The sequence below is a fragment of the Pezoporus flaviventris genome, unplaced genomic scaffold (assembly GCF_033815535.1).
Source record: "Pezoporus flaviventris isolate CSIRO_AGI_PZ_B2104156 unplaced genomic scaffold, CSIRO_AGI_Pfla_v1 ptg000002l, whole genome shotgun sequence".
In the NCBI taxonomy this organism is placed as follows: Eukaryota; Metazoa; Chordata; class Aves; order Psittaciformes; family Psittacidae; genus Pezoporus; species Pezoporus flaviventris.
The window spans coordinates 58,590,423-58,660,738 of NW_026892550.1; the positions used below are offsets into that span (position 1 = coordinate 58,590,423).

Here is a 70,316-nt window from a genome sequence, read left to right on the forward strand (position 1 = left end):
AGGAACCATGTATTGGATAGGAGGGAGACAGGTATCAGTTTATTCCTATTGAAATGAGGGGATGTATGAGTGTGTTTGAGAGTTGATTGGTTGCCTTGCCTCACAGCTGAAACAGCTGTCAGGTTTTTCTGTCATAGCCTGCAAACTTTTAAAAGGAATTGTTTGCTTTCTGCTCTTGAGGGACTGTATTTCCCAGCTGCTGCTGTTGCTTTGCTTTGCTTTCAGAAAGCAGAGTTGCTTGGCTGTGTTTTACCAAGCGACGCATTTCCTCTAAGATGTCTGCCCCAGGCCATTAGGTGGCCCATGGGGAACATCTACTTGAAGGGGTGCTGCCTGTTAATCGTGTAAGAGGAGAGTGAGTCACATAAGAGGCCGTTATCTGTTCCTGTGGCATGGAAAACAAGGCGTTTTGAGACAGTCCTCTGCTCAAGGTCATAAAAGCACTTGGTGCCAGGACTAAGACCTCAGGGCATGTTCCCTGACTTTTGGACCAGCCTTTGAGATAATGGCATGCACTGTTTTCTCCTATAAAGAGCGGGCCATCAGATCACTGACGGCTGACAAGGTTCTCCTTCTTTTGTTTCCTTAGATTCATCATGACGCTAAAATACTGTATGAGCCCCTCAGCACCTTCACATGAAGAAATCTTTACCGTGTTATGGTGCGTAACTCTTTTTCTGTGCCTTCGTACTTTTTAGACTTGATCGAGTGAACGACTCATTACTTTCAGGGGAAAAGGAATGAGTGAAATGGGAATCAGGGTTCTGCAAGGAAGAAATCCTCACACTTGAAAATCCAGACTGAACTGGAACACCTCTAGTGTGAGCCAACATATCACAAGGGACCACACGTGGAAGGCACAGGCTCTAAAATCTGATATTCTGGTAACTCGAGAGCACCTAAGGGCTTTCACCTAAGGTGAAAGAATGCAATTTGGCTGCTCATGTTGGAGCCACCTAACTGAAGCTGTAGCTTGAACGTAGCTGAGGCACGTGGCTGCAGGGGGGCTTACTCAGCCTGTGGCACCTGTAAGAGGCTGGGCACCTGTTTATATGAAAGACCAGACCCCGCCCTCGTTTGGTTTCTTTCCCCTTGTGATTATTTCACAGTGACTTTTTTAAAGATAGGCAGAAGGAGGAGAAATCCCGAGCTTTCTGGACTTTGCAGTAGAGCTGAGGCATGCCTGCCTGCGTCCCACAAGGCTGGTGACTGCTGAGCAGGGAGCAGCAAGCGTGAATATTGACCAAGCTTGGGTGTGTTTCTGTTGACAGCATGCGCTGCCTGTCCCTTCTGAACATGGCCCTGTTCCGTGGCAAAAAAGAGACTGCAGCAAAGTATTCCAGCATTCTGAACGACCACTTCAAGGTAGGGCACGCGTAACTGAGCTGCCAGATGCATGGCTGCGCTAGTTACTGATGGCAGCTGAGCAGCCCAAATCTAACAAGAGTTCTTTTCTTGCTGCAGAGATTTCCCACAAAAGCACCTTCTCCGTCTGTTGCAAGGTAAGATTTGAAAATACATGGGTTGTAATGTGCCCATAAGGGTGTGAGTGAAAACAGCAGCTGGAGTATTTGAGTTGCAAGCTGCATGTGAGAGTGCCTTTCCATTGGCTCTTTCTTGCCACCTGAAATCTATTGTTAGGGGCCATGAGTATGTTTCTGCTCTCTCTTTCCCACCTCTTCTTGTTGGGAAGGGGTTTTCTTTGTTACGAGGTCCAGAGTTACCGTGTATCAGGCGGAGCAGGTCTTTACCAAAGAAGTGGTCAGAGGAGCAAAGAAGGTATCATCACTAGGCTGTTTCAAAGCCCTTGTTGTCATCTTTGTTCTGTTAGAGATCCTTTGATACTTAGTGAGATACCCTTCCTGTCTTCCTGGCCACTGTCCGGTAGGGTCGTGCCTTCACCCTGTGGCTGCATAACTTTGAGGTGATACCTGAATATTTGTCTCTTTAGCTCAGTCACCAATTAAGAAACTCATTTTCTAATTTGTGAGTTCTAGAGCATGTTGTCCTTTCTAGGTATCTGCAGCAGTGTTGCTGTGTATGTGGCAGCGAAAGTTAAATGTTCATGATGGTGTTTCTTTCTCCTGCAGGAGCACAGGCATGCCTTCTCCATCGTTTCCAGTGCCGTCTCCTACCACTTCTCTGCGGGGAGCTGGCAACTGCAGTGGCAACAGTATGTGCTCTTCAACCGCCGTCTCCTCTGATATCCCAGACATCACCTATTCCTACGTCAACATCACTTCCTATGTTCTCTCTGCGCTTAATAATTGGGAGCGAGCTGATGCACTGATCCTGAAGAATCAGGGTAAGCTTTTGCCCTCTGGCTTTTCTGTCTTTTGTGTTGTGTTTGTACGTATGTGCATGCCTAAATTCTAACAGTGTAGCAAGCACCATACCTAAAGATCAAAGCATTACATACAGACAGCTATGGCATGTTGGCAGAGATGCCAGATGATGATATATTGATGAGTGTTGCCATTTAAAGGTTGGCTCGGCATCCTCAAATGTCTAAGAGCTAAGGGGTGAGCGTATCAAGTGCAGGGAACCAGCCAACTCGCATTTCCTGGTAACACAAGAGGCATAAGGAGTTTTTTGCTCTTTATTTTTCCCTTTGGGATGCTTAGGTTTGCTGAGTGGGTTCACTTTTACTAGAAACATTTTGGCCTGCAGCCCTGTGCTTTTGTTGGTCAATCTTCCAGGTAGTTTTGTCTTGAGAGCAGTGGGGCTGGCATCACCCTGTAACAGAGAGGCTGAGCTGCCCTTGAACTGGAGTTCTTCTGGGGCACATGATCAGTATTTGCCGGTAGCATCTCCTGACATTGCTGCTACTTTTTGTGTTTTACAGTTTTGTTGTTAAAAAGATTGTACTGTCCTGTGGTGCCGCGACAGGTACAAGCAGCGGTGAATGCTCAAAAGCCCTAGATTGGGTGCCTTCAGTGTGTAACCTGCTATTCCATGTGGCATTTGCAGCCATTGCAGTCATTTTCCATAAACCACAGCTTTCTGAGCTGCTGTGGGTGAAGGGGTGTAGTGTCACAATCTGTTGGCAAACTCAGAAAAACCCAAAAAGACCAATGTGCCTGGCTCAGTTGCTGGAAGGTTGTAAAAATTCGCTAACGAGGCAGTGGCTGGAATTCAGAGAATACTCCCGAAATGTTCCTTACACAGCTGAGCAGAAATTTTCAGCCTCCAATCTTTGTGTGTAAAAAAGGAGAGCCGAAAGGTACTCTGCAACATGATTGAGACTGGAGGGACTAAGGGACTGGGAAAAGCCCATGTCACTGGAAGGCAGGTCCTACAGGAACGTCTCAGAAAGGTGACCGGAAAGGAACAGGTGGGCTGATTTCCCATAACTTGCTGTCACCTGCAGAGAAGATTGCCAGTACAGAGCAGGGTGTGCGGCCTGACGGCACCTCCCAGCAGCCTCAGATAGGCTACAAGAGCCGTCTCCTACCTGTGCAGGAGAAGGAGCATGGTGCCTGAAGTTGGTGGGAGGATAGGAGCACTACCTTAACCCTGCCTCAAGTGCCCAGCTAAAAGCAACTCAAATTAGAGCTGTATAGCCTGTCAAGCCTTAGAAATGTTTAAACCTGTTCAGTTGAGAAATCGTGATGGCTCCAGGGTTTGAGGATGGATGAAAGGAAAGGGCTGTTCTGACAGCTGTGTGTGCTTCTGGGCATCCTTCAGAAAGACGGTCAAATCTGGCCGGTTCAACATCTGGAGGAGCATGTGGCAGGGACTGGGGTGTGAACACCCAGACTTCTGCCCCCTGCCGTGGAGTCTCAATGTCCTTTTACAGGCACTGGGGGAGGTGGTTCAGTGTGTATGCACACACGAGTGCCTTTTCCTCTCGTATGCCCTGCCGTGCGTGCTTGTTAACACTTCCCAGCCTTCTAATACCGCTGAGCTGTCTGTATTAACCACGTGTTTAACGGGACTTCCCAAGTGACAGTGTGCTGCTGTTGTTCCTCCGTGCCTTTTGTGTGAAACCAACCAAATGTTTTCTCTCTTTTTTTTTCCAGAGTTTTTTGGGGAACTCGGCGCAGCATCGGAGGAGCTGTCACTGACCAGCAGCTTGATCAGACTAGTCCGCTATGTTAGACAGGGTTTACACTGGCTGAGACTGGAAAACAACATGCCTTAACTGGTGCTCAAGTTACTTAAGTTGGTTGTTCTTCTTCTTCTTAAGTAGCTGGAACAACTTCTTCTTCTTAGGTACCTCGACCAACTTCTTGGGTACCTCGACCAACTTCTTAGGTACCTAGGTACCTGCAACAATTTCTTAGGTACCTGCAACCACTTCTTAGGTGCATGCAACAACTTCTTTGGTACCTGCAACAACTTCTTTGGTACCTGCAACAACTTCTTAGGTACCTGAAACCTCTTCTTAGGTGCCTGCAACCACTTCTTAGGTGCCTGCAACCACTTCTTAGGTGCCTGCAACCACTTCTTAGGTGCCTGCAACCACTTCTTAGGTACCTCCCACCACTTCTTAGGTGCCTGCAACCACTTCTTAGGTGCCTGCAACCACTTCTTAGGTGCCTGCAACCACTTCTTAGGTGCCTGCAACCACTTCTTAGGTGCCTGCAACCACTTCTTAGGTGCCTGCAACCACTTCTTAGGTGCCTGCAACCACTTCTTAGGTACCTCCCAGCACTTCTTAGGTGCCTGCAACCACTTCTTAGGTGCCTGCAACCACTTCTTAGGTGCCTGCAACCACTTCTTAGGTACCTCCCAGCACTTCTTAGGTGCCTGCAACCACTTCTTAGGTGCCTGCAACCACTTCTTAGGTACATCCCAGCACTTCTTAGGTGCCTGCAACCACTTCTTAGGTGCCTGCAACCACTTCTTAGGTACCTGAACCACTTCTTAGGTACCTGAAACCTCTTCTTAGGTGCCTGAAACCACTTCTTAGGTACCTCCAACAACTTCTTAGGTACCTCCAACAACTTCTTAACTGCCAGGAACAACTTCTTAGGCACGTGGAACAACTTCTTAGGTACCTCAAAGAACCCCTGCTGTAAGCTATGGGTGCACCAGGTCCTGTCCTTGCCGGCCCTTTAGGCACTTTGCTGCCCAGATGGCAATCATCTGCTGCCCTGGAAAGCTCATGCAAGTGCATTATGTGAGCAGAGTTGGTAAGAAGACGCCTGGGCAAGGCAGATGTACTGGCATTTGCCTCTTTACAGCTGGGAAAAGGCACATGTGCTCTGCTACTGTGTGGCAGTGGTCATGCAAGGACTGCTCCCACTCCCAAAGCAAACTCCCCTGGAACTGGAGGAAATGGGATCCTGGGCAGTTCATGTCACAGGTGTGCAGGGCGGTATTTGGGGGCTTTCATTTCAAAAGCAATCTGAGGAAGCATCGGTACCAAGCTACATAGGAAGCTGTGCTTTGTTGCAGGTCATGGAGGAGACTGTTTCAATAATAGTTAATTTTTTTAAAGCCATCATGTTTCCACCTCGAGCCAGCTCAGAGGCCTGTGAAGGGTTAGGCAAGATGCTCATCATTTGCACTTGGGCCTGTATCAGGTCTTAACAAGTGCGAATGAAGGAATGAAGGAATGACTAAAACCAAAATACGTAATAGTGGAGGAAATAACATTTGCCATTGAGGAACAAAATCATGAATCCAAGGGAAACGGGTGATGGTGAAGTCCCGTAAGGAAAGGAGGCAGCTGTGGTAGCAAAGCGAAAGCATTTCCATGCCCTATTTATTTAGGAGAAATAATGCACGTGTTGAAACTGTCAAATGATCTATTTTTAAGATGCCATTTATTCAATAGTTGAAACCCCCCAGAGATCTCTTCTGTAAATTAAGGTCAAAGTCTGACTGCGATGTCCTTGGTTTTGTTTTGTCCTCTCCCTTCCCTCTTGGTTCCCATTCTAAATCTATACGCCTGAAACTTATTTTGGGGACACAGGTTCGTCTTGTAAATGATGTTTTGTGCCCTGTGTGTGATGGAGTTTCTGAGATGGCCGATTCATTTATGTGGGGAAATAAACAATAAATGAAATAGCCCATTTGTTATGAGTTGTTGCAAGCGTCTTCGTGCTTCTTGTAGAGAAGTTGCGGGTTGCCTTTTCTCTCTGACTGGTCTTAGCGTTTCCCTTCTGAATGAGGTTTAAGTATGAATTTATGTACAAGAAGTCTCCGTTTCAATTGCTCCCCTGTTTGTCACCCCTTGCCCTTTCCTTTGGGAACAAGAATGTGTGCAAATCTAGGTGCTCAGAGTGGCAGGAGGGTCATGATTCAAGGCATCAGCCTCTTCTCCTCCTGAAATGGATTCAGAGAAGACTGTGCCAGAGTCAGCCGCCGGCAGCCACCAGAGCCTGGCTCTGAGCACTCGCTGACAGGGAAATCCCATTGCCTCAGGGAATCCCACAGGGTTCCATGCCCTGTGGTAGCTCTGCTTCTCGTGGGTTGTGTGAGGTGAGCTCTTTGCAACGGCCTTAACAGTTCTTGTTTGGGGCTTTTCCCATTATTTGGTTTTATGTTGGGCAGTGTGACTGTGCCTTGGAAGAATGATTTCTGCATGTCTCTATGCACTATTGTGATACAGTTCGTGCATTATTCAGGTCCTTTCTGCATCAGACTCTGCGCCAAAGACGTCTGCTAAGCATGGATGTGGTTTTCTAACGTAGTCTGTAAACTGTAGAGGATTCTGAAGCCTGTTGTAATACCCACCAGACACTTTCCTGTTACAGACGTAGAGAAAAGGTACACTTTTGGGGGGCTCAGTTCGCTTTTTTGCTGCACACGTAAAGCCCCGGTGGCAAAACTGGTACTGAAGAAAGAGTAAAGGAAAGAAGTATCTCATTAGTAAAATAACCCAGATGTGAAACATCCCCATGTGAGCATCTGGTGGGAATTTTAGTTACAGGCTTAGACAGGAGGAGCTTGGTGGTGCCTTTGCTCAGGCAAGGTGGGACTGGGACTCAGTTCACTGCCATCAACCAGTGTTTCAAGTGGTGTGACAGCAGGTCTCCCCCAGGCCAGCTGCAAGATGCATGGAAGGTAAGAAGAGGAGCATGGGAAGGCAGCTCGTGGTTGTGGCCATACATGTGTGGATCTTGCTGTGGTTCTGGTGGGGAGCGAGGGTGAGTTGAACACAAGCTGCCCTCTCTGCTGGCCAGGGTGCAGCTGCACCTGTGTCACTCGCATCCTCTGTTCCATCATTTCCCTACCCCTCGCACCCCAAAAGGTTTGTTTCCTACAATCCTTGCTTGGGGCTAAAGGGAGGAGGGTTCATTTTGGAGGTGGGATGGAGATGGGGAGCGGAAGAGGAGGGACGCAGCAGGAGGAGGAGGTGTGACGTGCCAGCAGGGAGGTCATCTCAAAGCCAGGGAGGGCAAAGGGGGAGCAGGAGGCCGTGGGGCTGCAGCAAGCATCCATGGCCCTACTCAGCTCTGTGCCCAAGGCAGTGGCCCCATCCCCAGCTAAAGCAGCCAAAACTACGTTGGGGTTGCTTTGCAATCAGATTTTGTTTGTTTGTTTATTGAGCCTTTCTTGACTAAATCTCATTTTGCAACTGTGTTTAATCTCTTTTGAGATTTGTTACGTACCATAAACTGTCTGGCTTTGTCGCTTCGGCTTGGCTTATCCTTTTCAAAGCCAAATGTTACATTTGGCAAAGCAGCTGCATTCAAGTTGACTGCGGTTTCTCAGCCCCGTGCTGCTCTCCAAACACTAAAATAGCCTGCTGGCAGCCTCTGCTTTCTGTATGCTAATGGCACTTTTAGTAACCCATCACTACCTGAAATCAGCAGTGCTCTTGGGTCACCATTTTCTGTAACCTTTATGCTCCTGCAGTGAGGACTTGGGCACGTTACAGCCCATGTCAAACACAAGCGACGTGTTCAGTCAAGGTACGGGATTCCTGGGATTCCCACTGGTTTTTCTCCTCTCCTACTCCGTATCGCTGAGGTTAATGTATCCTTGGGTCCAGCGTTCCGTAATGTAACGATACGGCAATGTTGTCCGCTGTCACCCAGGACAGGCAGCCTGGGAGGAATACTGAGGAAAAGTCAGAGCAGCCAGGGATCAGGTTAGGAAAGGTAAAAGCCCTGGCAGAACCAAATCTGGCCAAGGACGTTAGGGGCAACAAGAAAAACTCCTACAGGTGTGTCAATGATAAAAGGAAGCCGAGGGAAAGTGTGGCCCCCTTGCAGAAGGAAATGAAAGACCAAGTTACCTGGGGCATGGAGAAGGGACACTGAGGTACTCAGGGACAGTTTTTTGCTTCGGTCTTCACCCGCCGGAGCTCCAGCCAACTGCCCAAGTCACAGAAGGCAAAGGCAGGGACTGGCAGAACTGTGCCCATGGGATGCTGTGGTCCACGCCCCGTCCTCGGAGACGTTCAAGGCCAGGGTGGATGTGGGTCTGTCTGGGCAGCCTGATGTAGCTGATGTCGCTGCTCATTGCGGGGGGATTGGACTGGATGGGCTTTGAAGGTCCCTCCCAACCCAACCCAACCCAATCCAATCTGATTCAGAAGCCAGGCAGGCAGCCGCAGGCACACGTGCGTTCTCTTCAGCGCAGCCCAGTGCCCGTGTGTCTGATCTCTGTGAGGACACTGCTGCCCCACCTACCATAGGTTGTGTGCACTCACTGGAAGCCCGAGTCACCGGTCTGGTGGCAAACTGAGGGCAGGTATGGATTGGCATGGGCTTTTGGCCTGGAGCGATGGAGCGCCACAACCCCTGCACACCAGGCAAGTCAGATGGCAGGAACCACACAGCTTCCTGGTGGCTTTTCTTGTGCTGGAACAGCTCGGAAATGCAACAGTCTGGAATCCAAGGAGCTGCGCTGGAATGCCACGAAGTGGCAGCAACACCACCAACCTTGCTGCTAGAGCCAGGAAGGAACTGCAGATCTAAGTGTCATCTCTTGGCTAGAAGCGCTTTATTTGCTGCCGGCTCCAGTCGAGAGAACATGCAAAGGTTCAGAAAACAAATACAGATGTGGTAACAGCAGCCAGCAAACAATTCAGGTGGAGCATCTGGAATAAAGTACTTGGGTTTGCACAACTCTGCACTGCAGCAGTGCTGAGAACAGTTTTGAAAGCAGTTTCAGCCTAATTCAAGATAGAAAGCCCCATTTAATGGTGGGAGTCATCTGGAGTCCCCAGCCACAATCATACCTTAGAATCACAGAATTGTTAGGGTTGGAAAGGACCTTAAGATGATCTATTTCCAAACCCCCTGCCACGGGCAGGGACACCTCACACTAAACCGTGTCACCCAAGGCTCTGTCCGACCTGGCCCTCAACACCGCCAGGGATGGAGCATTCGCAACTTCCTTGGGCAATCCATCCCAGTGCCTCACCACCCTCACGGTAAAGAACTTCCTTCTTATATCCAATCTAAACTTCCCCTGTTTCAGTTTTAAACCGTCACCCCTTGTCCTGTCACTACAGTCCCTAATCAAGAGGCCTTCCTCAGCATCCCTATAGGCCCCCTTCAGGTACTGGAAGGCTGCTATGAGGTCTCCACGCAGCCTTCTCTTCTCCAGGCTGAACAGCCCCAACTTCCTCAGCCCGTCTTGATACGGGAGGTGCTCCAGTGCCCTGGTCATCCTCGTGGCCCTCCTCTGGACTCATTCCAACAGTTCCATGTCCTTTTGATGTTGAGGACACCAGAACTGCACACAATACTCCAGGTGAGGTCTCACGAGAGCAGAGTAGAGGGGCAGGATCACCTCCTTCGACCTGCTGGTCACGCTCCTTTTGATGCAGCCCAGCATACGGTTGGCTCTCTGGGCTGCGAGCGCACACTGAAGCCGGCTCAAGTTCAGTTTCTCATCGACCAACACCCCCAAGTCCTTCTCCGCAGGGCTGCTCTGAATCTCTTCTCTGTCCAACCTGTAGCTGTGCCTGGGATTGCTCTGACCCAGGTGAAGGACCTTTACTTGGCATGGTTAAACTTCCTAAGGTTGGCATCAGTCCCCCTCACAAGCGTGTCAAGGTCCCTCTGGATGGCATTCCTTCCCTCCAGCGTATCAACCGAACCACACAGCTTGGTGACATCGGCAAACTCGCTGAGGGCGCGCTCGATCCCACTGTCCCTGTCAGCGACGAAGATGCTGAACAAGACTGGTCCCAGCACTGATCCTTCAGGGACATCACTCATGACTGGTCTCCAGCTGGACACTGAGCTATTGACCACAACTCCTCTCGTGCGGCCATCCAACCAGTTTTTTATCCACCAAGCGTTCTGTGGGTGATGGGATAAAAATAGTTAACGAAATGGATCCAGGCGTTATCATCCTGGTCCGGCTTAAGCCTTTGGGAATGGTAAAGAAAATACCAGGTGCTGTTGCCCTGATGAGGCCTAAGCCTTGGGAACTGTAAAGAGAACAATGAAGGGTAAACATTGGTTAGCAAAACAAAGCAGGCAGTTTGCAAGATAAAGCAGGATGTGCATCTCAAAGACAGACCAAAGAGTGCGAATATTTGTAACCCCTAGCAGTTTTGCTAAATGGGGATGATAAGGGAGTAAAAGTGTGAAAGTTACTGCTTAGCACTTAGGAAACTCTAAAAGGGATGCGAGAGGCGAAATAAAGGTCTTCAGATTTCACCAGAGCTGGAGTCCATCTTTGATACGCCACAAACGGTGCCCAAACAGGAGGAACTCGGGCTAATCTTTCGGAGTCGGCGGCCGGTGGCATAGCTCTGCTGAACTCAGAGGAGTCCGGTGGGGGAGCACCGAAGTGATCCAGACACGGACCTGTCACCTGGCAGAGGTGAGGAGGCTGCTGGGGTAGCACTGAAGAGGTCTGGACATGCGATCACCTGGAAAAGGTGAGCAATCGGGAACGGGACTATGGGGGGGAATATTACTAAGGAAGAAACCTCCGTTTTACGGATGTTTTCAGTCCTGCCCCTCCTCAGGGCAGGTTCCCTGACTTTTGGACCAGCCTTTGAGATAATGGCATGCACTGTTTTCTCCTATAAAGAGCGGGCCATCAGATCACTGACGGCTGACAAGGTTCTCCTTCTTTTGTTTCCTTAGATTCATCATGACGCTAAAATACTGTATGAGCCCCTCAGCACCTTCACATGAAGAAATCTTTACCGTGTTATGGTGCGTAACTCTTTTTCTGTGCCTTCGTACTTTTTAGACTTGATCGAGTGAACGACTCATTACTTTCAGGGGAAAAGGAATGAGTGAAATGGGAATCAGGGTTCTGCAAGGAAGAAATCCTCACACTTGAAAATCCAGACTGAACTGGAACACCTCTAGTGTGCGCCAACATATCACAAGGGACCACACGTGGAAGGCACAGGCTCTAAAATCTGATATTCTGGTAACTCGAGAGCACCTAAGGGCTTTCACCTAAGGTGAAAGAATGCAATTTGGCTGCTCATGTTGGAGCCACCTAACTGAAGCTGTAGCTTGAACGTAGCTGAGGCACGTGGCTGCAGGGGGGCTTACTCAGCCTGTGGCACCTGTAAGAGGCTGGGCACCTGTTTATATGAAAGACCAGACCCCGCCCTCGTTTGGTTTCTTTCCCCTTGTGATTATTTCACAGTGACTTTTTTAAAGATAGGCAGAAGGAGGAGAAATCCCGAGCTTTCTGGACTTTGCAGTAGAGCTGAGGCATGCCTGCCTGCGTCCCGCAAGGCTGGTGACTGCTGAGCAGGCAGCAGCAAGCGTGAATATTGACCAAGCTTGGGTGTGTTTCTGTTGACAGCATGCGCTGCCTGTCCCTTCTGAACATGGCCCTGTTCCGTGGCAAAAAAGAGACTGCAGCAAAGTATTCCAGCATTCTGAACGACCACTTCAAGGTAGGGCACGCGTAACTGAGCTGCCAGATGCATGGCTGCGCTAGTTACTGATGGCAGCTGAGCAGCCCAAATCTAACAAGAGTTCTTTTCTTGCTGCAGAGATTTCCCACAAAAGCACCTTCTCCGTCTGTTGCAAGGTAAGATTTGAAAATACATGGGTTGTAATGTGCCCATAAGGGTGTGAGTGAAAACAGCAGCTGGAGTATTTGAGTTGCAAGCTGCATGTGAGAGTGCCTTTCCATTGGCTCTTTCTTGCCACCTGAAATCTATTGTTAGGGGCCATGAGTATGTTTCTGCTCTCTCTTTCCCACCTCTTCTTGTTGGGAAGGGGTTTTCTTTGTTACGAGGTCCAGAGTTACCGTGTATCAGGCGGAGCAGGTCTTTACCAAAGAAGTGGTCAGAGGAGCAAAGAAGGTATCATCACTAGGCTGTTTCAAAGCCCTTGTTGTCATCTTTGTTCTGTTAGAGATCCTTTGATACTTAGTGAGATACCCTTCCTGTCTTCCTGGCCACTGTCCGGTAGGGTCGTGCCTTCACCCTGTGGCAGCATAACTTTGAGGTGATACCTGAATATTTGTCTCTTTAGCTCAGTCGCCAATTAAGAAACTCATTTTCTAATTTGTGAGTTCTAGAGCATGTTGTCCTTTCTAGGTATCTGCAGCAGTGTTGCTGTGTATGTGGCAGCAGTTTTTCTTCAGTGGATCCTTAGGACTGCCCGAAGAGGAGAGTGCAGCGTAAGTGGGCAATGAGCGGTGATAACTGGGAAACGGCAAGCTTGATTGAAAGGAAATTTGCCAAGAAATAAACATGGATTGATTTATTTTTTACATAATTCAGCATCCCATATAATAACGTGGGGACTCAGGAGCTGGTGTGCTTGAAACCAAAACTGCACGCTTAAAGGTGAGGAAGCAGAAAATTCCACACTCATTAAACCTTGGATTTTCTTGCCAGTGACTGCAGAAGTTCAGGCTGGGAACCTGGGGTAGGTGGAAAGAGGCTGGGCAGTATCTCCTCTAGGCACAGCATTTGGTTTCTAGCAGCCCAAAGCCGCTGTTGAAAATTGGCTTTAGTTGTGTGAAGTTTTACAGAAAGCTCCAATGAGAAATGAATACTCCAGAATTAGATATGTACTAGAATTGTATGAACCAGAATTATATTTCCCCATCTCCTCTTCCCCACCACCACCTCCACTGTATCTGAAGATCACACTGGAGCTAAGGGGATTCTCAGCTGCAGTCCTGGTGGGTGAGGTGTGAGTCCTGTTTTAACTCAAAAGGAAGGCCAAAACAGCCAAGCAGGTGAGGAACAGAAGAGTGTCGGGCAGACTCACTGAGTCTGTTTCAGCTCCTCCTCATAAGGCAGCTGCTTGTAAGTAGGTCCTGCCACGTGTTGTTATAACGCATGTCACAAGCAGCATTTAAGGTAGACTTGACGGTCACATGCCAGTATTAAAGGAAGAAAGGTGGAGAAGCCCAGAACTTTTCCTAGAGGAGAGCACTGACGTACACGTTTGGCTTGATACGTGTACTCTGCAAGCGCAGGGTAACGGTCTGCAAAGTCAGATTTGCAGAAGGGCACGCCGATTCTTGCCATAATCTGTGTCTCTGCAAGCTCTTAAGCGCACAAGTTCAGGCTGGGAACCTGGGTTAGGTGGAAAGAGGCTGGGCAGTATTGTGTCCCCAGTCAGTACAGGCAGCAAAACGGTTACTTGGGCTTTCAAGTTGGAAACGACGGTGCAGTTTTGATTCCGAGTTCAGTGCTGTTTGATGGATCTCAAGTCTCCTGTAGGAAGTGGTATACTGAAGATCCATAAGCTCCACAGGTTCAGCTGCACCAAAATGAAATCATTCAGGCAGTATGTTTTGGTTCAGGATCTCGTGCCTGCGGCTCTTTGAGGAAAACGCAGAAGAATGTGGAGCTGTGTGTGGGAAGATTGAAAATGAGGCAGCTGAACGCATTGCACAAGGCGTGTTACGCTAACCTCCCATGGAACAGGCTGGAAGCTTGTTTTGGTTTGTGCACGGCTGATGGGGAGAAAGATCTAGAATTCTTGTTAATTTCTGTGCCTTTTGATACGGTATCCTTTTTGTGAAATAACAGCATTCCACTATTTATGTGTGCAGAGCCTGCCCCTGGAGACCAGTCGATCACCCACCAGCGCTGTAGGGGATCAGGCTATCGTGACGGAAAGCTTTCTTCAACAGGAACCTGACACAGGATTCGCCCTTTCCACAGAAAATCTTCAACCAAACATCACAGAAGACTGTGGAAGTGGCAGGGAATCTCAGAAATTGAGTTGCAGGGATCAGCTCTCACCAAGCAATCACCTGGTGAGTAGTTTCCAGCATAGGGTTGAGCAAATCCTCTTGTTCAGCGCATGAGCAATTTGTGGAACTGGTAACTCGCACCGCATCAGAGATGCGTTCATTTATTGTGTTTTAGATTAACAGAGTGTATTTGACTGAGATGATTTAATACTGCACTCACAAGCTAAGGGGGTTACTCAGCAAAGCCTGCAGGAGCTGCAAGGGCTGCTATGAGGTCTCCACACAGCCTTCTCTTCTACAGGCTGAACAGCCCCAACTCTCTCAGCCTGTCTTGGTCTGTTGTGGCCTCCTCTGCACTTGCTCCAACAACTCCATGTCCTTCTTCCGCTGAGGACAGGGGAACTGTGCACGGTGCTGCAAGTGAGGCCTCACAACCCTCCCCTTCTATTTTTGTGGGGTTCTGTTGTGGGGTTTTGTTTGCTTTGCTTTGGTTTTGGTTGGTTTTTTGGTTTTTGTTTTTTTTTTGGGGGGGGGGGGGTGTTTTGGTTTTGTTTTTTTTTTGCTGTTTTTTGTTTTTTGGGGGGGGGTGTGGTTTGGTTTTGTTTTTTTTGTTGTTGTTTTTTGTTTTTTTTTGGGGGGGTGTGGTTTGGTTTTGGTTGGTTTTTGTTGTTTTTTGTTTTTTTGCGGGGGGGGTGTGGTTTGGTTTTGGTTGTTTTTTGTTGTTTTTTGTTTTTTTTGGGGGGGTGTGTGGTTTGGTTTTGGTTGTTTTTTGTTGTTTTTTGTTTTTTTTTGGGGGGGTGTGGTTTGGTTTTGGTTGGTTTTTGGTGTTTTTTGTTTTTTTGCGGGGGGGGTGTGGTTTGGTTTTGGTTGGTTTTTGTTGTTTTTTTTGGGGGGTGTGGTTTGGTTGTTTTTTATTTTTTTTTTTTGGGGGGGGGGTAGTTTGGGGTTTGGTTTGTTTTTGTTGTTTCTGTGGTTTGCTTTTCTCATCCAGTTCCCAAGGAATTTAAAAATGGCTTCGAAGCGCTCGCAGGCTCAGTTCTGCACTACTGCCCCTTAGCACGTTCTGGAACCCCCGGGCACGCCGCGGCGCGACGGAGCTCCCATTGTTAGCTCACGTTATTCGCTCCCCCTGCGGCGGTGCGGGGCGGCTTATCCGCATCAGGCCGGAGCGCCGAAGCGCGGCCAGCAGCGGCGTCACGGAGGTGCACGTTAAGGCGGACGGGAGCAGCTTCCCGGCGCCTGCCTGCAGCTGCCGGGGACAACCCGCGGGGAAGGGCGGGCCGGGGCCAGCAGCCGTTGGTGCTCCCCGCAGCCCGTCGCGGTCGTCGCGCGGCGACGTGAGCTCTGCCACCTCCCGTTGTGTAAGTTAATAACGGAACAGTTGCTTTAGAGCAAGACGGGAGCTCCTGACTGAATTAACCAGCTAGGCCAGAAGCCGTCGGGGAGGAAAGCTTGGGTTTACATACACAGCTTGTTTGCAGAAAGTAAAAGCAAAGGCGTTTGTACCTTGTTGAAATAGGTTACAGTAGTAATGCCCGTGCACCCTCAAATGGATGCTGCATCAGTACGGTTGAAAAGCTGGCCCTGTCAAAGGCACCTGCAAACCCTGGATTGTTCAGGGAAATGTAGATTTTACTGCTGGCCGCTCACATGCTTCATAGCCCTGTCAAGGATAAGTTGGTGACAGAGCAGGCTTCCCCAGCAGCCTGTTTAGTCAAACATGGGCATGCATCTCTCTGCATATGTTACTACCCTGTGACATCCGTGCAGTGGCTGAACGTTTGGAGACCAGGAATGTAGAATTAAAGAAACAGGAGTTAAAAAGAAGTTGGAATTCTTTCAGTATGTGCTTCCTGCTTCTCCTGCCTTTGTTTATTTTTAAATTCAAGTGGACCTCTTGTTCTTTTAAGGCTGTTTATTTACCAGCAAAAGTGACATTTTTCATGGTTCTGAGGAGGGAACAAATATTAAGGGTTGGTTTGCTTTCAGATCTGTAAACTTAGTGTGCACATCTACTACTTAGTCTCGCTAGCTGCAGGTTGAGGTGGGTGCCTGAGAGGCATCCCGTCTTTCCCATCCGTATCTTTGTATGGCTTGCAGAAGGGTTATCCCATGTTATCTTACCTGGGATTAAAACCATGACCCAGAGATCAGCTCCTTCATCTAATCATCAAAGCATCTGTGCTCCTGTTGACTGTCACTTGCTCTAAGTGGGTTCACAAGGTTTCACATCATGCTAGTGTGGCCTCTTCCCCAGCCGTAAATCATTTTGCTCACTCAGGAGTGTGAGATGCTGCAAATGAATGTCACAAACTGAAACAGGAATGTTTTCAGTCGTATTTCTTCCTGTTGGAGATTTGTTGCTTCTACTGAGGTGTTCCTGCGCTTTAATCTAGGCTTGCTCTCCATGTCTTTGTGTTTCCAGGCTTGTTTCTTTTCTTCTGCTGTTACAGGGATGGGAGGGGGTCGCTCTCTTGCGGTAATTGATGCAACGTCCTTCCCCTTGTTTTCTCCTTGCTTCCTCAACACTGCTGCTTTGAATTTGTATTTGGAGTTACCTTTTAATCTGTAGCTGTATTTTTAATGCTTGGTTTTTTTCTCTCCACTCCTTCCCCTTTTCACAGCTGTTTCCATTCATCACAGGGCTATCTGGCTGTCTGAAGGGAGTGCCCTGATGGCATATTTGAAGTTGAACTAACTGTAGTGGAGCCTATAGCCTGGCTTGTCATACTCTTGGCCAAGCCTGTAGTTCTCTTTAAGAGCTGCCCTGAAATGCAGCATCACTGCTGGGGGAAGGGGAAAATGGGTATCTTGGTTCTCCCATTCATCCTGGAATTCCTGGGATGCCAGTGGGACAGCTCAGGCTCTGTGCATAGCTCCCTGGAGATATTGACCCAGACCCCTTGCTTTAGGCAGGTATTCAGAACAGCTGCCATGTAGCTCGCTGGGTTGAATGATGAAGGGCTCAGCAGGGGCTCCTGCTGCCTTGCTGTTCCAGGCAGGTGAATACTGAACATATTTTGTTGTTCCTAAACATCTAAGGCCAATCTCTGCAAACACTCGTTACAATATAGTGATGAGTGCTTGTGGCTTGTTTGTGGCTCTAACAGGTCTCTCTGAAACCAGCAGAGGTGTTTACGGGAGCATTCCCAGCATTTACGAGCTTTTCCAGAAGTCGGTGTCTTGAACTGTAGGTGTGTTTGATGCAGAGATTGTGCCTCAGCCTGCCAATATTGAGGATTGTGCAGAAATCTGTCAAACTAGTGAACCTCAGAAATTCAAAGGATTTGTTGTCTTGCGGAAGAAATCTGTTCTTTAGGTTACATCTAACCTTCCTGTTGTGTAGTATTTCACACCATCGTCCTGAACGTAACTGAAAGACGATTTAGACTGCTGGGGAGAATTGAGGGATTCACACAGCTCTGAAATACCTGCAGGAGAGTGCAGAGGGGTGAGTCTTAAATTTTGCAGTGAAAAAATAACTTTGGAGACTGTGTGCACCGAAACACACAGACAAAGGAAATTAACAGTTGGGGTTTATGTTTTGTTTGCTGTAACAGGCATTCTGGCCATCACTGTACTGTAATGAGTCGCTGCTCTGGAAACCCAAGATTTTTCACGCTTGCTCGTTTGACTTTCTCTTTTTTCTCTCTGCTGACTCTGAGGAAGGACGTTCCTGGGTTGGCCTTTGTGACCGTTGAAGCACAGCTTGAGTGACATCTACTGAGCACAATGCGTTGTTCTTTTGTAAAAAAGATGTTTGATATCTTTTTTTCGTCTTCCAGTTGAAGATACTCCATTAGTATTGACGTGACTCACCTGAAGGCGTCATAATGGACAAGAGCAGCAGCGACAGGTATGGATAATTTGATGTATCCGTGGCTTCCCAGGTGCTGTGACAAATTCTGAGAGGTTTGAAAACAATAGTCCCCCCATCAATGCAAGCATCATAATGACTGAGTGGGAGAGGAGGAGTCTCATATCTAACATTCTGTCTTTACGAAAGGCATCAGCTCTTTGGCAAACCAGAATCTGCTGCAAAACGGACAGTGATTAACACTGGATATCAACGTGACCCTCGTGTAGATGTAGCGCTTAGGGACACCTTTCAGTGGTGGACATGGTAGTGCTAGCTAATGGATGGGCTGCATGATCTTCATGTCCTTTTCCAACCTAAATGATTCTGTGATTCTCACGGATGAGAGCAGTCCCTTGTCCCATGGAAACTACTCATCGCAGGGAGGTGAGGTGTTTGTTTACAACACACCTTGCCTTGATACTTCCTGCTTCGCATCCTGTCCTTTTCACAGCCTCAGCGTAGCAGGGGGCAATGTTGCCATCCCAGTGATCTGTGTGAAGCAAGCCAGCCTTTAAAGTAAGGATTTCTGCACTCATTTGGATTTCTGCATGCATTTGGATTGAGAAAAGCAGTGCTGGTTCATATGGTTATGGAATATTTTATGGCATTCGGAACGATAAGTGGATAATGCCAAGGAAGACGATGCAAATTGCTCCCGATGGCTGTCAAAAGCTTGTAGGGCGCAGCCTCTGCTGCGGTCTGGTTCCTGGGAGAAGGTGATTTGTCTTTGAAATCTATTTTCATCAATTTAAATATTGAAGGAGAAAGGGTTGTTTCAATTTCTTTTCTCAGAAGTGTTCGATTCCTAACATCTGTAAAGCAGTTTCTTTCGTAACAGGCTGCATCCAACTTAGTCTTCTGTTGTTGTTAAAGTCGTTGGGTTTTTTTTTTTGATTCTCTCAGGTATTTTACTCAGTTTCTTCCCTTTGGCCTGCTGCTGCTCTAGCCTCACCGTAGCTATGCTGTGTGGTGAAATCTAACTGCTTTTCATGATTTGCCCAGCAAGGATGTGCTGCTGGCAGTCAGCTTTGGCTCTGGAAAGTGCCAAGTTTAAGAAGGTGCTATAAAGCAAGGCTATGTAAAAGTGCTTTGCTGATTCAGGGTCAGCAGAGAATTTTGCTGCCTCAGCCTTCTTCAGACTTGCCACTGCTTACAGCACACAGCTTCATTCACCTTGTTAAGCTGGTTTTTGTGTATGCTTCCACGTATGGGTTTCTGAATTTTGCTTGCCTTCCAAGTGTATTTGGAAGCAGAAGTTCGGGGATCAGGTGAATCTATTTCTCCAGGTACATGGAGCCCTTAAAATTGTGTGGTTTATGGTTTATAACCTGTGCTTTACAGTAGCACAGGCTGCATGGCTATTCCTGGACTACTGGTGGAGAAAGACGCAAGATGTTCTACTTTACAGCAAAGGGATTTTAGGAAAGCTTACTAGCCATGCATTTAATGATTTTAATATCGCTTGGTATCTATTCCTTCTTCATTGGTACTCTGCTTGATTGTTTCACAATACTTAAGCTTCTGGGATTTGTGCCAGAAACTTAATGGGTTATCATATCTTTATTAGTGTAATGTCACACTGCATTTTTTCTTGAGGTAAGGGATGCTGTATTCCCCTTTGAACAGTCCCTGATTCGGTTTTGTTGGAATCTTGCAACCAACGCTAGGTACTGATTGCTACTGTTAAGTTTTTCTTTCTGTTGGTGTTTGTTTTATTTCATGCTTCTTGAAAACACAATGTGCAAAGATTTATTTCGTAATATTACCCCCATGCGTGCCCACGTGTTTTGTTTTTTTTCTTTCTCCCATGTAAAATTGTAAGTATATGGCCAGGTAAGATGGTGCTGTGTACATAAAATACATCTAATGTTCCCACCACCTGTGCTTCATCGCTGATGCCTGAGGTCAGTAGCGCGGCATTTTCAGGAATTCAGAATCGAGAAACAACGGCATCCAGTTTGCCTGCACACCTTTGCTTGTTCTTCTCTTGGATTTGAATTTCTATGCAGTGTTTATTTAAATGAGAGGCTTTATCTCTGGAGACTCCCATTTTTATTCAGTGCATAAGTAGGTAAGAATGGATCTTCTAAAATTCACATGCTCATAAACAGCTTAAATACATTTGGAATTAGGATCACCAGTAGGAAGCTTGTCCTGTTAGGTTTTTCAGAAGTATTACTCTGGTAATCCTCTTCACCTCAGAAGTGCCCTTTTGAGTTAAGGATAAGCTGCAGAGTACAAGAAGCTTATGTTATCGATTTGTTTTGTTTGCATTGTACCTAATGGGGTCAGTTTCCTTCACTTGCAACACATCTGTCAGAGACAAGGACCTGAAAAAGGGGACACTTCTATCCCTGATCAGTGAATAAAAACACAGGTGGGAAAAGCTGCAGTGTGCTAATGTTGAAAAGAGAAGCAAGGGGGGGGGGGGTCTACAAGTTACAGGGTATGTTCTGGCAGGAAGCTTTCTTCAGGGAAACGCTCATTTATCAGACTTGAAATGTTCCCCAGGAACTTAGCGTTTTTCATCAAGTCTTGCAATGAAAATGGCGTTCATTTTGTTGTTGGGGCAATGACAGCACTGGGGTAGAGGCTCGAGGAGCAAGACCCAAAGAGCTTGTTACGAACACTGACTCCCCTTCTCTTGTAAGCAGGTATTTCACTGCCAGGATAGGTTTGTCCTGAAGACTACCAGTGGTTCATGGTCATGTCTTGGTCAGTGCCTGGGTGTCAGTGATTCTAACATTTCTTAAGTGCCCTTTTCATCACAGTGTATCTGTTTAAGGAATATGTTCAAAAAAAGGCCAGCAGGTACCTCTGTGCCACAGTTCTATTGGGTCATCCTCTTGATTATTTGCAGGTTTGCAGTCTCTTCAGAGCCTCAGCAGAAGTCTGTGCCTCTATGCTTTGAAGAAATGGATGGTAGGCAGCGTGAAGCAGGGTTAGGTTTTTTAACTGTCTCGCAGGGTTTCATAGGCATTAGTGAGACAAGCACTGAAATACAGAAGTTGAATTATGGCATGGAGAAATAAGAAATGTAACTGCATTCAGTATCATAGTGAAAAGCCTTCTTTTCAATGGCTTCTTCCATGACTACAAGACTGATTATGCAGGAAAACATTAAAGCATTGACCCGTTAAGAAAATGCGTGTTTAAACCTCATACCGCAGAGCAAATGCAAGACTGCTGCCTACATCTAGGGGGGGTGTAGATACAGTTGGCTCGCCGCGGTGCAGCGCATTTCTTCAATGCTGTGATATTGGATAGTGTACGTTATGTCCACATCTAGCATTGGAACCTGCTGCAAGCCATATGACTGACATATGCTGCAAGCCGTATGACATATGCTGCAAGCCATATGACAAGTCGCACCCCTTGAAATTCCCTAAGCAGGGGGTCTGTGTAGCCTGCACAGGCAAAAGCTTTGCTGAGTTGTATTGGGGTGGTGCCTGCAGGGGTGGCTTCGGTGAGAAGCTGCCAGGAGCTTCCCCCGTGTGCAGTGTAGTCAATGCCAGCTGGCTCCAAGACAGACCCGCCAAGGCCAAGCCCATCAGCAACAGCGGTAGCGCCTCTGGGATAATGTATGTAAGAAGGGGAAAAAGAAAATCCTGGCCCCTTCCGTAACCTTCGAGTTTGCTGGCAGGACTTGTGACCCTATGGGGGCCCCACGCTGAAGCAGAGTGTTCCTGAAGGACTGCACCCCATGGAAGGGGCTGATGCTGGAGCCATTCCTGAAGAACTGCCACCTCTGGGGAGGATTCACATTGGACTGTGTGCCCTGGGAGGGAGCCCACGCTGGAGCAGGGGAAGAGCGTGAGGAGTCCTCCCCTGAGGGATCTTTCCTTTCGGGACAAAGATGTGGAATGGGAAGAACCCAACCGTTTTCTGGTTGTTTTTACATTTTTAAACTATGCACTTAAAATTATGTAGCTTTATGTAGAAGCTTTCTGTAAATGGCCTCTAAAATTGTAATTTACTATTTGCTATAAATGGGGTATAAACTGTTCCCTGGTTATCTGCCCAGTGCTTTGATGGGAGTTGTGCCCTGAACCAGAAAATGAGGAGTGTAACCTTGCTTCAGTGTTGGTTTAAATCTGCTTTCGAGTGAGTCTACAAACCGCCACCAGAGGCTTTATTTTCCCCAAGTTTCTTAGCCTGCAATTTCAAGCATGGGCAGTTGCAACTTCAGCAGCAGCAGCAGCAGCCGCCTCGGCTTTCCATTCGCTACACCTGCGTAGCCACGTGCGTCCTGTACTTGCTTTTGAAAACGCTAAAAGCCACGCGAGCCTCTTTTCCTCTACAAAAGCAAGCAAACGTTGCACACCCATACGCACACGCGCAAGCCGCTGGGAGGGATGCGGCAGCGGGCAGGGAGCCGCCGCTCGCAGCGCTACGCCCGCGGTCCACAGAGCGCCGGCTGCAAGCGGCCAGGCTGAAGAGACTCGTGCGCGGCGGCGGCGGCAGTGCCCGCCCACCCGCCCGCTCCTGTCCAATCGCGCCGCTCTGCTGCGCTGACTGACAGAACCGCCTGCCCAATTTAGGAGGTTGGGTCGTACCATGACAGCGCTGCTAAAAAGGGTGGTGGGCGCACCACAGTGCGGGTACTCGTGGGGGCAGTGAGCTGCTGCCAGACCCGCTCCCCATAAAGCGACAGAGGACTAAAAGAGCAGCGGGCCGCGGTTGATGTTGGCACGCTGCGAGCCAGATCTTGGTTTTTCACAGAGGGCCGTGTGGTCAGGTCCGGTCCCCCCCGTGAGTTCCCCCCTCCCAGCTGAAAGTGCCGAGGCCCGCATCGTCCTCCTCGTCGCCGGCCGGGCATGACTGGCGCCGGAGGAGGGCGCGGCTGCCCGGATGTCTGTCAAGATGAGTGTGAGGCAGGCCGGGCTCGGGGCGCCGGGCTGCGGGGAGCGAGGGCTGCGGTGCGGTGGCCGCTTGGAGCCGCACGCTGACGGGCGTCCGGAGGAGGGCGACGCGGCACCGCCACATGGACGAGGAGGCGTTGGCAGCCGGGTAGAGCCTGGGTAGCTGGGGAGAGAACTCATGGAGAGAAGACACTTGGGGCGTTAAACTTGGCGACGGCTGCCCAGTCGAGGTAGGGCGTTAAAGAGCTTGTGTCGCTGTTGGTGTGGTAATGATGCCTTCGCTCCTTGCCGGGCAGAGTTTGCTGTTGGTGCGGTGTGTGTGGAGAGGCGTCCTGGCTGGATTCCGTTGATGTGTTTCGCTCACTGAGGCGCCGCTGCCTCAGCTCAGCATAAAGCTGCTTTTAGCTGGAAACCCAGAGTCCTAATTCTCGCTGTCAACCCCCTCCCCAGCAAGTTAACAACACTGGGAAACTGATTTTCTCCTCCCCTGGGGACTTGTCCGTATCTCTTTTGGTGGTTTTCTCTTGTAGCCAGCCCAGCCTAAACAGGTTTCTGTGGTTGCCCGCAGCGCTGTTTGAAGGGGTGGTAAATGGTTTCTGTTCGATTGGGTTGGAGAACTGGCAGTGTAAATGGGAGGTTGCGTCTGCTTGTGTGCAGGTCTGCTGGATAGGTGGGAAATGGTTGTAGAGAAGAGTACGGAAACGAAGGGTCCGATGTCGTTGCTGTCAGGCAGTAGAATTCAAGCGAATGCAGCAGTGGCGGTTAAATCGTTTTCGGGTGACTGTGTTCTGCCTGCTGGGGGGCGGGGGGCATCCTGTCTAAAGTCAACTTCACCCTCGGCATGGGGGAGGCAGCTTTTCTGAAGTCACGGTGTTTGATGACGCAGTGCTGTTTAAGGTACCCGTTAAATGCCTTGTTAGCTTTTAGGATGCTTTAACGAGCGTGTCAGAAATGCCAAGGGGAGAAACTCCTCTCGTTGCTCTTTAGCCCCCCCCACCCTGCTCCCCTGTGCTTCAGGCGAGGGATGATTACAAGGAATTAAAACTGGTGGTATATCCTGCACAGAAGTTTGGCGCTCCGCAGTGTGTTTTCACAGTGGTGCTTTTCGACAGGCTTGAAGCCAAGAGGTGGCTTTACGTTGCAGACTGCAAGATGACAGAGCCCTGAGCTTTGGGGAAGCAGGACGGGAAGGTTGGCTGCTTCGTTAACAGCTGACCTCTTCTCTAGCTCTGACTACCTGCTCTCTCTGCATGTGGGGAGACTGGGAGCACTTCAAGTGGCAAAGGCTTAAGTTTGCGGCATCCTTTCCCTTTCCTTTGTATGATGACTTACTGGCATGATTTACTGGCCTGCTGTATCAGCCCGTTGCTTTAATAGGCTGCGTGCTAAGAGGGGCTACAGCATAAGTGTTAGCGCCACTGGCTGGCTGTGAAGCTTGGCTTGGCTCCAAGGCTAGGGACACGCTTGATGTCTTGGAGGTCACACAGCCGTTTTCTTGGGTGGCAGGAGGGCACATGGGAGCAGGGCCTAGCAGGAAGCTTGCCATCAGACAGCAGTTTTCCATAGCTCACATTGTGTCAGGAAGCCACTTCTGCAGGAATTGGACCTCTTGATTAACTGTTTCAGGAAAGCCAGGCCTCTAGCTTGACCTTCAGTTGGGGATCATCGGTGTGGTCTTTGAGAAAATGTCAGTGGTGGGGAAGGCAAGGCTCTTCCCTTCCAAACTGGGACGCTCGAGAAGTTGAGTGTACTAAGAAGAATATAGGAATTGCATGTATGCAGTAGACTGTGCGGTAGGGTAGAAAGAGGAGGGAAGAGAGAAAAATAATGCATCCACATAGTGTGCCTGTGAGTAGAGTAGAAGCAGGAGAGGAGGCCAATGCCTGCATCCACATACTGTGCCTCCGTGCTGCTGCTTGACAAATGTCCATTAATAGTCCCAGATTTTGCAGGAGTATTTCACAGAGATGGTGTAGTTTAAAGTATCTGGCTTTCCGTGAAGTTATTCTGCTGCGCATGTGACGCAGCTTTATTGCTGTTTTGATGTGGGGCTGGCGGAATTGAGTGTATGCGTATGCGGTTGAGGAGGAACAGGGGGATTTGACCTGGTGCTTTCCAGATTTCTGAGACCACCACTTTAAATACATTTGCACGATTGCTTTAAATGGAACTGCATGGTTTGGCAGGTAAGCAAGCAGCTTTCTGACTGCCAATTTAAAGTAAAGACTAAGTTTTCAAGCCTCTTTATAAAGCTGGCAAAGTTCAGTCTCTGAAAGTGGCAACACCTTCAAAATAGTAGATTCTTTTTTACCCTCAGGTGAAGAGTTAGACAGAATCACAGAACCGTGAGGGTTGGAAGGGACCTCTGGAGATCATACAGCCCACCCGCCCTGGCAAGGCGGGGCCACCTAGAGCAGATGACACAGGAAGGTGCCCAGGCAGGTTTGGAATGTCTCCAGAGAGGGGGCCACCACTACTCTCCTGGGCAGCTTGTTCCAGTGCTCTGCCACCCTTGATGTAAAGAAGTTCTTCCTCACGTTGGGGTGAAGCTTCTTGACTTTTAGTTTGTGGCCATTGGTCCTCATCCTGCCGTTGAGCACCACTGAAAAGAGTCTGGAACCAGTGTTTGACGATTCAATGGACGGATAGTTTTTCCCTTCCCACCTTTCTTGATGTATGGTATCAAGAGTAGAAAGCCCCGAGAAGGATGCTTGCTGTACCTTGTATGTATTATAGCACCATGCGGTGACATGACGTAACTGATTTGCCAACTGTAAGCATCCTGTTCAAAATGACTTTCATGCTGGACATGCACTGTTGTCTGAGAAGCACAGTAGGTACTCGTTGGTAACAGTGGTGTAAAGCGTTAACCATCCTTTCTTCCTCTCTTTCCTAAAGCTTATGCAATGAGGACAGAAACCTGCTGCATGCTAGAGAGAGAGAGAGACGAATTGGGGAGGCTCAGCAGGAGAAAAACAAGCTCCCTGAGAAGCCTCCCGTCTTTGCAGCACCCTACAAGGTAATGGGGGGGGGGCGGTGTGGTGGAGGGAGAGGAGGAAAGATGGTTGGAGCGTAAGAGCAGAGCTGTGGCTTCTGCATATGGTGTAGCAGAGTTGAGTGTGACACGTGCAGAACCAGCATCTTCCCATCTGCTTAACTTAAGCTCATCAGAGTATGGGTTTAAAGCTCTGAAGATGGTGCAAGCGCAGTAAGGTCTTTGGGCTGGGCAGATTCATTTGGAGGCTACTTCCTGTAGTTTGGGAATTTGAGGGAGAGCACCCAAGAGCAGCTTGGCTGCCTGTCTGTGTGCAGCTGTGATAGAAACAAACGGGTCTGCTGTTAGTGTTCCTGAAGACTGCAGGCACACCTACAAGTTTGGCTCAGAAGAACTAAGAGTGAGCAGAGCAGTCCCACTTGCTTTGGAGGGACTGCACTGCAGGATCAAGATGAGCTTGCCTAACTTTGCTTGTGGTGATACACGGTGATGCAATTAAGATCCTGACGAATCTCTCTTACAGAGCTGAGTCTCCTGAAGTTGAGGGTCCGTGCTTTTTCCATTTCTGCCTCTGTTCTTCTGTTGCAGACTCATAAAGGAGATGACTTGTCAAACCAAATTCGGAACGTGCTGGGCAATTATGAGGATGTCATGGGGCTCATCAACTCCAAAACCCAATGGAATTTCTTAGGGCTTCAGGAAGTCCTTCCTCCGGTCTCACCTGAAGCACCTCATTTCCCACACTCCCTTGATGAAAATACCAGCCCTACATCATCACCTTCATTCCACGACACAGCCCACCATCCACCCACTACGGCTGTAAGTGCTCCTCCTGCTCACCGCTCAAGTCCCTGCGAAAAGGCACAATCAAGGACAAAACCGCATTCAGGTTTGCACGTGCAGAGCGGCAGCTCATCCAACGGTCAGAGCCAAAGTCGCAAACGCAGTTGTGGTGACAAGGAAAGTCACGAAGGTCTTCATCGCAAGGGAAGTGACAGGCGTGCGGCTGGTGAAGGTCGTGCTCATGATCTGGACTACTCCATTTTCTCATTTTCTTCATTTCTGACACCTTTGCCTCCTCCACTGGAACCTCTGTCACCTCTGCGTTCCGACCTGCACGTCAGTTCCAAGTCAGAAAAGAGCAGCAAAAGCCAGGAGCTGACCTACAGTCAAAGAAAATCGTTTCAGGACCTAGTGACAGGATCAGAGGAAGAGGAAAGTCAGGACGGCTCAGACATTGACCTGAGCAGCAACACTCGGCCTTCCTCTCGGACGGTTCCTACAGCTTTGCCATCAAAGCCCAGCGCGATGCAGCAGAAACCAACTGCCTGTGTGAGACCAATGGATGTCCAAGATCAGGCGCGAGAGGAATCGCCAGATCTCAAACCTCTCCTGGAGGAATACCATAGAGAGCCCTTTGAAAAGATCTCAGATCTGAAGGTGAATGCCAGAGCCAGACTATTCAAATCAGAAATCCCTTCTGAGCCCGTAAAGGTGAGTTAGGAGACTCTGTTGCTGGCAGGGTAAGCTCAGCTATGGGAGGACAGGTCACCAAAGGGCAGAGACTACGAGCAGCATTGATGGCTGTGCACACTTTATCACTTTTAGAAGGTGTATTTTAAGAGTGCCTTTTGCCAGTACATCTGGGGGAGATACCTGGATGGTGAAAATGCAGCACTCGCCATGATTCCGTGTCTGTTTTATCAGTGAGGCTGCAGCAGGCCTTATGGTTAGAGCGACTGCTTCTGTTGCTGTGACTTTTTTCTTGCCTGTAAAGATTGTTGAAAAGAAGAAGGGGGGAAATGATACGCTGAGAGGTCAGGGGGTGATGTACCTACAGTCAGTGCATGCAGAGCGTTGGTACTCGGTCTGAGTGCTGGTGGGTAGAAGTCCCATATGTTTGCTGAGTACTGGGACAGCTGACTGTGCAGGGAGTTCTATGGTCACCTGGTAGGATGAAGGTTTTTGGGCTTTTTGGGGTTTTGGGTGGTTGTCTGTGAACACCACAGGGCTCTCCTAAGTGAGTTTGTACGATGTAACTGTAGACCCTCAGGGAAGTATCCATGTAAACAAAAAATATCCTGAAGATTTCTACCAGATGGACTTAGCCCTTGGGAAGCACGAGACCATTCTGTTTCCCGCTCCATGGAATGTTTTTTGAGCAGTTTCTCGAAGGAAATTTAGTGCAGAAGTGGGATTGTAAATCATAAGCAAGACCCTGAAAGCCCTCTAAAATTCTGCATTCAGGGAAAGACTGTAGGCTCTTTCTTGTCCCCCAGCTATGAGCAAAAGGAGCAGAGCTCTTTTGTTTGTTGTTGTCAGCAGAAGGCATCCTGGGCAGCAAGCTCGAGCATATCTTAGTTCTGGTCACTGCACTTGTCCTTTCTCTGCCAAGGACTGAGACCTAAGGCAGCTGGGCAAGGAGAGAGGTGGAGAGAGTTTTAAGATTGTGTTTTGCCTTTGTAGGAGAAAGGGAGAGTGTGGGTGCCTTCTGCCTTTTGTGGAAGAGGGTGTTGATCAGCTGCAAACGGCTGTAGGCAATTTCTTGTGGAAAAGGAGAGGAAACTGGCAAAATGACATTGATGAGAAGTTAACAGGTACCTTAATGCCCAGGTTTGAAAAGAAACAAGTAATAGACACAGACTAAACCCAACCAAACAGTAGCTATGCTGGGTTTGGATCTAAGTGACTAGAATTTTGTTGCAAAATGCCTTTTAGCTTTTAATAGCCTGATTCCTGCTGACCTCCAGCAGTACATAAACCCTCAAGTGGTTAAATTGCTTTAGGAAGTAAAGCTAGAGCTTCTGAGAAACTTGAAACCTTCAGGCAAAGGAAGGCAAACCTGTGATTTTTTTTCTTTTTCTCCGAAGCTCTTTGGACACAAGAAAGAGGTCCATGCATTTAGTTTGAGATTGAGCAAAATAATCCATCTTGGAGTTAGAAAAGCATGTAATATCTTTGAGGACTGTTTTATTTCCTCCAGGCAGCCAGGCAGGAACAGGACAGTGCACCCATTGTTTACTGAGCATTTTGATGTAAAATGCTTCCATTGCCAGGAGCCTTCATTGTCAGCTGAAGAAAGCAAGAGTAGAAGTTGATGGAAACGGTTTGGTTTGTTTTCAAACCTGCAGCAAGGGTGGTGGCAGGCTGGAGCTGCTGTCTTGTCTTGTCTTGTCTTGTCTTGTCTTGTCTTGTCTTGTCTTGTCTTGTCTTGTCTTGTCTGTGAGTGGGGCTTCTGGGTTGACCCTGGGACAGAAGCAGGAGAGTGCCTGGAGGTATGGCATTGTTTCAGTGACTCAACTTTAGGTTGCCTTGGAAAGGAGAGGAGTGGACTTGAATGGGTTAAGCGCGCTTGTGAAATCGTCCACAGGGGACTTGGCTGCATGCAACCTGCTGGTTAAACTGGGGCTCACAGAGGACCTGAAATAGCACCCAGATAAATTATTTTAGAAGGCTCCTGTGGACTTTGAGCCTGGTGGCTTTGATTTGTAGTCTGCCATGAAGTCGCGGGTGTCAAAACCAAGCGAGCAGCGTAAACACAAATACGAGAACAAGTAGATTTTGATGTAACTTTGAAGATTTCTGTCTCGCTGGATGAGGCAGAGCCATTCTGTACATTTCTGTGGTGCCTCAGTATTGCTTTAGTGTGCATAAAGCAAAAAGTATAGCATGGTTTTTGTTTTTCATGAAATGTAGAAGTGAAACTTAACGCTGGGAGCAATGGCAAGCAGATGGACTTTAGCTTTGCTTTGCTGGAATTACAAGAGTCTTGCTCCATTACGGTCAAGAACTAAGCTGGTGAGAGGGGAGATGTAGGATGCGTTGCTTGTTTCTGCTCCTCCTGCACTGCTAAACCCACCCAGCTGGCTACCTGAAGCTAGAAGAAAACTTGAACAAGTGCATCCCCAAACGTACATTTTACAGCTGCTGCAGTGTGAGGTGCCTTGTTAGTGCAGCACTGGAACCAAGTTTCTTCTCTTTCCACAAGGACAGTCGGATAGGAAGGTTTTTGAAAGTTGGGTTTCCGTTTCAGTTTTCTTTGAGTTGCATTTTGCCTTTCCTTCTCTCTTCCACCTTTTGTCTTGTTTGTTGTGGCCATTGTGTTTTTGATGAAATGAAGTGAATTTTCTGCGCTAAAAACGGTGCGTCTTGCGGTAATTATTAACCCTCTGTGAAAATTAATCCTAGCCTTAGGCAATCTGCTCAGAAAATTGCCTTCTCTGCTCATGGGTTTGTCGTTCTCTGACTGCAGCTTCCCGAATTTCGTAGAACAGCTCGAGCTGCTGCTACGGGGACTCGGCTGCCAAACAGTATCTGTACGTTATTTTGCAGTAGCAACGAACCCTCAGGCAATTTCCACGTAACAAAATGGCCTTTAAAGTCTGTAGCTATAATTCATGGAGCAGTCATGAAAGACATATTTAGCTCTGTGCAATCTGAGAATTTAAACAAATTATATCAACCAAGATTTTGTGACTAGATAACAAAAGTCCCTTTTTGAGCTTCTGATTTGAATGGTTTTGAGCCAATACAAAAATAGCACCAAGGGAAACCTAAGGGTGTGCAAGTATTCCCACGCTGAAGTCAGGGAAGGGATACTCATCCTTAAAATACAGCTTGTTTCGAAGTCTGTGCACACTTTATCTGGTTTGTTATTGGCTTAGTGCAAAGCCCACAGGCAACAGTGCGAAGACACCTCGGTAAGCTTCAGCTCAAGTTCCATATTTTTCCTTATAAAAAGGCTAATAACTCTTTTTGTGTGAACTTTAAAACAGAAACAAATATAAAAAACAACCCCTACAATTCCTGAACCTGAAAGAAGTCAGAAGAAAATCTTGTGTTAACTACCTGCCTGTACCTCCCGTACTTGATGCGGTTTTGCTGCTTTTGTTTGCTCGACACCAGTGTTGCGGTTTCCCCTGTGTAGCCAGTTCTCCTGTGGCTTGCAGGGGCCTTTTTTACTGCAGCAGCTGCCAGTTTTGTTTGCCCTCTTAAGAAAGGGTAGACGTTCCCCATGCGTCAAACACTTGTGGGAATCGGTGAGCGGATGAAAGAAAGAGATCTGTTGAACAAGTGCACTGTGTCTGCAGCAAGCGATAAACATCCCTTAAAAACATGCTTAAGGACCACCCATGCTGATAGTTTGCTTGCAGGATGGTGCCTGCCTGACTAGAAATTATTTTAATCACAAGTATATTCACACAGTCTTCGTATTTGTTCCAATAAACGCTTTCCTGAATAGGTAACTAGGAACGGTTGCTTCAGCTTTCCCCAAAAGCAGCTTTGTCACCACATCCTCTAAAACCAGGTGGATGGAGTAAGCCATGCTTCAGATTGTTGGACCTGTCTTTGTATCAGAGATGTATTATAATCTCTTTAGTGGTAAATCTTTGGCAGAGCATCTGCTTTGGTGTCTGGTGTTCCTTAAGATAGCCTGCAAAAACCTGTATGGATTTCTGTGTTTACGTGTTTGTTTTCATCAAGTTGATTGTAGCTTCAAGTTTTGGCAGGCTTTTTCAGTACACAGCAGAACATTATTGCATCCCTAATCAAGATGATTAGAGGCTTGGTTAAAATACATACAGTCTCTTTTGTTGGCTGGGTCATTTTGGAAGCGTGCCCTATGTGTGTGCATCTTGCATCTATCTATAGTATTAGAGGGTAGATTCTTAACACAGAAATGCAGGTGGAAAATCACTTTGAAGAGTAAGTTAGTGTGTTATTCCTAGCGTGACTTGTGTGTGAACAGAGAGTGCATTTAATATGCAAGATCTCCTCCCGCTCTGAGCTAGCGAAGCACGTACAGATGAAGTGAGGACAGGGTGGTAGGTTTTGGTCTGATCTTGCCCCGCCTGTTCTATTCAAACTAAGTCTTCATTCATGCATATGCAGTTTTGTGATCCCCATTGCATTCAAGGGGCCAAAGCCCATGCGGTTGACATGGAAAAATAAATTTGTAACCAAATATTTCTATTAAAATATAGTATTAAATTGGAAGCAGCTGTAAATGGGAAACTTTTTCAGCAGCCTGAAGAGGTGACCTTCTCTGCTGATAATTGATAGCTGCAGTGGCAAAGCTCTCATTAGGAAACAAAGAAAACTGCCAGCACAGTGAAGGGCATGGAACTCAAATTGGCTTTTCTGATCCTGCTCGCTCGGGTTTTCTCAGCACTAATAATTTAGCCTGAAACCAGGCAAAGAGCAGTAGCTGGTATTCTTGAGCCACACACACACACACACACGTTGCGAGTCCATTTCAATTAGGAGGAGATAGCAGGCAACATAGGAAATGCCTGCGTGCTCTAGCTCTTCTTGACCTACGCTGCTTGCATATCTACAGGCACCAGTTTCACCTGAGGTGAAAGGGACTGAGAAGCAGCACAGGGCTGATTGGTGTCAGAGGGGCAGCTCTACGTGGGCTGTGACGACAGAGGCATACAGATAAGCAGGCGGAAATTACTGAAATGAGAAGGAGCAGAAAGGTCTTTAGGCGAGGCAGGCTGTTTACAAATCAGGGAGCAAGCTTCAGCCCCCTACTTCCACATGCCAGAGCTGTGTGGTCCTTCAGCTCCATTTGGCACACTTTGGCAGAGTGGAATAAAAATGTGTGCTGTAATTTCTAATGGAATACCTTTGATAAAAAGCAGCAGCCTTAAAAGCTCTTCAGCCATTACCCCAAACCAGCGCTGCTTATTCCTTGTAGTATCTGTGGCAAAACCTTCTTTTCAAAAAGATGCCCACTTTCTGAGTTTCCCAGCTTTGGCGAGCGTTGACTGCATTGTGCAGAGAGGAGAAAGCTGGGCTTTTGCCACTATTCTGTCAATGCTTCTCGTGCTTTGCCCTTCCGCCTCCAGCTATCACACCGAGACCAAGGAGCAGGCTACTGGTGCCTCCTGCTGTGAGGCTGTAACTGAGTCTGCCACAAAAGACGGCAGTGCCGGGCAGGCTGATGCCGTCCCTGTCTTGAGTTACTGCCTGGTTGGGGCACTGCACTGCTTCTGGTTGATGGCTGGGTGTCTGGCCCACACATCATGGCCAGTGGACCTCTCCTTTGTGTACCAGGTGGTTCCTCAAGCAATTTAGTTTGCTTTGGGGTGATTCTTATTATCCCGAGTTCCTTGTTCATCTCTCTCTAGTGTGTCTAAGAGATCTCTGTAAGCCTCAGGGCATGTGCTTATGGAAGTGTGTGGGTTTTTTGGAATTGCCGGTGAAAAGAGGACTTGGAGGTATTTCGGAGAGTTTTGTCACACAGTTGCTGTGCAGCTTGAACAGAATGCCTGTGCATTTCTTAAATTGTTTTCTACATGAAAATCTCCCTCCCTTCTTTTGCGGGTGTGTGCACCTGTGCGTTTGTGCAAGCCTGTTGTAGTGAAGGCAGGCTAGTTCCTCCCCGTGTTGCTCTAACCCGGCGGTGCATTCAAGGTTTTATCCTGAACTGCACAAGTTAGTCATACTGCTTTTCAACTTTTCTAATCACAGTTGGTGTTCCCTTGAGTCCAGGAGCTGGCATTTAAGAGTCCGGTGGGTTATTCTTCCACTTACAGCCACCTTTACTTTGCCTGCTCCCAGTTTAGGGCTTTATACTGGCTTCTTATTCTGCTGAGTGCACGTGGGTGCACAGAAGGACACCAGTTAGGAAGCAGGGGGAATCCTGTCAGCTGGACAAGCACCACTGTTTAATGAACTCTCTTTCACTTTGGTTCTTTCTCATCTTTATTGGAATATATCTTCTACTAAAGACTTGAAAACAACAGGCTTTGTAGAATAAAGTGCCCTTCTGATGGGGCTTTTTAGTCTTTTCTTATTAAGGGACTCCCGTGGCCTTAGTAGAACTGTTGGTAAGCAAACGTTTGATGAGTGCCTCTGTTTATCTCAGTCAGCTGGTAAAGGAACAAAGAAACTCATGCTGCTTCCTTCTTTTTATTTGCTTGTAGCAAACCTTCCGCTGGGATGCCCAAGCCGTTAAGGAAATTTTGAAGGTAGGTGCTCTTAAATAATAGATCGACGTGTTTGTGTTTTGTATACATTGAAGTAGTGGTGGGGGGAGGAGGAGGAATATCACCGCGTGCATGGCACTGCTGCTCTACTGGGCTTCTCTGTCCCTGTAATTATGGTACATTTGCGCCAATCTGAGCCAGCTCTTAATGCAAAACTGCCTCTGCAACCTGTGTCAGAGATGGCTTTGTGGGCAGCGCACAGGCTGCCAGTACTCAGCTGGGTCTGAGTACATGGGACCCTTTCACCGAGCACAGAGTGCAAATAAGATAAGTGTTCCAGGAGAGGCAGTGAGGGTGGCAGGCCATATGAGTTCCTTTATTTCTGGGAGTGAGTATTACACTCTTCAGGATTTAAACTTAATAGGGAGACAAGAAAAGTCTGTCTTGTGTGATTTCAACAGAGTGGTTCTGAATTTCTGAGCCCCAGCTTCCCCAAAGGCTTTGTCTAGATTGACCCCCATTAAGGTGTTTTAGCGTATGTTCAAGACAAAGATCGTTGTCTGTGCTAGGCTGTTCACGTGTTTGTTGCAGTGCAAGCCAAAGCTTTAGCCCAGTCCTCTGTGTCCAGCTGTGGTGCCAGAAGAGGCAGGTTGGAGGTTGATCCCTATCTCCTGGCTGCGGTCTGTGTGCTGTGCTCTTAGCCGGACCATGGCTTAGCCCAACTAGCTGGTCCCTGGGTGAGAGTTAGGGCAGGGCAACAGGGCAGAAAGGCTCCTAAAGACATAGCCCATCAGGCAGTCGCTCTCTTTGGTTTGAAACCACGTCTTGGAGCTCTGCAGCAAAGGCATCTTGGCCAGTCAGAGCAAAAGGCAGTGTTTCAGGTAGAATAGCATGAGGAATGGCTGGCAGTCAGAGCTCCCTAGCTGACCCCCTTGAGTTTTGAAAAGCCTTTCAGGGGGGTGTTGTTGCTGTAATAGGAACATAATAGGAAGTTCCTGAACTTTGAAAAAGTCCAGAGCTACTGGTAGACAGGTTTTATGTCCTTTTCCCTTTATTAACTGTGATAGCCTAATCCTGCAAACATAGGAAGTATTTAACTCTCTACAAGCTTCACTGAGATTGCTGCTAATTGGGCAATGCAAGTATGCTTGGAGAAAAGGAGCAAGTGCTCATGACGGTCTGGCTCGCTGAGCTCAAAGAGGGCTTCTTGCTGTGGTATTGCCTCTTGGGTTTACGATGGAAATGCTGCGTGGTCTCCTGCATCCTCCTGGGGCTCGGCGGGCGGCTTCCGGGGAATGCTCTCGGCCGTCGCAGGGCTCGGCTCCTCCGCGGGGCTCGGCTCCTCCGCCGCCTTCTCCCGCTGCTCGGCAGCCGCCTTCTTGCGCTCCTCGACCTCCTCCACCGGCAGCCGTCCCCTCGCGGCCTCGGGCCCCGCTGCCGCCGCCGCTTGGTCCCCGGGGCCGCTCTCCCGGGCAGCTTCAGCAGCCGCCGGCTCCCGGGGCCGCGCCCCCTCGGCTCCCCGGGGCCTCACCAAGACGGAGGCGAGGGCGAGGGCCAGGACGGTGAAGAGCAACCGGACGGGCAGGTACAAGTCCACGGCCACGTCCGTCCCGCCCTGCTGCTAGAGCCCGCCCGTGTTACAAGTCATTGCCATGAAGCACCACTAGTGAGACAAGAACCTTAGCCCAAGCCCCACACTTGATAAACACTAACACAGCAAATACCGGCTCTAAGTAAGTTACAACATTCTGAAACTGTGATATCAACAGGAACAACTCTGAGAGCCAATAAATCAGCATTGTGACGAGTGACTATTAATCCAGTCAGATCTGTTGTTATCTCAACCCCTCATGCCCCACGTTTGGGCACCAAAAAGAACTCTCGTGGTTTAAAACCAGGCAGAGGGCTCGTTCACTCACTCCCCCCCTCCTTTCCCTCCCCCTACTCCCAGAGGGACGGAGAGGAGAATTGAAAAGAATGCAACTCCCACGGGTTGAGATAAGAACAGTTCAGTAACTAAGGTATAACACAGATCACTACTGCTACCACCAATAATAATAATGATAAAGGAAATAACAAGGGAAGAGAATACATCACGTTGCCACCAGTCAACCAATACCTCGCCCGCCCCCCTTTCCCCCCCCCCAGCCCGACCAAGCACCGACCCATACCTCCTCCAACCGCGCAGTGCCCCAGCCCTTCCGGCTAACTCCCAGTTACATCCTGGGCATGACGTGCTGTGGTATGGAATACCTCTTTGGCTAGCTTGGGTCAGGTGTCCTGTCTCTGCTTCCTCCCGGCTTCCCCTCCTCCCTGGCAGAGCGTGAGGCTCACAAAGTCCTTGGCCAAACCAAAACATCATTGTTATCAGCTCTGTTCCCGAGCCGAAAGTCAAAACACTGCACTGCACCAGCTACCAAGGAGGAGAAAAATGACTGCTACTGCTGAACCCAGGATACCTGGGTGAGAGTTAGAGCAGGGCAACAGGGCAGAAAGGCTCCTAAAGACATAGCCCATCAGGCAGTCGCTCTCTTTGGTTTGAAACCACGTCTTGGAGCTCTGCAGCAAAGGCATCTTGGCCAGTCAGAGCAAAAGGCAGTGTTTCAGGTAGAATAGCATGAGGAATGGCTGGCAGTCAGAGCTCCCTAGCTGACCCCCTTGAGTTTTGAAAAGCCTTTCAGGGGGGTGTTGTTGCTGTAATAGGAACATAATAGGAAGTTCCTGAACTTTGAAAAAGTCCAGAGCTACTGGTAGACAGGTTTTATGTCCTTTTCCCTTTATTAACTGTGATAGCCTAATCCTGCAAACATAGGAAGTATTTAACTCTCTACAAGCTTCACCGAGATTGCTGCTAATTGGGCAATGCAAGTATGCTTGGAGAAAAAGAGCAAGTGCTCATGACGGTCTGGCTCGCTGAGCTCAAAGAGGGCTTCTTGCTGTGGTATTGCCTCTTGGGTTTACGATGGGCTCAGCTTTTTATTGTACATGAATATAAATATCTTTGAGGTACAACTTCAGTTGCCTGTATCAGCAAAAATACTGTAACCCACTTCTGTCATTTGCTTTCCAGGAAATGACCCAGTCATGGCCACCTCTTCTGACAGATATTCCTACTCCTCCTACTGCAGAGCCTTCCAAATTTCCATTACCAACAAAGGTAAACACCCTCTTTTTGCCAAGGCTTTTGATAAATTAGAAGAGAGCTTTCCAACTCTTGCACGTACTTTCATCTGATGAGCTTTCCAACTCTTGCACCTCCTTTCATAGGTAAAGGCTTTTAGGAGAAATTATCTTTAGAAGTCACAATGGATTTTGAATTGTGTGATGGTTACTTGCAATGCATCACTTCTGTCCGTGCTAAGCTACATCAGGCAAGCTTAGACTATTGGAGACTTCGGAGTTATTCTTTGTCACGTTGCTCAAAGTATCGATTAGAGTAACAAACACAAGGAAATCGGATCACTGATACGCTGCTATTGAGAGATGATGTATTTGATTCTCAAGTTGCACCTTGTGCTTGCTTTCTAGGAGTCGCAGCCTGTTGGATGTGTAGCACAGAACCAGAGTAAGTAGAAATCCAAAGGAAAGCACACTGTTCTATGTGTATTGAGAGACGGTTTTGAGTGTCATACATTGAGAACATCAAATGTTTACCTTGATTAAGGGACGTGGTTTCCTGTGCTTTGTTAAACATTGATGAGTTTAGAAAATGCTGAAGAGACTGTATGCATTCCTTACCTAGAAATTAAGGCAGCAGTTCAGCAGAGAACAAACAGTATTTCATTAGGAAGCCCCATTTGGAGTGATAAATAATCTCAGTGGCAATCAGTTACGTCCTGGAAGAAAGTGACTTTCTAACCTGATGCTCAGAGACCATAGGGTAAAATACGCTACCGTTGAGGCAGATAAACCCCGCTGATTCTCTTTTGATTTACAGGACAGTGCGATGGACCTTCGGATACGTTGCCTCGTTCTCAGACAACAGTATCGTAAGTAACCAGACTCAGTTGCCATCTCTTGGTTGAGATTGTAGAGTCTTGCACTCAAGCTCTGTCAGGTCTGTAAAACTCAACCCTTTTCGTGCTGTTCTGACATTCTGCAGAGGAGCCTCCCCTGGCTGGTAGTGTGGGATAGTGTCTTCCTGAGTAGTTAGCTGCTGCTTTAATCCATTCTTTCTTTTGCTGCTCCTTCTTCCACCCCAGCTTGCTCCTCCTGAAGGACTTCTGGGACTTTTCTTTGCGCTGTTAAACATATTCGTTTCAACTGCTGCAGGCTCTGCCTTCCTCCACAGACAATCTTTTTCAGCTCTTCTCAGCTGCCTGTAAAAATCCCTTTTGAGCTTGAGTCAGTTTTCCAGGCAGCAGAGAGAGAAGAGACTTTTACTGTAGACAAGAATCTGAAAATACGCCTTTCTTAGCGCAGAGGTCCAGAATTGTAACTTCGGCATGGTACGTACCTCTGTCCTTCGCCAACATCCCCTCTCTGCTCAGCGTCCGTGCGGGCTCTTCAGAGCCAGTGTACCCACAGTCAGCAAAGACAGCTGAAGTGGGAGGAAGAGGGTGGCTTAGGCTAATGTCCAAAATGGAGTCAAGAAGGATTTCCCCAGGGACTTCCTCTGCACCTGTCCCTTGAACCGATGCATCCCTTCCTCTTTGTTTTTCTGTTTTCACTCGCACAACAGGGCTTGCTTTCTTTGCTGTTTAAAGCACACGTGACTGAAAATCCAGCTGCCTGGAGTAGCTTGCCTTACCAAGTGTAGCTGGCTGAAAACAAACAGCACTTGTGCTGCTTAATTTGAAGCAGCCCTGAAATCCCAGGGTGCTCGTGTGCCCAAATTAAGCATTCGGCTTTACAGAGCGTGCAAGGGTTTCCCAGACGGCTTTCATTCTTGAATACAGCCTGAAGTTAGCACCTGGCAGTGCTGGAATGGAAGAGCCCTTCTTTTAAAAGGGGAAATGTCTCACTCATTTGTGGTGATGCATCTTTAGCCCAGCTGGCGGGGAAGGACCAGCCTTTGCTTTCAAGCGATGCTGATTTTAGTGCTCCTTCTCTCACTAACAGAGCTTTTATATAGCTTTGGAGGGAGATTGATGGTGTGTATCTAAGCTGGAAAAGAACAGGTCCTGCAAATGAAAACCTGGCGTCTGTTAAGGCATGAGCTAATTAAGGCAGCCACAGGGCAATGGCACGGGCCAAATGCAAAGAGAGCGCGGTAGGCCTTTGGGTGTAATCAAAGTCTGTGTGCGCAGAGAACCTCTTGTGCATCAGGGTAAGGTACTCGGGGACTGTGGGGTTGGTGCCTTTTCAACAGGCATCATCTGTGTGGCAAGGGTTGGCTCTGTACTGGTAGACACAGGAGACCTTTGGGGTTTCTTCGCGCCATCCTGCTCAGTGGACAAGAGTGGATTTGTCACATCTGATTTGTGGAATTGTTTGTTGGGAGTCCGTGGTCAGCTTTGGCAGTAAATGTGGTCCTGTTTCAAGGAGAGTATCTCCGTGCATGGCAGCTGCTTTGGTGTGACTGTAAAATAGCGTGTCTCTTTTGTGGGAACTGTGCTTAAAGGAGGGAATCACTTTTTTGACTCAAGGTTTTCACTCCTCTGATGTCGCAGAATTAGGAAAGCAAAGGTCACCTCAGGGTCATCAGAGGTGACCTCCAAAGCTGTAAATGGTTTTTGCTTTGTTCATAATCGGACATGAAGGCGTGAAAGAACGTGAAGTTTTGTGTCGTTTTCCTTTTCCCCACAAGTATCAGGAACACAAACTCTGCCCCCACTTTTCAAGGTGGATGTGGTTTCCTGGGAATCTTTCTTACTTGTTTTCCTGCTCTAAAATGTCTTGTCCTGAGGGGTTGGAGGCTTACTTTTCTTATTTGGGCATGAGAGAAATTTCTCACAGAAAGCCCTTAGTTGGAAATGAGGTTGAAATAAACGCAGCTTTGACCTGATTGATCAAAATCCCTGTGTCAGTGGCCAAGCTTTCATCCCGTTTTGAAATGACACTTGTGTAATTCTCTGGGTTGAGGAGCTGGTCTCCAGCTAGTTTCAGGATTTGAATCACTGTACTTTCGAACAGCAGGAGTTTTGCCTGTCTGTTTTCCAGCTCCTTTTGAATATGCCTGTGTGATTTCCAGAGGAGAATAACACCTGGGGGAAGGCTGGGTCCCCGCCCACAGATCCTTCCCTTCCAGCCTCTCGAGGCCTTCAGTAATACATTGAAATAGCAAGCAGTAGTTACCACCTGCAGGCAGAGGACGAAATGATGCTTCTAGAAACATTTGCAGGCAGCCTGCTCTCTAGCAATAGTAAAAGAGAGTTTGTGGCTCCCCACTTGTAAGCTGCTTGGAGTGTCTAAACTGCTTGATTTACAGATATTGCTGAGATGTGCAGGAGCATCAAATTCATTGTGTAGAGAAGAAAGAGGAGGGAGGCTTGCCCTTGGCATTTACTTACGTATGTACGGTAGAACACTTGAGCAGCAAAAAGAGAACCCTTGTGACAGAAAAACATTTGCAGCCCCTGAGAGCAGAGAGCATGAGCGCACGCAGCTTCTGGTGCACAGATGATGCTTTCTGTCCCTTGGGGACTCAGTGCAGCCCAATAGCACGCCACTCTCTTAATGTACAAGGATCAGAGTTCTTCCACCCTGTGCTGCTGCGTTAGTGCGCTGGACAAACTTAAGCGAGGAGCATTCCCCTCACAGAGCTTCATCTTTGTTGTGTGTAGATGGCAGCCAATGATACTGACATCCTTTTCAAAATGTCCTGAGATTAGTTGAAAAGTACAATATAATGTTCCTAGATTGTGTGTTATCGTTTTATCATTCATTAACGACAGGGTTTAGCAGATAGAGAATGCCAAACATTCCTAAAGAATGTGGGAGGTTGGTTTCTTTTGGCAAGCACACACAAACCAAGTCGTTTTCAGTGTCTGGTACTTGAAAGTACGTCTGCCTTGGCTGATACTTATCTTCTGGTTGTCTTTCAGAGTGCTGCTCCAGGAAGACCTGCAAGTCAGTGATAGCGAAGACAGCGATGACAACCAAGTCGGTTTTAGATGTTTTATACGCTGGGCGCGCAGACATGCCTTTAAATCATCAGGCCTTGTTGCGTTGTTCCGAATGCCTTAAGCTAACCTTTACTCTCATTCTCCTCCTTCTTTTTTGTGAACAAAACAGGTTGCTGACAATCCACTTGCTCCTCCAAGGTACAGCTTTGTTCTTGAACTAACAGCTAGACTAAATAAGAAGGGAAAAACAAACTACGTCTTAATATATGGGGTGCATGGGTAAGGGGTTCCTTGTTTCTCCTGTAGATACAGGATTTGGTTTCTAGCTGCCCGAAGCTGCTGTTGAAAATTGGCGTTAGTTGTATGGGGTTTTACAGAAAGCTCCAATGAGAAATGAATAATCCAGGCATGCTGGATTTTTCTTATCAACCAGAATTATATTTCCCCAAGTTCTCTTGCCCTCCACCAGAGTATCTGAAGATCACCCTGGAGCCAAGGGGGTTCTCAGTTGTAGTAGTGCTGGGTGAGGTGTGAGTCCAGTTTTAGTTTAGAAGGAAGCCCAAAACAGCCAAGCAGGCGAAGAACGGAAAAGCGTTGGGTAGACTCACGGAGGCTGTTTCAGCTCCTCCTGATAAGGCAGCTCCTTATAAGTAGTTCCTGCCATGTATTGTTAGTCAGAAGCAATATTTAGGGTAGACGTAACGGCCACCTGCCAGTATTACAAGAAGTTGAGAAGCACAGAATTTTCAAGATTTTCAAGAAACTTGCCTCCAATCCATACAAATGTGTTGATTCTGACGTATGGAACAAGTTTCAAAGAGAAAAAAAAATATTCACAAGCCCATTTCGAAACAAAGGACTGCATCCAAGTCATGGCTCTTCCTCAGTTCCATTCACTCCTGTTGCCAGTGCTGGAGGAAAACACTCCTGAAGAGAGGAGAGTCTTGCAAAAACTGCTGGTGCTGGACGTGGTTGTTAAAGAAGCAGTTCCAGCACCTTGCCCAAGTAACACAGATGAATTGAAAACTTTATGGGAAGAATATAGAAAAGAGAAATCATCCTGGCGTGGATGTTTCTGTGTCATTAGCCTTTACGGCACCCTTTTCTTTTGAGGGATGAGGCTTTCAAAAGAGCACTTGCCAGTTTTGGTTCCTTTTTAAAATTCAGTTGGCTAAATGCAGCTGCAGACTGCAGCAGTCCTGCTCAGAGATTTCTCTGACCTGGTTATAGAGTTGGAGGTTTTATTACTTCTAGAGGTTTTTATTCCGGTGCTTTATCTTTTGAGCATGGCACTGTATTCCTTGGCCTTATCCTTTCTCGTCTCAGTACCAAAACAGGGGTTTCAGTTTTAGTTTTGAATCTTGTCATGTCAATATAACAAGAAACTTCACCTATGCTGCTTTCTAATTTTATCTCATGGTGGCCTTGCAGTGTCCAACAGTCCCAGGCCAAGACTGTAGCATCAGCACATTCCAGCAGCTCGGAGTCAAGGAGCACCAGTGGCTCAGGGAGCACCAGTGGCTCAGGGAGCACCAGTGACTCAGGGAGCACCAGTGACTCAGACAGCTCTTCAGACTCAGAGACAAGTGGCAGTGAAGCCAAGGAACCTTTGAGAGCGTCAGCGCCTGAGGTGAATGCAGATAAAATGCAGAGGCTGCTTAATACAGCCTCTTGCCTCAGCCTCCCCGCTGTCTGAATGCAGCCAGGACAGGAGACCTGAAATCCTCTCATGGCTCAGGTGTCCCTGTGACGTCTATGCTGCATCATCAGACTTTTCCTGCCCTTTGCTCCCCTTCTAGAATTGATCAATTCTATAACCCTTGTTAACAGCATAATTAGAGTTTTACCTGCTTAACCTTGAAGTGTTTGTCTAGCACTCCTTGAGGAATTAGTGACTTCACTGGCAAAACATAAGGAAGGCGCAGATGAGCAGCACAGCTCGTCTGGGGGTGTCTGGGACCCACCTCTGCTCACGGGGCTTTTCTGGGTGCTAAAGCTATGGACTGCTTCAGGATAAGACCACTTTCCTGATAGGTTAAGAGGAGCCCCTCTCTCAGTGCAGCTCCTGTGCACAAGTGACAGATTGAGCTTCTCCCAGATTGCAGCTGAAGTGATCAGACCTGCAGGAAGGGCTGGAATGTGCTTAGACTTGCTTCTGTTGGATTTGGCTCAGATAGTGCTGCACTGGCAATTCTGAGGCTTTTATTGGGAAAAGCAGACAAACAGAATGTGGTGCCTTAAGGTTTCATTACTGAGAGCATGCATTTTCTAAAAGTCTGCTGCGGAAGTGCTCGTGTCCCATGGTTTCAGACAGTTCCTCCAGCTTGCAAAACGTTCTCAGGCCAGTGGGAAGGGAAGCGCATGCCTATATCCTATGGACCACAGCTGATGTAAGCAGTCTGCTGACAGTTTTGAGGTGCTCTCACAAACCCCAGAAACCCTATAATTTATTTCTTCCCCCTCCGCCAGCCCTAGCTTTCCTGTCTTTTACCTGAGAAGCACCTCAATGGGGAAAATTTTATGTGCAGAAAACAGACTTTGAAAAGGAGTATCTTTCTCATCTTTGATCTGCGTGCTTTACCATCCAGCAGTTCAGTTACAGACTTTGCCCTTTGCAACGTGGGCGTCTTTGGAAGGAAGCAGATGTTATGTGCTTCTCTTCTTTTACCAAATGCTGCCTGCTTTGTCCTGAGAACCCTCCATTGAAAGACCCTTCTTGCTCCAGTGAAGTTATTTGCCACTGTTTGCCAATGATCAGCTATTTGCCACTGATGGTTTATCCTTGTTTTATACAGCAAACTGTTCATCCATGATGCTCGAGGAGCAAGTTAGTGCACACGGCCTGTTTGTTTATAGTTAGTTCTTCCCATGCAAAAGCACGGACTTTGACCTACAGGCCATAGTTCCTTCTTCTTCTTAAACAGAAGTCTAGTGTTTGGAAAACCTAATGAAAACCCCTAAACCCATGGGGAAACAAACTGGGTTTTAAACCGGTTTTCTAGGTAGTTTCACTCAAAGAAAGTTGAGGACATGTCTTGTTTATCGACGTGTTCTACAGCGAGTTGAATGTGGATAGAGAAGAAAATCACAGCGGAAGGGACCCAGGAGTCTCGGTAAACCTTTCATGTAGTAGAGGCTGTCTTTTTGGAGAAGAACTGTGGTTCCTCTTGGAAGCAGAGTTGTGACTGAGGAGAACTGATGTGGGCAAGAGCATAGCTGTGCTCTGGTGACCAGACAATGAGCTACACATTTGAGTGATGCTGACACACACATGGTAGTTTCAGCATGGGTCCCAGAGAATTGTGTCTGATTTGCAGCTTCTGTTGTCTGGTTTTAGTTAGTTTTCTTTACTGTAATATGTCAGACTGCTATTAGATTAGGCAGGGCCTGTAGCAATCCCATTCCGTTATCTGACTGACTCCAGAGGCCTTCAGACCTCGGCCATTGCTTATGCCTTGCTTGATGCGGAGGGAGGGAAGCGTGTGTTGGGCTGTGTAGGCAGAGGAGTGGGAAGAGGCCGGACTTGATGTGCTATACAATTCTGGTAAATGGTTTTCTCATGGTTAAACCACAGGAGCCTGACAGCCGACCTGTCAGACTGCAGAGAGGTGTGACAGCTGGCACAGGTTCTTGTCGCTTTGAAAGCAGTGCTGCGTGCAGGAAGTTTTGCGCAAGCGTTGCGAGGACAGCACCTAATCTGTTTTTACAGTTGACGCTCTTTATAGATGTTGTCTCAGTTTGCAGCAGGGTTGGTTAGTGGCAAACAAAGATGAAGCTTTCATGTAGACTGGTGTCTTAGTGAGTGACAGGCAGGGCTAGCAGTGATCCAGGAGTGCTGTGCAAGACGTTTGACTGATCCTGTGGAGAAATGGGGTCCGTGTTTCTGAAGCAGATGTCGATGTGCACATGCTAGAGCATCCCCACGGTCTCATGGTCTCTCAAGCTCTTTCAAACAGTTGAAAGAGGAAATTTTCCTGGGTTCTAGTAAGCTGTGCTAGAAGGAAAATAGCTCATGAAGCCCTCAGTCTTTCATCTCTCCTTTCTCTTTTTGCCTGCAGCCTGACCCACCAACTTCCAGTAAGTGGCAGCCTGGCAACTGCCTAACCAAGGTAAGCCCACCCTTCTCCCTGCAACCCATTTAAAAGCAGCACAGTATCTGAAATGCCTGCTAGAGTGTGCAGTCATTTGTGCTACCCGTTTAATGTCTGTTGTGGGAGAGCACCTTGTCTGCAGTTTGGGGGGGTGCCCCGAAGAACTAACCCAGCCATCCCAGTTTGTGCTTTTCAGTTTTGTCCATGGGTGCCCCTTCTGCTGCCATTAGCCAAGTAAGCTCAGTCTGAGTAGCATAGCCTTTTCCTGTGTGGAGTAGTCTGAAACAGTTGTGATTGCTTGCTTACACAAAGAGAAAGGAATTCTGCAGGCTTGAACTGTGTTATTCCTTAGGGGCGATGGTAGAAGCTTCGTGCCTTTTGCTTTTCCATAAATGCAAGCTTTTAACTGAAGCAGGTTCACTGACAGTAACAACCATCCCTAAACCCTGCTTTGGATCTCAGTGCTTGGATAAATACATAGAAGGTTTCTTTGGCTTTCCCTGGAGCTGTCGTGGTTCTAGCAGTGAACAGACATACGTGAAAAGACACGTATGTCCAGTAAGGGGCTTTCCAGACACATCCTTGCAGAGTCCTTCTGCTGTAATAGTTGCTTTCCTTTGAATTAAAGGCAGCCCTTTATTTAGCAAAGATAGTAATTGCTCACAAGTGGTTTTTGGAAAGCTATCTATCTCCCAAAGGGGACTGTGAATAAGCTTCCAGGCAGGCACAGAGAAAGTTGGCTGCAAGCCTTATGGTGGATGGGTATTCGCTATGGATATTTCTGTGCCTGTATACCTTTTTGGTGGTCCGCACCAAGCGGGTAGCTTAGCATGTGTAGGTGAATAAGCCTGGTTCCCATGTGGGTTTAGTTTAGTCTTGGCATTTTCTGAACTTCCCATAGTTGTAGGGGAGAATTCAGGAGGGTGGGGAAATCGTGAAGAAATTTGAGAGACCCCAGCAGTCCCCCTTGTGCAGAGCAGTGGGGGAAAGGTGAAGAGGCAGTAAATCTGTCACTTCTCCTGCTGCCTCAGAAGACCCAAGGCAGGAGCTGTTTGATCTTAGACATGTCCTGCCTGGCAGTCTTGAGCGTCTGACTTCAGGACCCCCCCCCTCAGAGCCTCACTGTCTGTATTATGTAAGCATGCATCTGTCCTTGGAGGCTTATCACATGACTACATCAGGAGGAATCTGAATACATTTCTGTATAATTCATACCAAGTAGAAGAAAAAAAGCCCAGCCAGAACAGATGCAATGCTTATTTTGAGCAATGGAAGTGCCTTAATTTTGATTACTATTAGCCGCAAGAGGTTGAGCAGTTCCGTCTCTGCCACTACAAAATATCCAAGCAGAAGGAGATAAAATGTCATCTTAGGATACTGCTCAGTGAACCTGAAATCTGTATCTGCTGTGGTCTGGGTTTCCACTTTGTTGGTTCCACTATCTTTTCAGTACTTCTAACAAGAATTGATCAAACTTAGCTGCATTGGTTTATACTTTACGTGAACTTTAAAAACCTGAGTGATTTGGTTTTCTTTCTTCCTGTTAGAGGAAAGCGGTGGACGAAGAGACGAATAGGAAGAAACTGAAATCAGAGAAAGAAAAAAAATCACTGAACTCTTCACCTAAGAAAGACTCCAAGAAACTGAAGTGAGTATACGGTGGTGGAATGGCAGAAAGATGCACGAAAGTGAGTGTGTCTTAAACAAGGAACTGTATCTTCTGTCCTCACACATTTGCTTATAACGTAATGTGCCTCCTGAGGCTTCATCTGCTGAAGATTTGTCTTTAACTCCTGGAACCCACCAGGTGGCTGTGGGAATGGAATTTATTCACCTTATTATTTGTTGCAGGTGTGAAGTGATACTTGGGTGTCACCTGTTTCCGATCCCTTCTTAATGCTGAGGATTATGGTTCTAACCATTCAAGAATAAGCTGATGTTGCAGTGGCCGATCGTCCTCCCATTCATGCTGTTCGCTGCTGCACAAGCGTTGAATGTTGTGGCATTTGTCCAGATTTCTAACCGTCGAGATGGACATGATTTTAAATGCTTCCCATCCTGCAGCTTCCGTTACCGTATGCTCTGATCCGTGTATTGCGCGTAGCTCGGGATATCTCTTTACGCTGCAGGAAATGTAATTGCCAGTTGTGCCCATATTGCTTGTCTTTTTAAGCTGGTAGGCAACCATTTGCGCTGCTGCCTTTTGGACCAGATGCAGGAAACACATTTGTGCCAACCAGATTTGTTGGTTGAGTTCCATACAGTGCGGTAGACTGCCTGCCTGCTGGGATGCAGGAGTCATTCCCCTTCTCCAAACCTCCGTGGAGGCAATCTGTCAGCAGGTGATTGCTCTAGATGATCTGGGGGGTGTTAGCTGTTCTATGGGGAGTGGCATCTGCTTGTTCTGCATGGTAGTTGAGGTGTTTCAGGGGATGGCAAGAGAACTTGCTGTCTAGCTGAAGATGCCCCTGCTCATTGCAGAGGAGTTGAACTAGACAAGTGTTAAAGGTCCCTTCCAAACCAAACTACGATTCTATTCTGTGATGTTTGAACTCTCAGAGAGTTCATTATTTCTGCTTTCATGAGAAACAGAAGTAGCCTTAAAATGCTTTCTAGGCAGGTGGCGAGCATTTCCCTTCTCCACTAAAATCATCTTGTTGGTTTTGTCTTTTTGTATCTGTGACTTAATGGGCAGACAAGCGTGTGTTTTGAATCATGACTCTGTCTGGAATTTCAGGGGGCCTTTATGGCCGGGAATTTCTCCTTTATTCCAGCATAGCGTTTGCAGTGCTTCTAATGGATGTACTGAGATTTTGCCTATATAATTTGCTTAATTTGTGCTGCCAGCATTTTGGCTAGATCTTTGCTAGAGCAAATGCTTCCAGGCGCATGTCTTCAAATGGGAGGCTTGCGCATCAGTCATGGGCTACTGCATTAAATTCTTGCTTGTGGCTTGAATTTGAGGCATTGCCTTGGATTGGTATAGTGTTGAGGTTTGTGGCCTGAAAATACGAGTAATCTGCTTTTCTGCCGAGAAAATAGAGACGTACTCTTAAAGCGCTGAAACGCTGGGCTAACGTTTAGTTGGGTGGTATTTCAGTTGGTGTAATAACGGAGGGGCTTTGACACTGGGGTTCATTCCTCCCTTTTTCTCAGTGAAGGCAAACCCCATGTTCCGGCTTTGGGAGTGAAAGGAGAATATGTATTTTGGAGGAGAGAGGGCACTGGATCAGGTCAGAGGGTGCTGCTGTGCTATAATCCTCTCTGGAGCTGTAACAAGGCAGTGAAGTTAGGGAGCACGAGTGCAGTGAGTAGGGACTGTGCCATGGGAAAAGTGGGTTGTGGAGCAGGGGAGAGGACTGTCTCATGCACAGCAGAATGAAGCCAGATGCGCAACGTTACACTTCAGTCTTTTCTCTGGGTTTAGCTTAATTTCCTCCTTGTGATGTTGCAGTCCCTGAGGTGGAATGCACTGCTGAGTATTTTTGTGTAAACTTTGAGAAGCTGAATCAAAGTGATGGAAAGGAGCAGTTGTGAAACAAGGTTTAGAGTTATTTGGTGTTGCTTCGAGCTGCCGGAGTTCCCTTGTATTGCTAACTTCAGATGATCAGAAATCTGCTATGCCACCATATTCTTAAATGTGATAGTCCCTGCCATTCAAAAAGTGCAACATTTTAAATCTCTGACTTGAACCCTCTCAGTCTTGTGAGTGTTGTCTAGTTGAGCAGGCAAGTCTTAAAGGAACAGTTCGGTTTAATTCTGTCCAAGTGTGTACAGGATCAAGTGTCAGGGTGAGTATCTGTAACCATAGAAGACACCTCCTACTGTAATGGGGCAAGAGAGGCAGTGTTGCAGTTTATTTGCCCTGTTGGCTGATTTCTCCTAGAGAACTGACTGTCTCTGTCTTTAAGTAAAAAGCGGCTGTGTTGGAGGGATGCCTTTTTTGCAATATCCTGCTATCCTGGTTATAAATTTGTATTCCAAGGACAAGTCCTGGGGCTTAATTCTACTTGAAACGCAACTCGCTTGTCTGTTGTTAGCAGCTGAAGATGTGGTATCTAATGCACACTGAAATTTCATTTTGCCTTTGTTGGATTCTTAATGTCATCTTCACTTCCAGAGAGATTTCAGCATCATCGGTACATAATGCAACGAATTTTGTAAAAATTCACCACATTATTGATGCACCGTATTCATCCCAGTTGCTGAATGCTCTTCCCGTCTCCAGAGCATCAAACTCCAAGGCTTCATATGAATACTGGAAGAAAGATTTTCAACCTCCACCACTGCCACCACTGTGTCCTATACCTCCTGCACCAAAGTCAACAAAGGTGGCCCAGAAGAGACGCAGAAGCCAGAACGACGAGCTGTCTGCCATCGACAACACAACCAAGACCGAGAGCAACAACAAGGATCCTTTGATCTGCAAGCACCGCAAAGTGCAGAGTAATGAAGCTGAACTATCAAAGGATATCAAGGTAGGTATCTGTTATAACTAACAGGAAGTTCCCTGCAACCCGTGGGTGCTGCGTGATTCTCTTTAGAAACATGCTCTGAGGATATAGAAAAGGAAAGAAGATAAACCAGCCACCAGAGAAAGCTCTCTGAGGCATTTTGCCCCTTTCACGGCTATCTGTAACCGTACGTCACTAGCCCAGAAGCCTACACTGTAACTTCTCTGCTGACTTGCCATCGTTTGTTTTCATCTCATTTAGTGGAGCTTAGTGAGAAGAGGTGCCCGTGTAAAAACCAAAGGCATCGTGTTGATGGCAGTAACTGTTTCTGACTGTAGGCAACTGCAAGTACAATACTGGTGTAAAATAAGGGTGTTTACAAAAGGGAAAAGTGGGCTGCTTAAAAATAAGAAACATACAACCCGCGTGTAAGGTTTTCATAGTATCATAGAATGGTTTGGGATGGGATGGAGCATTTACCACTTCTTTGGGCAACCTGTTTCAGTGCCTCACCATCCTCACAGTTTGCTTATGAAATTGTTAGTGATCCTTGCAGCTGGATCTTTGCATTTTTGGGTTGTAAAATTCAGTTGTCTTCCTATTTACTAGTGACTGGGTGGGTGTGCTCTAGTATGTTGTGTGAGTCAAGCCCGACTGTGCTCGCTCTCTCAGCTGGCTTCTAACTGCTTGCTTTTTCCTTATAATGTAGTTGGTAATGGAGAATCAACGATTTTGTGGTTAAGCTGGAAATAAGTGTGAATGGATATTACTTCTTGCTGCCTTGGTTAGTGAAAGGTTTCCTGAAAAATGTGCTGCTTGCAGCCTTACTGCTATCTTAGCCATTGTGCAAGGAAAGCTGCTACTTAATTTCCCCATGCTTGGGAAAAGTATTAATGATGTGAATGGTATTAAGCCTTTCTACTAGCAGTCAGGTAAGAAGCCAGGTTTTCATTTCCATTATTGGAGGAGGTGCTGGGGAAGTAGGTTAGAAGACAGGTAGAGCCTGGGAGATAGACTATGCCTGGGACAAAAAAATATTTCCTATTGAAATTCAGGAAAGGCAAGCTTTGGAATCGTTTTCGACATCTCTCTAAGCAGATTTATCTGTATTCTGTGATTTGTCAGGGATCTGCCGGACACGTCACAAAACTTTTCCCAGTGCCTTCTTTGCCAAATGGTACCTCCCAGCCAAAGAGACCTCAACTCAAGTTTGAAAGGTAAGGTTTTGTCTTACACCCGTCATCTGTACTTTGTAAAGGAACCAGGCCAGCCTGGCCCTGCAGCTACCCTGGCTTCTGCCTTAATAGGCATTTCTCTGGGGAGGAAAGAGAGAAGGAGAGGTGTCGGCGACTTGCCCTGTACTGTCTTCTCATGTCTGGGACTTACCCCACCTACCCCAAAGCAAAGGTCTAATTACAGCATTTCTTGGACTAGAAGCACTACTCTAGAAATTAGTTACTTTTTCACTCTGAGAGGAGGTACCTCTTGTGCCTGCCTACAAATGATAGGTTTTGATTTGCCTCCTTCTTGGCAAGTGGTAAACTACTCTGTGACAAGGTGCTGGGCAGGCAGGTAACTTTTTCTGAGAGGGCATGACTCTTTACTTGCTCGTTTTGTTAGTGCACGACTGGTTGTGTGCCATTTGCATGGTGAATAGTTTATCCCACTGCCTTTTCCCTGTTTTCTGTTTTTCCTCTCTGTGTCCCAAATTCAGACATCTGAAGTATCCAGCAGAATACTACGCAGAAGAGGCCAGGAGGCTGAAACACAAAGCTGATGCAATGGTAAGTTTTGGCTCTGTGCTAGAAATGTAAAGCAGCTCATGCATTGGGAGCCAGTATTTGTGTTCATGTGCATAAGGATTCACCAGTTAAAATGACTTCCCATACTCCAAACTTGGAGTCTGTTCAAGTCATATGTGGGGATGCTGTCTTTGTTTCCCAAAATGTTCAGACATTTCCCTTTGTTATAAACACATCTAGAGAACATGCCTCAAGAACAGGATTTAGAGCAGATGTTGTCTGAGGTTAGCAGGCCACTTTGCTTTGCAGAGCTATGACAAAGCCCTTGTCAGAACAGTTATAGGACAGTTTACCCTGCAATGTCACGATCCTGACAGTAATTGTGTTGCTGGTGGACAAGACTTGGAAGTTCCCTTTGCAGATGTAAGCAGCTCTCTTCTTTATGTGCAGTTTAGCAGTGTACATGAAGTAGTGTAGTTTTTGCTAGTTAGGCCTCAGTCAGATAAGTTACATATGCTACTTGCCATTTACCTGTGAAAATGAAGTGAGGGAACCTGCCTTTCATGAGGCAGGCCTCCAAGACCAGACAGTAATATCCAAAAACTGTACAGATAATAAATACTTGGGGAAACCATTGGTCAAGAGGAAGAGCTACAAACAGCCAGAGCACACCCAGACCACATTAACTGTCACCTGGAGGCCTGGCCCGCCTCTTTTTCTTCCTTCAACTCCTGACTTACTAGGGAGAAAAAGGGAATGTGGGTACACTTGAGACATTTGGGTACACTAAGCCATTTTTGTCGTAGTCTAAAAATGAGAATATTCTTCCCAATAGACTGACAAGATTGCGAAGGCCTTTCAGTACCTAGAATCTGCCCTTTTCTTCATCGAGTACGGAATTGCCTTGGAAGCGAATGCACAGAATTTCGCCTACAAAATATTCCAGGACACCACAGATTTCATCAAGTAAGCAGTTTTCAAAGCAGCATGTTTGGAGGGGAAGGGTTAGTTGCATTGCTTGTTTGCACCTGTGGCAGCTGTGGGTTCCCACCATGGAGCAGAGTTCAGGTTGCTGTACAAGCACGAGACAGGCCATGCAAAGGCACCAGAGACAAATCCTTTGAAATGGTTCAGCATTGCTTATCGGAAGACGTAGGCGCCATGTCCTCTTGAGCATTTGAGCCTTGCAGCTGAGGTACACCAGAGAACACCGGTTCTGACAAGAAAGGGCATGAAGGGATTTTTCCTTTATCCAGACCTGAAGTTGCTTTTGCATGCGAGCTCAGTAGCATTTCAGTTTTAAAAAGCAAAGCAGCAATACAGCATGTGGAAGAGCAGTCAGTGCCCCAGAGGTCTTGCAACTTGATTGAGGGCAGACTTTACTGGTTTCTGCCATGTGTTTTTCTACCAGTACGCTTTATTGGGGCTTCTTTTAGCAACCTTCCCCATTTAGTTTCAGAGCCATAGTAGATATATGCAGGTAGTATGACATACACGGGCCGTGTGACATGTACAGGCAGCACAACCTGAGGAACCATGTATTGGATAGGAGGGAGACAGGTATCAGTTTATTCCTATTGAAATGAGGGGATGTATGAGTGTGTTTGAGAGTTGATTTGATGCCTTGCCTCACAGCTGAAACAGCTGTCAGGTTTTTCTGTCATAGCCTGCAAACTTTTAAAAGGAATTATTTGCTTTCTCCTCTTGAAGGACTGTATTTCCCAGCTGCTGCTGTTGCTTTGCTTTGCTTTCAGAAAGCAGAGTTGCTTGGCTGTGTTTTACCAAGCGACGCATTTCCTCTGAGATGTCTGCCCCAGGCCATTAGGTGGCCCATGGGGAACATCTACTTGAAGGGGTGCTGCCTGTTAATCGTGTAAGAGGAGAGTGAGTCACATAAGAGGCCGTTATCTGTTCCTGTGGCATGGAAAACAAGGCGTTTTGAGACAGTCCTCTGCTCAAGGTCATAAAAGCACTTGGTGCCAGGACTAAGACCTCAGGGCATGTTCCCTGACTTTTGGACCAGCCTTTGAGATAATGGCATGCACTGTTTTCTCCTATAAAGAGCGGGCCATCAGATCACTGACGGCTGACAAGGTTCTCCTTCTTTTGTTTCCTTAGATTCATCATGACGCTAAAATACTGTATGAGCCCCTCAGCACCTTCACAGGAAGAAATCTTTACCGTGTTATGGTGCGTAACTCTTTTTCTGTGCCTTCGTACTTTTTAGACTTGATCGAGTGAACGACTCATTACTTTCAGGGGAAAAGGAATGAGTGAAATGGGAATCAGGGTTCTGCAAGGAAGAAATCCTCACACTTGAAAATCCAGACTGAACTGGAACACCTCTAGTGTGAGCCAACATATCACAAGGGACCACACGTGGAAGGCACAGGCTCTAAAATCTGATATTCTGGTAACTCGAGAGCACCTAAGGGCTTTCACCTAAGGTGAAAGAATGCAATTTGGCTGCTCATGTTGGAGCCACCTAACTGAAGCTGTAGCTTGAACGTAGCTGAGGCACGTGGCTGCAGGGGGGCTTACTCAGCCTGTGGCACCTGTAAGAGGCTGGGCACCTGTTTATATGAAAGACCAGACCCCGCCCTCGTTTGGTTTCTTTCCCCTTGTGATTATTTCACAGTGACTTTTTTAAAGATAGGCAGAAGGAGGAGAAATCCCGAGCTTTCTGGACTTTGCAGCAGAGCTGAGGCATGCCTGCCTGCGTCCCGCAAGGCTGCTGACTGCTGAGCAGGCAGCAGCAAGCGTGAATATTGACCAAGCTTGGGTGTGTTTCTGTTGACAGCATGCGCTGCCTGTCCCTTCTGAACATGGCCCTGTTCCGTGGCAAAAAAGAGACTGCAGCAAAGTATTCCAGCATTCTGAACGACCACTTCAAGGTAGGGCACGCGTAACTGAGCTGCCAGATGCATGGCTGCGCTAGTTACTGATGGCAGCTGAGCAGCCCAAATCTAACAAGAGTTCTTTTCTTGCTGCAGAGATTTCCCACAAAAGCACCTTCTCCGTCTGTTGCAAGGTAAGATTTGAAAATACATGGGTTGTAATGTGCCCATAAGGGTGTGAGTGAAAACAGCAGCTGGAGTATTTGAGTTGCAAGCTGCATGTGAGAGTGCCTTTCCATTGGCTCTTTCTTGCCACCTGAAATCTATTGTTAGGGGCCATGAGTATGTTTCTGCTCTCTCTTTCCCACCTCTTCTTCTTGGGAAGGGGTTTTCTTTGTTACGAGGTCCAGAGTTACCGTGTATCAGGCGGAGCAGGTCTTTACCAAAGAAGTGGTCAGAGGAGCAAAGAAGGTATCATCACTAGGCTGTTTCAAAGCCCTTGTTGTCATCTTTGTTCTGTTAGAGATCCTTTGATACTTAGTGAGATACCCTTCCTGTCTTCCTGGCCACTGTCCGGTAGGGTCGTGCCTTCACCCTGTGGCAGCATAACTTTGAGGTGATACCTGAATATTTGTCACTTTAGCTCAGTCACCAATTAAGAAACTCATTTTCTAATTTGTGAGTTCTAGAGCATGTTGTCCTTTCTAGGTATCTGCAGCAGTGTTGCTGTGTATGTGGCAGCGAAAGTTAAATGTTCATGATGGTGTTTCTTTCTCCTGCAGGAGCACAGGCATGCCTTCTCCATCGTTTCCAATGCCGTCTCCTACCACTTCTCAGCGGGGAGCTGGCAACTGCAGTCGCAACAGTATGTGCTCTTCAACCACCGTCTCCTCCGATATCCCAGACATCACCTATTCCTACGTCAACATCACTTCCTATGTTCTCTCTGCGCTTAATAATTGGGAGCGAGCTGATGCACTGATCCTGAAGAATCAGGGTAAGCTTTTGCCCTCTGGCTTTTCTGTCTTTTGTGTTGTGTTTGTACGTATGTGCATGCCTAAATTCTAACAGTGTAGCAAGCACCATACCTAAAGATCAAAGCATTACATACAGACAGCTATGGCATGTTGGCAGAGATGCCAGATGATGATATATTGATGAGTGTTGCCATTTAAAGGTTGGCTCGGCATCCTCAAATGTCTAAGAGCTAAGGGGTGAGCGTATCAAGTGCAGGGAACCAGCCAACTCGCATTTCCTGGTAACACAAGAGGCATAAGGAGTTTTTTGCTCTTTACTTTTCCCTTTGGGATGCTTAGGTTTGCTGAGTGGGTTCACTTTTACTAGAAACATTTTGGCCTGCAGCCCTGTGCTTTTGTTGGTCAATCTTCCAGGTAGTTTTGTCTTGAGAGCAGTGGGGCTGGCATCACCCTGTAACAGAGAGGCTGAGCTGCCCTTGAACTGGAGTTCTTCTGGGGCACATGATCAGTATTTGCCGGTAGCATCTCCTGACATTGCTGCTACTTTTTGTGTTTTACAGTTTTATTGTTAAAAAGATTGTACTGTCCTGTGGTACCGCGACAGGTACAAGCAGCGGTGAATGCTCAAAAGCCCTAGATTGGGTGCCTTCAGTGTGTAACCTGCTATTCCATGTGGCATTTGCAGCCATTGCAGTCATTTTCCATAAACCACAGCTTTCTGAGCTGCTGTGGGTGAAGGGGTGTAGTGTCACAATCTGTTGGCAAACTCAGAAAAACCCAAAAAGACCAATGTGCCTGGCTCAGTTGCTGGAAGGTTGTAAAAATTCGCTAACGAGGCAGTGGCTGGAATTCAGAGAATACTCCCGAAATGTTCCTTACACAGCTGAGCAGAAATTTTTAGCCTCCAATCTTTGTGTGTAAAAAACAAGAGCCGAAAGATACTCTGCAACATGATTGAGACTGGAGGGACTAAGGGACTGGGAAAAGCCCATGTCACTGGAAGGCAGGTCCTACAGGAACGTCTCAGAAAGGTGACCGGAAAGGAACAGGTGGGCTGATTTCCCATAACTTGCTGTCACCTGCAGAGAAGATTGCCAGTACAGAGCAGGGTGTGCGGCCTGACGGCACCTCCCAGCAGCCTCAGATAGGCTACAAGAGCCGTCTCCTACCTGTGCAGGAGAAGGAGCATGGTGCCTGAAGTTGGTGGGAGGATAGGAGCACTACCTTAACCCTGCCTCAAGTGCCCAGCTAAAAGCAACTCAAATTAGAGCTGTATAGCCTGTCAAGCCTTAGAAATGTTTAAACCTGTTCAGTTGAGAAATCGTGATGGCTCCAGGGTTTGAGGATGGATGAAAGGAAAGGGCTGTTCTGACAGCTGTGTGTGCTTCTGGGCATCCTTCAGAAAGACGGTCAAATCTGGCCGGTTCAACATCTGGAGGAGCATGTGGCAGGGACTGGGGTGTGAACACCCAGACTTCTGCCCTCTGCCGTGGAGTCTCAATGTCCTTTTACAGGCACTGGGGGAGGTGGTTCAGTGTGTATGCACACGCGAGTGCCTTTTCCTCTCGTATGCCCTGCCGTGCGTGCTTGTTAACACTTCCCAGCCTTCTAATACCGCTGAGCTGTCTGTATTAACCATGTGTTTAACGGGACTTCCCAAGTGACAGTGTGCTGCTGTTGTTCCTCCGTGCCTCTTGTGTGAAACCAACCAAATGTTTTCTCTCTTTTTTTTTCCAGAGTTTTTTGGGGAACTCGGCGCAGCATCGGAGGAGCTGTCACTGACCAGCAGCTTGATCAGACTAGTCCGCTATGTTAGACAGGGTTTACACTGGCTGAGACTGGAAAACAACATGCCTTAACTGGTGCTCAAGTTACTTAAGTTGGTTGTTCTTCTTCTTCTTAAGTAGCTGGAACAACTTCTTAGGTACCTCGACCAACTTCTTGGGTACCTCGACCAACTTCTTAGGTACCTAGGTACCTGCAACAATTTCTTAGGTACCTGCAACCACTTCTTAGGTGCATGCAACAACTTCTTTGGTACCTGCAACAACTTCTTTGGTACCTGCAACAACTTCTTAGGTACCTGAAACCTCTTCTTAGGTGCCTGCAACCACTTCTTAGGTGCCTGCAACCACTTCTTAGGTGCCTGCAACCACTTCTTAGGTACCTGCAACCACTTCTTAGGTGCCTGCAACCACTTCTTAGGTGCCTGCAACCACTTCTTAGGTACCTGCAACCACTTCTTAGGTGCCTGCAACCACTTCTTAGGTGCCTGCAACCACTTCTTAGGTGCCTGCAACCACTTCTTAGGTGCCTGCAACCACTTCTTAGGTGCCTGCAACCACTTCTTAGGTGCCTGCAACCACTTCTTAGGTACCTGCAACCACTTCTTAGGTGCCTGCAACCACTTCTTAGGTACCTCCCAGCACTTCTTAGGTGCCTGCAACCACTTCTTAGGTGCCTGCAACCACTTCTTAGGTGCCTGCAACCACTTCTTAGGTACCTCCCACCACTTCTTAGGTGCCTGCAACCACTTCTTAGGTGCCTGCAACCACTTCTTAGGTACCTCCAACAACTTCTTAGGTACCTCCAACAACTTCTTAACTGCCAGGAACAACTTCTTAGGCACGTGGAACAACTTCTTAGGTACCTCAAAGAACTTCTTAGGTACCAGGAACAACTTCTTAGGTACCTCCAACAACTTCTTAGGTACCTTGGAGAACATCTTAGGTACCTGGAAGAACTTCTTAGGTACCTGGAAGAACTTTTTAGGTACCTGGAACAGCGTCGTAGGTACCTGGAAGAACGTCGTAGGTACGTGGAACAACTTTTTCTTCTGAAGTACCTGGAACTTCTTTTTCTTACTATCATTCTTATTTCTATTATTATTATTTCTTTATTTTTGTTTTCTGCCCTTGGGGTTTTGTTTGTTCTTTGCACTTTCAATGTCTCAGCCTCTCTTTATTGAATTCTTAGCTTGTTCAGGTGTTGAACTGTGGAACTGTCAGCTACAAAGCGCCTGCAGAGGAAGAGGAATCATCGTGGGATAGATCTGGGTATACTGGAAAAACATTGAACTGTTTTGGGGAGGAAAGCCACAGCGTTGATGGCACCTTCCTTTAAAACAACGAAGCGCAATGAAGTGTCTGAATGGCTCAATGTATTGATGGTCTACAAACATTTCTATAAATAACCAGTGGAACAATAATTATACATTAAGAAGTGCCGTCAAGAAGGACATCTTCCTCCTGAGGTTATTATGCAACATCCCAGTGTTTGCAACAGCTGTTTGAACAGAAGACATCTGAGAGAAGTGTTATTGCAAGCACAGGTGCAGTCTTTGTTGTCTTTACCTCTGCATTGGCAAGTAACACCCTCACCAGCGCCGGGCAGCGTTACATTCTTATAAAAGCCGCAAAAATTACTGCCTTGCCTGTGTCCGACCTCACCCTTTGGCATTTGTCAGCCACCCGCTGTCCTGAGAACTGGGGGAAAGCCACCGCCTTCAGTGCTGCAAGTTCACTCCAGTCATCGCTGCTTTGGTCCTTCTGGCCACGCACACATGCTCTTAGCACTTGAACTGTGTTACTTAGGGTCTTGTTTGGCTTAAACCTTGTAAGCCAAACACAGTTGGGGTGGCAAAATGACGAAGTGTGGTTGGAAAGAGCTCTGCCTCTGCTGTGGTGAAGGGACATCACTGACACTGAGGACTCCTTGTCCTGTTGCTTTTTGCCATTTTGACTAGTGGGGGTACTCGGCTTGTACTGGGTCACTGTGGTTGTTTGGACGCTGTTCTGGGTCTGAGAGCTTACACGGGGAGGAATCGCTTCTCTCTAAGGAGGGGCTGAGTGGTTGAATGTGGAACACAAGACAAATTTTGTGTTTGGGTATTTGCCTGTAACCGTTGTTGGTGTCAATGACTATGTAAAAGCAGGGTTTGGTAGCAAAGTAGGACCTCCTTCGTGTGGGAGGTAACTCATGTGCTCTCTCTGAACCAAACTATAGGATGGGCCCAGCAACTTAGGAATTTGTCAAGGGGACACCCGAGGGAATAATGAGCTGTTTGCAAGCAATTTTTTCCTTGTTGGGGGCTGCGTTTTGAAAATGTGATTTTGCAGGTGACAGTAACTGTGAGGGCAGCATCTGCGGCACTTGTGTGTTCAGTAGGGGGACACCGTTCTCTACCCAAAGATTTCCTGTTGTGTGGCAGCAGCATCCTGCCCTCCTCATATCTCACAGTGTGCCTTAGCCCTCTGGTCCCCTCTGGCACCCCTTGCCCTGTCTCGGACAGACCTGTGGGAGTGGTGAAGAGAATGGTGTCCTAAAATAGCTGTACTTACAGGAAAGGATGAGCTCCGTTTTCCCCATGATTTCAGGATGGAGGAACAGGTCTGCGTGTGTGCAGCAGTATTGTGTAAATTACCTGCTAGTAGTCTGGATGGTCACGAAAGTGGAGAGCAAAAGGTGTGCGTGCCTTAGTGCCTTTCAGGGATAAGCTGTCCTAACCAGTGGAAGGAAGGTCCATGTCCCCCCCTCGCTCTTTTACCTATCAAACTTCACTTGCGCTCCTTCTCCCTGGGCTGCTCTGGGTGAGCCAGGGACAGAGAGGGGCTCAGCTTTAAGTGTTTTGTTCTCGGGAAGCATGGGGATGGCCAGCCAGCCTGAAGGCTTGACATGCACTTTGGAGCTCGATTCCATACTAGTGGGTTGATGCCGCCTTGCGACTGTCTTCAAAGCAATTTAGCAATTTTTAGGCTCACCGGCTGAGGAAGAGGAAGGAAGCTTTATTGAATCTGAAAACCACTGTGGGAGTCTGCAAGAGCCTTGGCAGAGTGTTAGTTATGGGTAAGCATAAGGTGAAGCAGGGACGCAGGTCCCCTCGGGACTCTAATTTTGCATACACCCCTCTCACTCCCTGCTGCCAGACCGTGTTCCCATTGGAGAGCCACTTGCCCACCCCTGCTGTAAGCTGTGGGTGCACCAGGTCCTGTCCTTGCCGGCCCTTTAGGCACTTTGCTGCCCAGATGGCAATCATCTGCTGCCCTGGAAAGCTCATGCAAGTGCATTATGTGAGCAGAGTTGGTAAGAAGACGCCTGGGCAAGGCAGATGTACTGGCATTTGCCTCTTTACAGCTGGGAAAGGGCACATGTGCTCTGCTACTGTGTGGCAGTGGTCATGCAAGGACTGCTCCCACTCCCAAAGCAAACTCCCCTGGAACTGGAGGAAATGGGATCCTGGGCAGTTCATGTCACAGGTGTGCAAGGCGGTATTTGGGGGCTTTTGTTTCAAAAGCAATCTGAGGAAGCATTGGTACCAGGCTACATAGGAAGTTGTGCTTTGTTGCAGGTCATGGAGGAGACTGTTTCAATAATAGTTAATTTTTTAAAAGCCATCATGTTTCCACCTCGAGCCAGCTCAGAGGCCTGTGAAGGGTTAGGCAAGATGCTCATCATTTGCACTTGGGCCTGTATCAGGTCTTAACAAGTGCGAATGAAGGAATGAAGGAATGACTAAAACCAAAACACGTAATAGTGGAGGAAATAACATTTGCCATTGAGGAACAAAATCATGAATCCAAGGGAAACGGGTGATGGTGAAGTCCTGTAAGGAAAGGAGGCAGCTGTGGTAGCAAAGCGAAAGCATTTCCATGCCCTATTTATTTAGGAGAAATAATGCACGTGTTGAAACTGTCAAATGATCTATTTTTAAGATGCCATTTATTCAATAGTTGAAACCCCCCAGAGATCTCTTCTGTAAATTAAGGTCAAAGTCTGACTGCGATGTCCTTGGTTTTGTTTTGTCCTCTCCCTTCCCTCTTGGTTCCCATTCTAAATCTATACGCCTGAAACTTATTTTGGGGACACAGGTTCGTCTTGTAAATGATGTTTTGTGCCCTGTGTGTGATGGAGTTTCTGAGATGGCCGATTCATTTATGTGGGGAAATAAACAATAAATGAAATAGCCCATTTGTTATGAGTTGTTGCAAGCGTCTTCGTGCTTCTTGTAGAGAAGTTGCGGGTTGCCTTTTCTCTCTGACTGGTCTTAGCGTTTCCCTTCTGAATGAGGTTTAAGTATGAATTTATGTACAAGAAGTCTCCGTTTCAATTGCTCCCCTGTTTGTCACCCCTTGCCCTTTCCTTTGGGAACAAGAATGTGTGCAAATCTAGGTGCTCAGAGTGGCAGGAGGGTCATGATTCAAGGCATCAGCCTCTTCTCCTCCTGAAATGGATTCAGAGAAGACTGTGCCAGAGTCCGCCGCCGGCAGCCACCAGAGCCTGGCTCTGAGCACTCGCTGACAGGGAAATCCCGTTGCCTCAGGGAATCCCACAGGGTTCCATGCCCCGTGGTAGCTCTGCTTCTCGTGGGTTGTGTGAGGTGAGCTCTTTGCAACGGCCTTAACAGTTCTTGTTTGGGGCTTTTCCCATTATTTGGTTTTATGTTGGGCAGTGTGACTGTGCCTTGGAAGAATGATTTCTGCATGTCTCTATGCACTATTGTGATACAGTTCGTGCATTATTCAGGTCCTTTCTGCATCAGACACTGCGCCAAAGGCGTCTGCTAAGCATGGATGTGGTTTTCTAACGTAGTCTGTAAACTGTAGAGGATTCTGAAGCCTGTTGTAATACCCACCAGACACTTTCCTGTTACAGACGTAGAGAAAAGGTACACTTTTGGGGGGGCTCAGTTCGCTTTTTTTGCTGCACACGTAAAGCCCCAGTGGCAAAACTGGTACTGAAGAAAGAGTAAAGGAAAGAAGTATCTCATTAGTAAAATAACCCAGATGTGAAACATCCCCATGTGAGCATCTGGTGGGAATTTTAGTTACAGGCTTAGACAGGAGGAGCTTGGTGGTGCCTTTGCTCAGGCAAGGTGGGACTGGGACTCAGTTCACTGCCATCAACCAGTGTTTCAAGTGGTGTGACAGCAGGTCTCCCCCAGGCCGGCTGCAAGATGCATGGAAGGTAAGAAGAGGAGCATGGGAAGGCAGCTCGTGGTTGTGGCCATACATGTGTGGATCTTGCTGTGGTTCTGGTGGGGAGCGAGGGTGAGTTGAACACAAGCTGCCCTCTCTGCTGGCCAGGGTGCAGCTGCACCTGTGTCACTCGCATCCTCTGTTCCATCATTTCCCTACCCCTCGCACCCCAAAAGGTTTGTTTCCTACAATCCTTGCTTGGGGCTAAAGGGAGGAGGGTTCATTTTGGAGGTGGGATGGAGATGGGGAGCGGAAGAGGAGGGACGCAGCAGGAGGAGGAGGTGTGACGTGCCAGCAGGGAGGTCATCTCAAAGCCAGGGAGGGCAAAGGGGGAGCAGGAGGCCGTGGGGCTGCAGCAAGCATCCACGGCCCTACTCAGCTCTGTGCCCAAGGCAGTGGCCCCATCCCCAGCTAAAGCAGCCAAAACTACGTTGGGGTTGCTTTGCAATCAGATTTTGTTTGTTTGTTTATTGAGCCTTTCTTGACTAAATCTCATTTTGCAACTGTGTTTAATCTCTTTTGAGATTTGTTACGTACCATAAACTGTCTGGCTTTGTCGCTTCGGCTTGGCTTATCCTTTTCAAAGCCAAATGTTACATTTGGCAAAGCAGCTGCATTCAAGTTGACTGCGGTTTCTCAGCCCCGTGCTGCTCTCCAAACACTAAAATAGCCTGCTGGCAGCCTCTGCTTTCTGTATGCTAATGGCACTTTTAGTAACCCATCACTACCTGAAATCAGCAGTGCTCTTGGGTCACCATTTTCTGTAACCTTTATGCTCCTGCAGTGAGGACTTGGGCACGTTACAGCCCATGTCAAACACAAGCGACGTGTTCAGTCAAGGTACGGGATTCCTGGGATTCCCACTGGTTTTTGTCCTCTCCTACTCCGTATCGCTGAGGTTAATGTTTCCTTGGGTCCAGCGTTCCGTACTGTAACGATACGGCAATGTTGTCCGCTGTCACCCAGGACAGGCAGCCTGGGAGGAATACTGAGGAAAAGTCAGAGCAGCCAGGGATCAGGTTAGGAAAGGTAAAAGCCCTGGCAGAACCAAATCTGGCCAAGGACGTTAGGGGCAACAAGAAAAACTCCTACAGGTGTGTCAATGATAAAAGGAAGCCGAGGGAAAGTGTGGCCCCCTTGCAGAAGGAAATGAAAGACCAAGTTACCTGGGGCATGGAGAAGGGACACTGAGGTACTCAGGGACAGTTTTTTGCTTCGGTCTTCACCCGCCGGAGCTCCAGCCAACTGCCCAAGTCACAGAAGGCAAAGGCAGGGACTGGCAGAACTGTGCCCATGGGATGCTGTGGTCCACGCCCCGTCCTCGGAGACGTTCAAGGCCAGGGTGGATGTGGGTCTGTCTGGGCAGCCTGATGTAGCTGATGTCGCTGCTCATTGCGGGGGGATTGGACTGGATGGGCTTTGAAGGTCCCTCCCAACCCAACCCAACCCAATCCAATCTGATTCAGAAGCCAGGCAGGCAGCCGCAGGCACACGTGCGTTCTCTTCAGCGCAGCCCAGTGCCCGTGTGTCTGATCTCTGTGAGGACACTGCTGCCCCACCTACCATAGGTTGTGTGCACTCACTGGAAGCCCGAGTCACCGGTCTGGTGGCAAACTGAGGGCAGGTATGGATTGGCATGGGCTTTTGGCCTGGAGCGATGGAGCGCCACAACCCCTGCACACCAGGCAAGTCAGATGGCAGGAACCACACAGCTTCCTGGTGGCTTTTCTTGTGCTGGAACAGCTCGGAAATGCAACAGTCTGGAATCCAAGGAGCTGCGCTGGAATGCCACGAAGTGGCAGCAACACCACCAACCTTGCTGCTAGAGCCAGGAAGGAACTGCAGATCTAAGTGTCATCTCTTGGCTAGAAGCGCTTTATTTGCTGCCGGCTCCAGTCGAGAGAACATGCAAAGGTTCAGAAAACAAATACAGATGTGGTAACAGCAGCCAGCAAACAATTCAGGTGGAGCATCTGGAATAAAGTACTTGGGTTTGCACAACTCTGCACTGCAGCAGTGCTGAGAACAGTTTTGGAAGCAGTTTCAGCCTAATTCAAGATAGAAAGCCCCATTTAATGGTGGGAGTCATCTGGAGTCCCCAGCCACAATCATACCTTAGAATCACAGAATTGTTAGGGTTGGAAAGGACCTTAAGATGATCTATTTCCAAAGCCCCTGCCACGGGCAGGGACACCTCACACTAAACCGTGTCACCCAAGGCTCTGTCCGACCTGGCCCTCAACACCGCCAGGGATGGAGCATTCGCAACTTCCTTGGGCAATCCATCCCAGTGCCTCACCACCCTCACGGTAAAGAACTTCCTTCTTATATCCAATCTAAACTTCCCCTGTTTCAGTTTTAAACCGTCACCCCTTGTCCTGTCACTACAGTCCCTAATCAAAAGGCCTTCCTCAGCATCCCTATAGGCCCCCTTCAGGTACTGGAAGGCTGCTATGAGGTCTCCACGCAGCCTTCTCTTCTCCAGGCTGAACAGCCCCAACTTCCTCAGCCCGTCTTGATACGGGAGGTGCTCCAGTGCCCTGGTCATCCTCGTGGCCCTCCTCTGGACTCATTCCAACAGTTCCATGTCCTTTTGATGTTGAGGACACCAGAACTGCACACAATACTCCAGGTGAGGTCTCACGAGAGCAGAGTAGAGGGGCAGGATCACCTCCTTCGACCTGCTGGTCACGCTCCTTTTGATGCAGCCCAGCATACGGTTGGCTCTCTGGGCTGCGAGCGCACACTGAAGCCGGCTCAAGTTCAGTTTCTCATCGACCAACACCCCCAAGTCCTTCTCCGCAGGGCTGCTCTGAATCTCTTCTCTGTCCAACCTGTAGCTGTGCCTGGGATTGCTCTGACCCAGGTGAAGGACCTTTACTTGGCATGGTTAAACTTCCTAAGGTTGGCATCAGTCCCCCTCACAAGCGTGTCAAGGTCCCTCTGGATGGCATTCCTTCCCTCCAGCGTATCAACCGAACCACACAGCTTGGTGACATCGGCAAACTCGCTGAGGGCGCGCTCGATCCCACTGTCCCTGTCAGCGACGAAGATGCTGAACAAGACTGGTCCCAGCACTGATCCTTCAGGGACATCACTCATGACTGGTCTCCAGCTGGACACTGAGCTATTGACCACAACTCCTCTTGTGCGGCCATCCAACCAGTTTTTTATCCACCAAGCGTTCTGTGGGTGATGGGATAAAAATAGTTAACGAAATGGATCCAGGCGTTATCGCCCTGGTCCGGCTTAAGCCTTTGGGAATGGTAAAGAAAATACCAGGTGCTGTTGCCCTGATGAGGCCTAAGCCTTGGGAACTGTAAAGAGAACAATGAAGGGTAAACATTGGTTAGCAAAACAAAGCAGGCAGTTTGCAAGATAAAGCAGGATGTGCATCTCAAAGACAGACCAAAGAGTGTGAATATTTGTAACCCCTAGCAGTTTTGCTAAATGGGGATGATAAGGGAGTAAAAGTGTGAAAGTTACTGCTTAGCACTTAGGAAACTCTAAAAGGGATGCGAGAGGCGAAATAAAGGTCTTCAGATTTCACCAGAGCTGGAGTCCGTCTTTGATACGCCACAAACGGTGCCCAAACAGGAGGAACTCGGGCTAATCTTTCGGAGTCGGCGGCCGGTGGCATAGCTCTGCTGAACTCAGAGGAGTCTGGTGGGGGAGCACCGAAGTGATCCAGACACGGACCTGTCACCTGGCAGAGGTGAGGAGGCTGCTGGGGTAGCACTGAAGAGGTCTGGACATGCGATCACCTGGAAAAGGTGAGCAGCCGGGAACGGGACTATGGGGGGGAATATTACTAAGGAAGAAGCCTCCGTTTTACGGATGTTTTCAGTCCTGCCCCTCCTCAGGGCAGGTTCCCTGACTTTTGGACCAGCCTTTGAGATAATGGCATGCACTGTTTTCTCCTATAAAGAGCGGGCCATCAGATCACTGACGGCTGACAAGGTTCTCCTTCTTTTGTTTCCTTAGATTCATCATGACGCTAAAATACTGTATGAGCCCCTCAGCACCTTCACATGAAGAAATCTTTACCGTGTTATGGTGCGTAACTCTTTTTCTGTGCCTTCGTACTTTTTAGACTTGATCGAGTGAACGACTCATTACTTTCAGGGGAAAAGGAATGAGTGAAATGGGAATCAGGGTTCTGCAAGGAAGAAATCCTCACACTTGAAAATCCAGACTGAACTGGAACACCTCTAGTGTGAGCCAACATATCACAAGGGACCACACGTGGAAGGCACAGGCTCTAAAATCTGATATTCTGGTAACTCGAGAGCACCTAAGGGCTTTCACCTAAGGTGAAAGAATGCAATTTGGCTGCTCATGTTGGAGCCACCTCACTGAAGCTGTAGCTTGAACGTAGCTGAGGCACGTGGCTGCAGGGGGGCTTACTCAGCCTGTGGCACCTGTAAGAGGCTGGGCACCTGTTTATATGAAAGACCAGACCCCGCCCTCGTTTGGTTTCTTTCCCCTTGTGATTATTTCACAGTGACTTTTTTAAAGATAGGCAGAAGGAGGAGAAATCCCGAGCTTTCTGGACTTTGCAGCAGAGCTGAGGCATGCCTGCCTGCGTCCCGCAAGGCTGCTGACTGCTGAGCAGGCAGCAGCAAGCGTGAATATTGACCAAGCTTGGGTGTGTTTCTGTTGACAGCATGCGCTGCCTGTCCCTTCTGAACATGGCCCTGTTCCGTGGCAAAAAAGAGACTGCAGCAAAGTATTCCAGCATTCTGAACGACCACTTCAAGGTAGGGCACGCGTAACTGAGCTGCCAGATGCATGGCTGCGCTAGTTACTGATGGCAGCTGAGCAGCCCAAATCTAACAAGAGTTCTTTTCTTGCTGCAGAGATTTCCCACAAAAGCACCTTCTCCGTCTGTTGCAAGGTAAGATTTGAAAATACATGGGTTGTAATGTGCCCATAAGGGTGTGAGTGAAAACAGCAGCTGGAGTATTTGAGTTGCAAGCTGCATGTGAGAGTGCCTTTCCATTGGCTCTTTCTTGCCACCTGAAATCTACTCTATTAGGGGCCATGAGTATGTTTCTGCTCTCTCTTTCCCACCTCTTCTTGTTGGGAAGAGGTTTTCTTTGTTACGAGGTCCAGAGTTACCGTGTATCAGGCGGAGCAGGTCTTTACCAAAGAAGTGGTCAGAGGAGCAAAGAAGGTATCATCACTAGGCTGTTTCAAAGCCCTTGTTGTCATCTTTGTTCTGTTAGAGATCCTTTGATACTTAGTGAGATAGCCTTCCTGTCCAGTAGGGTCGTGCCTTCACCCTGTGGCAGCATAACTTTGAGGTGATACCTGAATATTTGTCTCTTTAGCTCAGTCGCCAATTAAGAAACTCATTTTCTAATTTGTGAGTTCTAGAGCATGTTGTCCTTTCTAGGTATCTGCAGCAGTGTTGCTGTGTATGTGGCAGCAGTTTTTCTTCAGTGGATCCTTAGGACTGCCCGAAGAGGAGAGTGCAGCGTAAGTGGGCAATGAGCGGTGATAACTGGGAAACGGCAAGCTTGATTGAAAGGAAATTTGCCAAGAAATAAACATGGATTGATTTATTTTTTACATAATTCAGCATCCCAGATAATAACGTGGGGACTCAGGAGCTGGTGTGCTTGAAACCAAAACTGCACGCTTAAAGGTGAGGAAGCAGAAAATTCCACACTCATTAAACCTTGGATTTTCTTGCCAGTGACTGCAGAAGTTCAGGCTGGGAACCTGGGGTAGGTGGAAAGAGGCTGGGCAGTATCTCCTCTAGGCACAGCATTTGGTTTCTAGCAGCCCAAAGCCGCTGTTGAAAATTGGCTTTAGTTGTGTGAAGTTTTACAGAAAGCTCCAATGAGAAATGAATACTCCAGAATTAGATATGTACTAGAATTGTATGAACCAGAATTATATTTCCCCATCTCCTCTTCCCCACCACCACCTCCACTGTATCTGAAGATCACACTGGAGCTAAGGGGATTCTCAGCTGCAGTCCTGGTGGGTGAGGTGTGAGTCCTGTTTTAACTCAAAAGGAAGGCCAAAACAGCCAAGCAGGTGAGGAACAGAAGAGTGTCGGGCAGACTCACTGAGTCTGTTTCAGCTCCTCCTCATAAGGCAGCTGCTTGTAAGTAGGTCCTGCCACGTGTTGTTATAACGCATGTCACAAGCAGCATTTAAGGTAGACTTGACGGTCACATGCCAGTATTAAAGGAAGAAAGGTGGAGAAGCCCAGAACTTTTCCTAGAGGAGAGCACTGACGTACACGTTTGGCTTGATACGTGTACTCTGCAAGCGCAGGGTAACGGTCTGCAAAGTCAGATTTGCAGAAGGGCACGCCGATTCTTGCCATAATCTGTGTCTCTGCAAGCTCTTAAGCGCACAAGTTCAGGCTGGGAACCTGGGTTAGGTGGAAAGAGGCTGGGCAGTATTGTGTCCCCAGTCAGTACAGGCAGCAAAACGGTTACTTGGGCTTTCAAGTTGGAAACGACGGTGCAGTTTTGATTCCGAGTTCAGTGCTGTTTGATGGATCTCAAGTCTCCTGTAGGAAGTGGTATACTGAAGATCCATAAGCTCCACAGGTTCAGCTGCACCAAAATGAAATCATTCAGGCAGTATGTTTTGGTTCAGGATCTCGTGCCTGCGGCTCTTTGAGGAAAACGCAGAAGAATGTGGAGCTGTGTGTGGGAAGATTGAAAATGAGGCAGCTGAACGCATTGCACAAGGCATGTTACGCTAACCTCCCATGGAACAGGCTGGAAGCTTGTTTTGGTTTGTGCACGGCTGATGGGGAGAAAGATCTAGAATTCTTGTTAATTTCTGTGCCTTTTGATACGGTATCCTTTTTGTGAAATAACAGCATTCCACTATTTATGTGTGCAGAGCCTGCCCCTGGAGACCAGTCGATCACCCACCAGCGCTGTAGGGGATCAGGCTATCGTGACGGAAAGCTTTCTTCAACAGGAACCTGACACAGGATTCGCCCTTTCCACAGAAAATCTTCAACCAAACATCACAGAAGACTGTGGAAGTGGCAGGGAATCTCAGAAATTGAGTTGCAGGGATCAGCTCTCACCAAGCAATCACCTGGCGAGTAGTTTCCAGCATAGGGTTGAGCAAATCCTCTTGTTCAGCGCATGAGCAATTTGTGGAACTGGTAACTCGCACCGCATCAGAGATGCGTTCATTTATTGTGTTTTAGATTAACAGAGTGTATTTGACTGAGATGATTTAATACTGCACTCACAAGCTAAGGGGGTTACTCAGCAAAGCCTGCAGGAGCTGCAAGGGCTGCTATGAGGTCTCCACACAGCCTTCTCTTCTACAGGCTGAACAGCCCCAACTCTCTCAGCCTATCTTGGTCTGTTGTGGCCTCCTCTGCACTTGCTCCAACAACTCCATGTCCTTCTTCCGCTGAGGACAGGGGAACCGTGCACGGTGCTGCAAGTGAGGCCTCACAACCCTCCCCTTCTATTTTTGTGGGGTTCTGTTGTGGGGTTTTGTTTGCTTTGCTTTGGTTTTGGTTGGTTTTTGTTGTTTTTTGGTTTTTTTTTGGGGGGGTGTGGTTTGGTTTTGGTTGTTTTTTATTTTTTTGGGGGGGGGGTAGTTTGGGGTTTGGTTTGTTTTTGTTGTTTCTGTGGTTTGCTTTTCTCATCCAGTTCCCAAGGAATTTAAAAATGGCTTCGAAGCGCTCGCAGGCTCAGTTCTGCACTACTGCCCCTTAGCACGTTCTGGAACCCCCGGGCACGCCGCGGCGCGACGGAGCTCCCATTGTTAGCTCACGTTATTCGCTCCCCCTGCGGCGGTGCGGGGCGGCTTATCCGCATCAGGCCGGAGCGCCGAAGCGCGGCCAGCAGCGGCGTCACGGAGGTGCACGTTAAGGCGGACGGGAGCAGCTTCCCGGCGCCTGCCTGCAGCTGCCGGGGACAACCCGCGGGGAAGGGCGGGCCGGGGCCAGCAGCCGTTGGTGCTCCCCGCAGCCCGTCGCGGTCGTCGCGCGGCGACGTGAGCTCTGCCACCTCCCGTTGTGTAAGTTAATAACGGAACAGTTGCTTTAGAGCAAGACGGGAGCTCCTGACTGAATTAACCAGCTAGGCCAGAAGCCGTCGGGGAGGAAAGCTTGGGTTTACATACACAGCTTGTTTGCAGAAAGTAAAAGCAAAGGCGTTTGTACCTTGTTGAAATAGGTTACAGTAGTAATGCCCGTGCACCCTCAAATGGATGCTGCATCAGTACGGTTGAAAAGCTGGCCCTGTCAAAGGCACCTGCAAACCCTGGATTGTTCAGGGAAATGTAGATTTTACTGCTGGCCGCTCACATGCTTCATAGCCCTGTCAAGGATAAGTTGGTGACAGAGCAGGCTTCCCCAGCAGCCTGTTTAGTCAAACATGGGCATGCATCTCTCTGCATATGTTACTACCCTGTGACATCCGTGCAGTGGCTGAACGTTTGGAGACCAGGAATGTAGAATTAAAGAAACAGGAGTTAAAAAGAAGTTGGAATTCTTTCAGTATGTGCTTCCTGCTTCTCCTG

At 47.9% G+C, this 70,316-nt stretch overlaps 1 protein-coding gene across 1 annotated transcript; it reads left to right on the plus strand.

The window, feature by feature from the left end:
- The first annotated feature begins 25,529 nt into the window (after window positions 1-25,529).
- On the plus strand, window positions 25,530-56,017 carry LOC133274654 (AF4/FMR2 family member 1-like). The gene is made up of 20 exons (XM_061464164.1): window positions 25,530-25,534; window positions 25,678-25,798; window positions 26,363-27,268; window positions 33,709-33,753; window positions 36,782-36,868; window positions 37,240-37,276; window positions 37,649-37,700; window positions 40,698-40,755; window positions 44,777-44,827; window positions 46,357-46,457; window positions 49,038-49,287; window positions 50,389-50,480; window positions 50,832-50,835; window positions 50,988-51,047; window positions 51,841-51,971; window positions 53,124-53,195; window positions 53,806-53,908; window positions 53,999-54,036; window positions 54,625-54,839; window positions 55,905-56,017. Exons 1-20 carry the CDS (start codon window positions 25,530-25,532, stop codon window positions 56,015-56,017), a joined length of 2,541 nt encoding a protein of 846 aa, XP_061320148.1.
- The last annotated feature ends 14,299 nt before the right edge of the window (window positions 56,018-70,316 follow it).

Bases quoted from the DNA above. Each gene is read 5' to 3' on its own strand.
- LOC133274654 (XM_061464164.1), top strand. The intron at 37,701-40,697 runs GTAAGTAACCAG...GTTGTCTTTCAG, and splicing joins CGTTCTCAGACAACAGTATC to AGTGCTGCTCCAGGAAGACC. The intron at 54,037-54,624 runs GTAAGATTTGAA...TTTCTCCTGCAG, and splicing joins CCTTCTCCGTCTGTTGCAAG to GAGCACAGGCATGCCTTCTC.